This window comes from Osmerus eperlanus, chromosome 4 (genome assembly GCF_963692335.1).
Source record: "Osmerus eperlanus chromosome 4, fOsmEpe2.1, whole genome shotgun sequence".
In the NCBI taxonomy this organism is placed as follows: Eukaryota; Metazoa; Chordata; class Actinopteri; order Osmeriformes; family Osmeridae; genus Osmerus; species Osmerus eperlanus.
Genome location: NC_085021.1, coordinates 17352800 through 17423894, shown reverse-complemented (window position 1 = coordinate 17423894; position 71095 = coordinate 17352800). Strand labels below are relative to the sequence as shown.

Sequence of the window (71095 nt, the reverse complement as noted above, 5' to 3'; positions counted from 1 at the left end):
GGAAGGGACATTTGATGTATGAAAGAACACTTGATGAATGTGAACCCTCAGCTACTCAGGGTTGTGTATAAATAAGCCCCTCCCGAAGGTAGACACTAGGCTTCAGGAACATTCCTCTGTTTAAAAAGATGGGGGTGCTCAACTGTTCACCACTGTTGACAGATTATATGAATGATCTGCCTGACCTGTTAAATAAAGAAAGAAACTCTCCTTTAGTACAGCATGTACATCTAAGACAAATAAAAAAGTTAATGAATGCGACCTGAAAGTTTCATGAGCATGAATCCCTATGTAGTACAATCCCACTACAACTAATCAAACCAGGTTTTTGCCACCTTAAATTTACACAAACAATGTGATCATAAAATTTAAAATGAATGGACTCTAAGAGGAAACAGTAAAATCCCCCCTACGTGCAGTATACTGATCGCAGGGACGCTTATTTCAGTAGGGGCTGTAATTTTGCGTGGCTGTCACAGAAGAGTGGGCCACAGTGGCTGTTAATGATTGCCCAAACCTGTTCTGACTGGTCTGATTCTGTGGCACGGCAAAGCTTGGAGGGCTGATTTTCTCACAATGGATGGCAGTTACTAATTTCAAACACTGGTTCTTTACAAACCAAGCCTGTAATGCCACAATGCCAGAACAACTAGGCCTCAGGGTGTTGTCCCTGATACACGTCATGTCTTGGAAGATGCTAATCAGTTTATCATTACAACACACTGTACCTGCACACATGTTGTTGTTGTTACATGTTGTCAACAGACATTTTATGAAACCTACCAAAGCATTACGAGAATTGAAGTTCTTTTGAGAAGGGACTTTCTGAGAACCTTCCTACCTTTGTGTTTGTAGTATGATGAAAGGCTGAAGGAATGCTGACCTAAGTCTACAGTGTGTGCAGAAGGTCATTCAGACTGCTCTCGTTTACTGAATAACGTGTGCCATTCACAGGTACACAGTGTGAAAACATCTCATTCTTCAATTTCAAGTGTCATTCAATTGCTAAGTAGGTCGACTTCTGTAAGGTGGCAACACCTTACATACCTGCTGGAACTGGGACTTTTATACTTACTTTCATAAATAGTTTTATACAGTTTTTGTATAGACTATGTATCAGTGAACAGAGACAGTTGTTCCTCTATTTGATACCATACTGTGCTAACGTTTACATTACAACATTTGAATACATTTAAATGCGACAAAATATATTTATCTTTTGTCCTTTAAAATTCAAGATCTATTGAAACAACATTCTAGTTTTTGCTTAACCTGGAACTGGAAACAGTATCAACTTCTAAATTAAACAATATTGAGTTAGCAAATAATAGGTTTGCTATCCTGCCAGTGAGTGAAAAGGAAGACTGTGATGGAGAGGGGGAGGGAGAAAGGGAGAGAGAGACTGAACACGAGAGAGGAAAGCCACGGGAAAGGGAGTGGAGAATGAAAATGGAGAATGCATGCACCTGTAACCTTACCGTTGTGAAAGGGACCCCAAGGAAAGAATGTAACAAAACCAAGTAAGGAGGGAGGGGTAGAAAAAAAGAGAAAAAGATCTTGAATTTCCAGTCAGTGCCTGAGAACTCTTCGTCTTCCTCTCAGTCAGTCAGGCCTCATGAAATGAGAAAGCCAAGCAGACCTGCTCTCCCAGACTCTATTTAGTTAATCATCAGCATTAGAAACCACTGCTGCAGGCCCTCTGAGGAAGAGAGAGGGAGAGAGAGAGAGAAAGAGAAAGAAAGAAAGACAGACAGACAGACAGACAGACAGACAGACAGAAAGATAGAAAGAAAGAAAGAAAGAAAGAAAGAGAAAAAAAGATTAGGTAAGAATATAAAAGCTTGCAGAGTGAAGAAAAGAACAATGAAACAACACTATCTGATTTTAACTAAAGACTTTAGTATTACCTGAGCACCTGACATTGGATTTCCTGCCTCTGACGAATACATATCCCATTCCCTAGTTTCTCCTTGTTTAAACTTTGCTTCAGCTTTTCTTCCTTGAGAAGTTAGTTCCTTGTTTTAGCTCAGGTATGAAGTTATTCCATTGTTGTAACTGTGCTTGGTTTCAGTGTGGGTTGACCACTTACGGCTGACCATGCGTTTGACTGAGTTGTAAGTGAGGCACGATCAGGTAACCCTGCCCTCTATGCTGGAATGTGACTCCACTGTGAAATGAACAACCCAACAGGTAAACTGGCCAGGCCCTTAATCAATAGTTGCGGTCTTTGTAGGACAACAATGGCTGCGGAACCCAAAACCTTATTTAAGACTGGACCTTATCTCAACACTCCTTAATTGGGCCTCTGGACTACTAGGCAAAGAGTTAAGTTAGTAAAGCTTCTGTTTGGGATTCTTCATTTTGATTTTTTTATACATGGTATCTAAGTCTTACTTTCTAACACTAAGGTTCAAAATTATTAGCCATTTATCCACTAGGTCGAAAAGAGTGTATTACATGACCACAAGGGATATGGTGTTGTGTTTTACTAAAAGGTCATTTTCACTCTATTGAACGGCCTCCTTCCAATTTAGAAATGTTCAGTGAAAAGAACAAGTTTGTAAGTAATTATTTCATCAAAGCAGGTTAGTAGTCTTTCGTGAGCCAGCAGTTATCAGATATGGTGCCCCTGGGGACCCCTAAACGATATGGAGTCAACGGAATGCTAACATGCTAAAACAAAATTAAAAAAAATAAAAATCTCATTATACTGTTTGGAATTTAGCACATCATTCTTTCACTTATTAGTGAAAATTTACTGCTAAGCTGTGAAACGCTACACAAGCAAAAAAAAAAAACTGCCACCATTTTGTAAAGAGTCAATGTCTTTGATCTGACAGTTCCTGTTGAGGTTCCACTCAAAAAACGCTTTTTAAATATGTAATGTGTGACCTGTATCTATATAAAGCATGTAAGAAGCATGCAGGTGATTTTCAGGTATTCAGGTTATGGATAGAATGGAACAGATCCTCCAATCAAAATCCTCCACCTCATGCTTCTTTCACTGTGCTGTAGTCTACATTTTCCCTCCATTTTATTTCAGCCTACGCAAACTTCCCAAAATGTGCTTATTGGCTTGAGACATTTTTCTAATTTGCCTTAAATTTCCCAAAATGTAATTATTGCCATGATAATCCTCGTAGGACAACTAATAAATGACAACAGCCTGCCGTTTTGTAACCATAAACCTCACAGGCAAGCAAAATGGATGAGCAGACATTTTATGTTTAGCAATATCCACTACACAAAAGCCTTTCATTTTTATCTAATAGGTCAGAAAAGATAAGGGTATAGTTTCAAATCTCGCTTTGTAAAAGCCAAAAGAGACATGTAACAACAAGCCTATTGTAGCTATTTCAATGCAATTTTCAAGACATACAGTAAACCAACTAAAAACTATAAAACTTTCATTCAACAGGTACAAAGAAAGTTGTAAGAAAATTAAAGATAGAAATTAAAAGTCAAAAGGTTTAAACCAAATAACTAGCAAACTACCAAAAACTAAATGCAGTACACGGAAAATCATCTACAAAGCATATTTACCAAAGCATTTTTCAATTGGCCGTTGGGAGGTTAAATCTCCTCATACCGTCTAGTTACTTGAACATCTCCACAAACGTAAATCTAATGAGGGAAATAAGCTGCTGTCTTTATGTCCTTTGAAACGTTGGGCGGTTTGCCTCTACCTGCCCCAACTGGTCTATCCAGTTTAGGAATGAACGTTCACCCCTATTGTTTCCTCTTTTTCTCTCTATTCAAATTGAACTGGAATCTGATACAGATTATGATATGCCCATCGAAACTACAAGACCAGTAACAGCCCACAAGCGCCAACGGCTTTATACAATACAGTAACTAGGCTGGACTAGCATTCGTTTCCTGGTTATAAAAGTAGAGTATATATATTAAATTATTTTGTTTCAGTCTACCCATATGAGTGCTGAACTGGAAGCAATAATAATATACATTTGCATTATAAAGTTGAATTACATAAAATATTTTTCCAGACTACAAAAGACAAATAAGATATGATGTTGGGGAGTTACCGAGTCCTTCCCAGGTGTGGTCATGGAGCCAGAAACCCAAGACAAGAGACATCATTGTGCGCTGGCTGAGCTGCTTTGAAAGCTAGTCTTCCTCTTCCATTCCTCCCGCTGAAGGACAATCGACCTCCATGACATTCTGCAGAAGAAGTCGTCTCTCCATGGTAGGTGAATCTCAGGCTGGCTCGATGAGAGGCACCGGGCCGGTAGGTATGAACTAACCCAAAAACAGTATCAAGGTCGCTGGACATTGTCTGCTAAAAGTTTTTCGGGAGCTGGAGGTGTCGTTGTGATCTGGTTAAGCTCCTCAGGAAGAGAGACCGAGTTTGTAAAGGGCTTGGCTTACATGTAGTCTGCCCCCGCCTCCCCCCACAGGTGTAATTTTCAGGTCGCAGCCAATCTCTGTTGCTTCTGGCACTTACAGGTGTGTCCACCGCACCGCGTCAAACCAATCAAAACGAAGACGAAGCCCCTCAAGTCCCACATTACTGGTTGGCCTGCCCCCATCCGCACCCCGCCCCGGGTACTTTGTATGTGTTTATGATGTCAGCTTCAGCCTCTGTGGGAACGGACTCCTCTGTTCCTATCACAACACCAACGACTACACCACCATCAGCCCTAAATGCTGCACACACCCATTCCAGAAGTAAAAAAGAGAATCAACTGTAAAAATGTATGAAGATGTAGACCGTGTCTGAAAACCACATTAACTCTAGTCTACTTCTCAGCATATCAGACACCTGAAATACCTGCCCTTTGGCTTCCTGTCTTTAAGCTCTGTCTTCCTTTGTGTTCTCACACCCAGTTCAGCCAAACAAAAAACCCTGCAGGTTTATGGCAAGAATGACAGGTGGACAAAGTACAGGTGAGTAAAACCCAGACAGACACTGGCAGACGTGGGGGGGAGGGGAGGGACCACAGCAGGATGGGTTGGTCTTTCAATCACCGGGGCTGGTGTGGTTACGGTTCGTAGCCTCGGAGGCATCGGCACCTAATCCCAGGCCTGGTTTGGGCCTGGCTAGCTCTGGGCAACACAGCCACTCTCGGTTTGGATGTGTAATTGTCTGGATTAGCCCCTAACAATGAGCACAATGCCAACAGCAGATCCTGTTTCAGAGGGGTGTGGTGCACGTTGTCGTGAAGCTGCATGGCCAGAACGAAGGAAGTTGTTAGGAGGAAGAGGATCGTAGCAGGGGGGGTTGTGGGCCACAGATAGGCTGGTTGGCAACCTTGTTAGGTTGTGATATGAGAAGTAAAATGATCTGAAGGACAGTGTCAGGGATCTAAAAGAGAAAATTATTAAAAGGCTAGACTTTAGATTCGTACAATGTGTACTGAGTTTTTAATAAAATGTATTCAGTCAAACATTTTACACAATCAAATGTATTAATGGCTACCACCTGCGATGTCAAAACATTTAGTTATCTAACCATAGGTTAGAAATACTTACAATGTTAAAACATGTAACTACATTTTTGTCACATTAGTCCTCTACAGTACTTGAAGAACACCACCAAAAATCAAAGATCCACACAACTTTAAGCATTAGCACATTTCTAGACAAATCATTCAATTAAGTCATTAGTGAAGTTAAGGCTGTTCAAAAGCACTGGTCAGTAAATGACTCTGGCCTCAAAGGTATTCTTTGTTTAGTATTCCCATTTGCATTCCAAATGAGCTTGAGGGTGAAGCACTGGGCCCAAGCTGAACTCATTTGGATACTGATGGGTATCAGGCAGGCTGTCACGCAAGGAAGGGTGTAGGGTCATCCATCAGTTTCAGAAGCCAACAGCATTAAATACACACACAAACATACACACACACACTGAAAACACAGCAATCACAGCAGAAGTGCCATGCTATTAAAGCATGCAATTAGTCACTCTGAAAAATCGGTGTATGCCATTTTAGGTTAAAAGGTTGATAATGTTTGCTACTGTGCATCTTGATAGTGTTGCTTAAGGATTTTTCCATTTGTTGTTTTATATTTTTTATGTGAGGTAATTTGTTTATTTGCCTAACCTATAGTTAGTTTGTAGAAGGTTTGTGAGATTATTTCTATATTAAAAACATTTGAAGCTGTACCCATCAAGCTTTTGTTTCTACTTTGTACAGAATAAAAATATATTCTTTTGCCTCAGAATGTCCATGCAGAATATCCGCACTTTTCTAACAATGTAAAAAAGTAGTTGCTATAATGAGTGAGTTTTATGTCTGCAGTAGTATACATATTTTTGTTGTCCTGTTCACGACTTGAGACATTGAGTTTATTTTTGCCATTGCATTATCAATGATTGCCTTAGTTGCTATTATCAAGCTGAAAAGTGTGTACTTTGTATGTGTTTATGATGTCAGCTTCAGCCTCTGTGGGAACGGACTCCTCTGTTCCTATCACAACACCAACGACTACACCTCCATCAGCCCTAAATGCTGCACACACCCATTCCAGAAGTTAAAAATAAGAGAATCAAATGTAAAAATGTATGAAGATGTAGACCGTGTCTGAACACCACATGACCTCTAGTCTACTTCTCAGCATATCAGACACCTGAAACACCTGCCCTTTGGCTTCCTGTCTTTAAGTTCTGTCTTCCTTTGTGAACTGAAAACTGAAAAAGTTTGCAAGTTGATCAACATTTTAGCTCATTATTGCCCAGCCCAGTGCTCATGCCCTCATACTATGGTCCACATGCTCTTTTATTTCCTATCTGTTGATTAGTCCACCTGCCTGCTTTGGCCTTCTGTTCAGGTGACTGTGGTATAATTACAGAGATGTAAATTGTCTTACAGGAAATTGGAGGATTTAGCCCAGGTGTGAAGCTAAAACGCTTTCTCATTATACTGATCAGTGATCAACCATTGGTTTCTAAAGAGTCTCTCACCAATTAGCTTCCTGTCTGACTGGCTACTTCTCTAACTGGTCAAAGGAGTCCAACTCAATTTATTATAATAAAAAAGGATGTGTTTTTTAAACACATTTAACATATACTGTAGTGCAATCATTGCTGTTTGTAAGCTTTAATGAGGATCATTTAACTCAACACTTTACACTAAACGTCATATGTACATTTTCATGTTAAAGTGAAAATAGGCAATATGAGTTTGTGAGTTTGTAGACAAAGGCCTAGGGACGGCCCCACACACAAGCAGTCTCGCAACCGCGGCCTTGCTCCAACTTGTCGCCCTCTACCACCAACGGGTAATTGGCCCCCAAGGATTGCGGGAGTAGGGTGTGTGTATGTGGGAGCAATATCCCATAAGCCCCAGTGGGGTTGTTGTCATAGGGACAAGGAGGAAGGGGAGTCAGACATACCAATTATTACAGCATCTTATTCCACAACACCTGTCAGGCTCACCCTGTGGCTCACCAACTACATTCAAAAGTCTGACATCACCAGTTGAGACAAAGCAGTTTGTCATATAGAAAGGCCAAATGTATAGTCAAACATTATATTTTACACACTATTGTGTGATGTGCCAATTTATAGAAAATACATGTACACACAAAGTTTGAGGGGTCAGTTCAACTGAAAATGCAGTTGAAGCTTAATGTGTCTTATGTACGCTCAAATTCTTTTTGCAAAATTTCAACCTCCGTTTCACAAACACACATGAACACACACAGTAGAAGTCTCGGACAGGTCTGACCCTCACAGTCCATCAAACACACCTGCAGAGCAACTGGTCCGTGTCAAGTTTCAGTAATGAGGGAAGAGAGACACTCTGGCCGTTGGTGTTTGTTTAGGAAATGAGACTAAATGTTGACCTCTAGGTTCCCTCCATTGTACCCACCCCAAACACCATGACCGTGTCTGCTCCCTGCAAGCCACGTTTGGCATTATCTTGCCTTGAAAGGTTTGTGTGCTCAGTTGATGGTGATATTAGCAGGAATGATAACGTGCCATCTCCAAACACACCTGCTGCTGCCTCTTCCTGTATAATACGGCTCTCTCTTGTCTCTTGTATAATACAGTCCAAGTTGTGAATTGGTCCTACTGAAACACGGCCAAGCAGCGAATATGAGATTGTCAATGTACACTGTACATTGTACAACGTTATTGTCCCGTGACCATGACATAAGCAGTTCCTGTGAAATTGCGTAATTGTAAACTATAAAGTAGCATTTTATCAGAGAATATGATTGTGGTGATAAAACATTGTAAAGTCACAGGATTAGAATACGTATCATAATGCATTTGAATGCTACAAGCCTGCTGCTACCAAACAAATCTCTGCTGATATCACTCCTGTAGTCTGTATTGTGGGCCCGGGATACTTCTGAGAAAGCTAACAGCAGGCCTTGCTAATGATGTAAGATGTTTGTCATGGAAGGGGGGGGGGGGGTCCTGTGGGAGTTGGAGTCAAGTGAAGACAGTCATCATGGGGCTCATTGGGGCTGGTTGTCAAGGATGGGAGCCACCCAGAACAGAGCAGACTACACCCCATTATTACCTTCTTTAGAGCCTCTGTGGATTGTCCATTCTAAAACCTTGAAAGGACCTCTGAGGTGGAGTGACAATGGAACAATCCTATCAAGATTATGTTCACTACTGGACTGCCAAACATCTAAAAGAAGAGAAATAAGCAGTAGGAGAAAGTTATGTTTAGGAAAGGAAAAAACACACATTTCCCACACGTTACCCTTCATCTCATTTGAGTGAGAATGATGAAACAATCCTTTTGATCCTGTATTTGTGGGACTACAAGTTATCCAACAGGAAGGGATGATAACCTCTGGTTCCTCTAACTGTTCTCTGACTGAGATGATTTACATGAGTCCCATGTTAAAGGTTCCAATTAAAAGTGATTTGCAGTGCCTGGAAACACTGATAGCCCAGCTTTAGAACACATATGACTGAGCGGTGCAGTGAGGGGGATACCAATATATTCCACACTCCCTCGCTGGCAAAAGCATCTGGACTTTCCAAAGTGATCTTTAAGGCCAATAAAGTTAACACTTAGACATTAAGGAGTATTTTTCAAAGGACTGGCATGCTAGAATACTTGGATTGTGAATGTGGGGGACCAGTTCTAGTGTGGGGAGAAAGGGTTAATAATACCAAGAAGATCTTCAGGGACAAAGTATAGTCCTATTTATTTTAACACTTCAGTTCCAAGTGCTTGTAATAAGCGTTAGTTAATAGTAAGTTAGTCTTATTAACAAATGTTAATGACAATTAGCATCTTATAAGGGCCTTATTACCTAGCAACCAACCCTTCTCACACCTTATAATGACACTAACCTTAATCCCAATCCTAGCCTTAAACCTTACAAATATTATCATCACTTATGTAGTCTTCTTGTTACTAAGTATCTTATGGGGGATACATTACCCATTAATTAACTTATTCTTATAACAAGCACACTTGTTTTAACTGCATGCTCTTATGGTTCTTCCCTTTGGCACTTATTTGGTTTTCCACAATGTATGCTTCATGTTTTGGCTGCTCGCAATGTTTGGGGCTATCTCGTTATGATCAGTGACCTATGCTCTTTTGTAAAGCTCTCTCTTGGAAGTCGCTTTGGATAAAAGCGTCTGCTAAATGCATAAATGTAAATGTTCATGTAAAATGCATAAATGCACCTGGATCTAAAGTGACACCCTATTATTTAGGAAATATTAATTCAGTTTGTGAACATAAAAGGATCTGCCAGTGGCTTGCCAGTGCCACCCATGTCTCATCAGCCACTGTCTAATGAAGACAAGTGGCCGCCTATCTTTCTCTTTGTAACTGAACATGAAACTACAAGATAAGGCTTATCAAAGTAGAACTTATGACCTCTGTTTTATCCAACACAAATCTATTATCATTTACAGTAACTTGGAATGAGGGCACCTCCAAAAAAACTACCTAATAATCATACTGATAGTTGCTGTAATCAACATTTACATACTCCACACAATGCGCATCAATCTTAAAGGGTGAGTTTAAGTTTTGTCTTAGTGTTGGAACCCAAGATTAGATCATGTACCAATAATGTATTGATGAAAGCAAGATGTATACAAGCCAGTCTTCTGAAGTGGCTTAACTTACAGTAATATGCCTACTGAATTAATTAGAGTCTAAATGATCTGCAAAGACCTACAAAAAGGTTAACTGTAACATCGTGCACAGGCTAACTGAAAAGGAGCATGCTGAGTAAAAGATTTCATTAATTTTCAATGAATGGTAACGAGTGTCAAAGTCCACAGTCATGCAGGTCATCTGACTGCATCCTTCTCTGTGATGTCTGTAAAAGGGCTGTACATTAACACATTTCACAGAGCTAGTATAACAACGGGGCTTGCTCAATCTTGGCAAGGTTTTACTGCCTTACAAACACACCCTTCAGTTTGGGCGCCACTCTGTCAACAATGAGGTCTCCAGGCGCAAGGGCTAGTGGGTTGATCATTGCCCCACAGCCAATCAAGGCCCAGGAAGACAAAACACAGCCGCAGAATGACCTATGGGAGAATGGTAGTTAAGGAGACCAGCTGTTTCTCAGATGATGTACAACGATCTACTTGAGGATAGGCACAGGTAATTTACTGGTGGTTAAATGTTGTACAGATGGCATAGTGTTTTGACAAGGTGTATAGTTTGATCAGGTTGATAAACAAGAAGATTGTCCTTTTCTTCCAGGTAGCAGAATATCTGTTATGTTTTTCACTCCTGGATTCAGAAATATATGTGTACATCTAGTTTCTATCAATATCTTGTTTTGACCTGAAAATGTAAGGTTTTAGTGTGATACTTGCCAGAGTATATTAAAGTACAACAACATATTACACACTATATAAATGTGCATTCATGTGAACATGTAGTTCTTTGAATAGTTTCTAGTAACCGTGAGCATTTTTTTATATATATACAAAGAATTCCTCATTCATAAAATTTCAATCAAAGCAAATATTTTACCTTGACTACAACAATCTCTGATTCAACAAACTCAAACAAAGATTATTTTACTCATTCAAAGCCACACACACAAAAAAGAACTTTGCATCTACATCATATTAGCTGCATCACGACCAAAACACTCAGCTTGTAGAGCAAGCCGTAGAATGACATTCGGTTGGTGTGGGAACACCTTCAGCCATAACCCCAAGTGACCTACCTCAAGATGAACATGACCTGTGACCTGGAAAAGAATGCCATTCAGCCGACTCATCTTCCACAAGAAAACCCCCAAAGAGACACACATTTTGTAAAAATCCATCTTTCCAGTTCTTCTCCATCTAAAATCCAATTCATTTTAAATCCATGCTATCCAGCCTAAAAGACTGGGGTTTGTATGTTACATTCTGAAATTGTGAGTTGTGCGAGGCAGGGAAGGAGAGAGTGGAGTTAGGGAAAAGATGTTGTCAGTTGTGATGTGTGTTGAGAGGAATGCACCGGCGTTATCACTGTGGGTTATGCAAGAATAGCTTGGTGGAAACCTTTGCCTGGTACAGAGTTGGGCCCCAGCCTCCACTCACACATGGCCAAGGAATCCTGCCCATAAGAATTCCTAATTGCCCTTCCTGTAAGGGAGGCTGTCAGACACATGGTGGGCCCAATGCTTGGGTTATCACACATGACCCACAAGCCTACTTCTTTTTTCTTTCTCCAAAACAACTATTTTTAGCTTTCATCTTATTTTTATTTAATTTCTTTAGGTACAGTATATTGGTTTTAGTGTTAAACTCCCCTGTCTCCCTGTATTCGGTATACAGCAATTAGAATATATATACTTTTTTAAGGATTTAGAAACTTGGTGGTTTATTTTATTGTGTAATCTCCACATGATCTTCTCCAGCCCAATGTTTCGTAGTTCTTTTCATATTGCCTGTCAAAACATCCAACAAACAAACACAACATTTGAACATTTTGAAGATTGAACATATTTCATGTACATTTGGGAAGCATTTTATGGAAAGTAACATGGTGATTGGGGGCCCAGGGGTCCTGGACCTGTGTGCTGTGACAGTGGGGTGAGGAAGGCAGGTATCAGATGCTCACATGAAAGAGGGGCTGTGGATTTAAGGCTTTTTGTCTTTGGGCGTTCAAAGGAAACAGCTGCCAACTGCACAGGGCCTCACTCTATTCATGTGGGGGGACGCAGACATGGACCACGCCAACACACAACACACTTCAAAGGAGTGGGAGAGGTGTGTGTGGCTGCATGCATTTGTACATGTTGTGCATGTCATGTTAAACGCTAGAGTTTTTATCATCACTATATGACATGATTGAGCTGTGTTACTATTATCAATGAACCACTGGACTACTTCCTGACTATAAACTGTAGGTTAATTTATGTTTTGCAGTTTTGCACAAAATACCCCAAACCAATTTACAATTGTCTGATTTTCTTGAACTAAGATGGCCCATTGGATTTGTAGGAAATCCTATTCTGGTTCAAATGAGATTCAAATGTTTCTGGAACTCTTCTCTCCCCAGCCCCATCCTCCCCCGCTATTACAACCCTCCTTCGGTTGGTATTTGCATCAAAGGCAAATAGTCTGTATCTATGGTGAAAGGGAAAAGGGAGACTATTACATTTAGAAGTTAGAAGTGCACACCGTATGTAACCAGGCGAGGACTTAAGGAATTGGGTAACAGTTTATCATTAGTAGCTGTCCACCCTCTAAATTTTCACGGTGTCCCGATCTTGTCATCATCTGATCTCAAAAAGACTGGCAAGGTTAAAGGAATTATTATTTTAAATTACATTTGTCTCAGAAACCAATAATTGTATCATTATAGATATGTGTAATTATGAATATGTATAAAATGTTTTCTATTCGGCAGCAACAAAAACAAAATTGTATGCGTATGTAATAGACGTGGTTGCGCCACCGTCGGAAGTACATGGCCTATGTTCGTCCACACCTGAGATCGAACACGCAACCTCCCACTCCTTAAGCGTGACCATTATGACAATGAAAAGCTAGCATATAGCTAGCGCGTGTTGCCTCTATACATAGGCCTACCTGAGGAGTGAGTAACCAATCTACACTGGCTACACATACAACATTAACAGACCACACAATTAGATTTTTAAAGAACATGTTGAATCAAATGAGTATAGCTTCAATTTTATGTCAAATTAGGAGGTTGTGGACATGAATTACAAGTTAACCTCAGCAACTCTAACCCTACAAACCTACACTTTCATTTTCCTATGCAAATAATTTTGCATAGACTGAGCCGATGCGGCATTTGCCATGGCGACAAGGGTACTCTGTGCTGTCTTGTCTCTACCGGACTTCCCTTGTATAAAAAAACAAACCAAAATGCAAAGCAACATGCAGTAGCAGAACTAGTAAGGTAAACACCCTGCATCCATCACGTTTGGAAAGACAAAATCCACAAGAGGCAATGACAAACTGCACTGCACAATGCAGACCACAGAAGGTCCTGGAGTTTTTCTTGACTGATCGGAATACTCTGGTAAACACACAAAAGAAACGTTCCTGGCCACTTTACCAGGGAACATGGCCTCACTGGGACAGTCTCTTGATGCTCACAGTCACAGTCGAGTGTATGGTTCCATAGCCCACGCAAATCTTCTCAGGTCCTCCGGAGACAGTCCTGCTTCCCTGTGGCCAGTCTGCCCTCGGGTGGCATCCCATAATGATTATTACTGCCTAGGTGACACACCCTTTTTTGTTTATGTACAGAGCAGTCTAGAAACTAAAGCCTGTAAGAACCATGTACATTTAATTTAGAGAACCAAAAACCATGTCAAGTTGATTAAGACAAGTACTTAAAGACAAACGGAATGGACATGTTTATTGTGATTTACTATACTATCCCATCAAGTTATGTAGACAAACGCATGTGGCCCTCAGAGGATCTCAGAGGACAAATCGTGTAACCAGTTGAACTCCGTTGATTTAATTGGCGTGTTCTCTTTTAGACCCATCTGCTGTGCTCTCTCTGTACAGATGGGCTTCATTCACCTATAGGCAGCCTAATGACCACCTTCCTACCAATGTTCTGAGCCCCAACAACAGCCTTGGCTAACCAACAGCAGGTCCCCACAATGAAGGGTGGGCTTGCCTGCTCTCACAAGTCCTGGCAAGGGTGGGTTTTTAAGGTATTAAATAGGCCCTTACAAAGGTGGGATTGTTGCATTGGGAATTAAGTGAGATGTAGGCAAGAATCTGCTTGCGTGGCTGTGTAGAAAAGAGTCCACTCCTCTTGCTCTGAAGGTATATTTTGCCTAATGCTGTGAACTTGAGAGGTCTTTCGTTGACTGTCGCTGTGTGACTTCTAGGTGTGTCTAGCAAAGATGACAAAGGTGACTGGTTGTGTAAAAAAGACTCAGAGAAAAAAGACTCATTGTGTGCCTGTGTGTGCATGCGTGTGCATGTGTGTGCGTGTGACAGTAGAAACTGAGACTGGGCAACATTGCATCAGTGGGATTTCCACCCTGGCAACCAAGTCCCTCCTCCACCCAATTTTACAGAACAGAACAGGGAGAAGGAGAAAAACAACCTGCAAGTCATGGCAAACACTGCAGCTGTCTCCCAATAGACTCTTTCACACACACACACACACACACACACACACACACACACACACACACACACACACACACACACACACACACACACACACACACACACACACACACACACACACACACACACACACACAGTGAGCATCAACAGCGACCCATTCTGTGGTGTTTTGGTTTGGTCTTCCAGCACAATGTCTGTAAGGTTAAAGAGCAGATGGTTCGCGATGATTTGAAGGTATTCTCATCGATAATCATTCTGGCAGCTTTTCTTTTAAAAGTACGCCCCTTGTCAGAATATTACATTTGTTGAAGTTGAAAACGAATTCAACGCATCAAAACAAGAACAATCCACCAAGGAAGAATACTAACGGATGACACTCTATTGTGCAGAATACTTCCCTGTCAGCAGTCATCTGTCCCTGTCAACAGCCCAGCAGATCAGAAACACCCTCCAGGATATACACATTGTGTCCTAGTCTATTAAAGGATGAACATGCTACCAAAACCTCAGAGGGTGCACTATACAGTTGGAAAAACTAGTAAGCCTGAAGAACAGTAAGGCCAGGTTACAGTTGACTAAAAAGCACATAAAATAGCCTGGAGAGTTCTGGAACAAAGACAGATGAGAGTGATGGAAAAACAAAATGTCTCAGATCCAAAGAGTACTATTTGCTAAACATGGTGGAGGTAGTGTTGGTAAGGCTGCCACTGGAACTTGTTCACTCGTGTTCTGTGAGGATGGGCGTACCCCAACATTTTACATTAAGGTTACATTAACTACACCAACTAATACTCTAACCACATAGCATTACCTAGAGTAGAAAAAAAGTGTGTGCATAGGAAATGCAATTTAATTAAACGGTGGTAAGTCTTAGGGATAGTACAAAAGCATAAGAAAGCACAGTATGGGGAAGGGGTGTAGGGCAAAGGGGCAGGGACATCTGCCTGTAACTAAATCATGCAACAACAAAGCAGTTGATTTGTAACTGCAGTGTTGTTGTTCCACAAATTATTTCTGGGATTCGTAAAGTACCTACCTACCTAAGTAGGTGCTTTGTAGTCACATGGTAGTTGATGTGACCTTGTGGCCAACAGTTGCATGACCATGTGAAAACATTACATGGCAAAATAAGTTCGAATTAAACTATAATATTGAGCATGAAAGTGGTAGCTTTACCTACTCACTTTGTGCCACATTTGTGCCACCATACATAGTTGTTACATTTATGTAAACATCAACAAAAAAAACACAAAGTTAAACATGAACGAGAGATCATAAACGTTGGGTGTGTGAACAGGTGTCCCTTAATGATTTGTGTTGGTTGAACCCTAATCATAAAAACGACTCCCTCTATTGGGCATTTGCTTTCCTCACTATGGTGATGGCTAGTCAGCTGTTGTAGCTCCCAAACACCACTAGAGAGCACCATCTGCCTTCTACAGATTTGATATTTTATCCTGTCAGAGTGAAGAAGCAATCAGAATTTCCTTTTTTTTCCAATCTTTATGATAAACGAAGTATTTCCTCATTCTTCCTTAATATATGTCTTTATTACTGTAGGTCCACCTCACTGCACTAACATCTTGAGACACCAGGTGTTCTACACCTCTCCACTGTATTTCCACGGTTCTCTTCCATTTCAATTGAGTCATCAAGGCAAAGTTAATTGACTCCTATTGAAAATGATTGACCCCATCTTAAGGCAGTTGTTTTTGTTCTGCAGTAGCTTCCTCTGACACAGGTCTTCATTGGGTCTGCTTATTGTCAAACAAACACTGCACAGTCAGGGGACTGATCTGCTTCTGATGAAAAAGACATGAGGTTTCTGTTGGTCTGTCATATCTCATAAGGGCCCATGTGGAGCTAGTCTAAGCACTAGCCTGCCATCTCTCTGCAGCAGAGAGAAATAATTGACCCACTAAAGCACAGACACTGAGCTGGGAATAAGAGGCACTTTGGCAATGTTTTGTCTGGATTTCTATCATTGCTCATCAAACCCATCATCCGGCTCTTCTGGTCTGGCTCTAATCTCATCTACATGTTTGTACACGTTTCTCCCCCGAAGGATAACGTCAATGCAAGTTTAGCCAGATTTCATAATGAGTACAACAATTCTACTTGGAATGAAATGGTTCCTGGCTACCGGTGACTGACATCAGTGTCCAGTATTTCCGTAGCCGTCATGGAATAAATGTACAGAATTCACAACAAATCTAACTAAATTAACATGATAAATCCACAACGGGGTCCGTGGTCATCTTGAGGCCGAGATTCCCTGAGGATGTGGCCGTTGTGTGTGCGTGTTCCAGTCTGCAAAGCTGTCATCACCTTCTCAGGGAAGATTGTCATATGCCAAAGCCATCTGGGCTGTAAAACAATTAGGACTAAGAACTGGCACAATGCAGCATTTACTTAGTTTAGACGCATCTTTTCTCTGTCACCTATAAATGGTTCAGAAATAGAAAGTTAATACATGTGATGTCTTTTGTTAACATAGGTTTGCTTGTAAAGTTTATGACAGCATGACATTACTGTTGTTTGAAAAGCTGCTCTTACAAGGCCTTAAAGATGAACTGTCGAGTAAACTAAGCTGGGCATGCACTGACTAATAAACTATTAATTAACAGGCAATCTGTGTCCTTATAAAACAGTTCCATATTTATTGCAAAATATTTTAGTACAGAATACAACTGAAAAAAAAAACATCAACAAAAGGAGGAATGGACAGTAAGGCCAACATGAGCACTCCAAGAGCTGTACTGTACAAACACCAATAGTAACATCTGTTGCTTTAATAGTATTTTATGTAATGCTTTTTCTAATGCAATCCTCTTGTAAAAACCTCAAACCTCCAAGTTCTTCTTAACATTATTGCCTGTGCACACTGTACTTGCTTGACCAACCTTGTAGCACCAGAAAATAATTTTGAAAATTATCTCTAGTTATTTTGACAAGGCATAAGAAATGCTTCTTTAAATTCTTTATGTGCCATACAAAAATGGGATTGATTATATGGATTTTGGAAAACTGTTCCGAGACATCTGTTGTTAGTCGGGGTGAGCAGGACTGTGTCCGTGTTGGTTTGATACTTTGATACCTCTGCTGGATGGACACAGAGGATGTTAAAACTACACACTGTCATCCCAACTTTCTAAGCAGTATTAACGGACCCTCAGACACTAGTCATTCTACTGCTCAACGGACAAATCAGCTGACAGTCTTTGGAGAGAAAAGGACCAATGTATTTGAAAGCCAAGTAAGGGAGCCACCAGTTTAACTGATGGGCTTTAGTTACTTAGTTTTAGTGCCTTTAACCTTGTATAGGCTCAGTTCAGCATAGTAATAGGGCGTGCAGGCATGTGCACATCCTTTGACAAATTTGGCACTGGTGCAGTGGTACTTCTCGTGAGTAAACCTTCACAATAAACCTTCCTTTTTCTCTCACTCTCCCTCGCTGTCTCCTTCTCATGAAAATCTTCACAACCTTTCCACAAAAAGGCAGAGTAAAACAGGTTACATTTTCTGACATTCAAATGTACATCTTAATATTGGCTCTCCCAAATCTGGGATCTACAAAAACCCCACTCTGGAAGTTTACAATAGAAAAAATTAAATAGAATAAAATAGATACAATTTTGTCTTAAATGCATAAGCCCTTCTGAAAACAACCTAAATATTACAAAGAATGAAATGAAATACAATCCAAAATGCTTGCCAAAAATGTGGACAGAGGAAGGACATCTTCTAAGTAGGCTTGACAAGGATGCGGGACGTTAACTATAGATGCAACACAGAATTATTCCTGTCCTTCTAATTTAAAATGTTTACAATACATCTGCATCAAAGCGAAACATCCGACATGAAAAGAAAACCGATGGCCTTATTCGCCTTTATGATTTGATGAACCAAAATGAGATGTTTGGCTCTGATTTGGTGGAGTTCCCACCGTGTTGTCTTGTACTCCTTTCTATTCTGTTTTCATTAGTGGTTATGGTGACGTTCCTTCATGCAGCGAGCCCACCTGCCTCCAGACACAGAGTCTGAAGCTGACCTGAGGTGTGGAGCGGGGTTATCAAGATGATGCTAGCACACAGCTAGCACCCTTCCCATGTAGCCCACACAGGACTGCAGACACCCCCTCTTCAGGCAGGCTTCAGAGGTCGCAGATCATGCTTTCGATGTGAAGCGGAGAAGCTACAAAACCAAGCGGTGCTCTATATGTGCTGAGTGATGGTGTAAGGATAATGACTTGCACTATTTATAAAGGAAACCACTACAATATGATAAACATTCATTGTATAACTAAGCATTAAAGGTAAGGTTGAAGTGAGCTAGATGAGATTTTGCCGTTGAACCAACGTTCGTGTCTGTTTCTGTTGAGTTAAATTAATTTTCCTTTGGTGAACGCACACCAAAATTGTCTGGACAACTCTACATGTAAAAAAGGGAGTTGACTTTTAAACCGTTTCACAACCTTTTGCAGTTTTGCAAGTGCTTTCAATGATTCTAGACCCTGAGTAGAGGACATAGGCTTGGGGTGCGTTTAAGCAGAAAAATCCTTGTTGCCAAGCAAACATAAAAAATAATAAGACATTGCTAAATAGAAACACCTTTCAGACATAAATAAATATGTACTAATTACCATTACATAGAACCACAAATGTAACCAAAAACCCACAACACACAAAGTCTTTTCAGCTTTACAGTATGCATATACTCATGCATATAAAGGGTTTCCCCCTGCATACAGACGAGAGGGAAAGGACTATACAGAGAGCCTTTAGTTATACCATCACCCTCTCCAGAGACTAACACTGATTACAAAGAGCTTGATACAAACAAGAGCAAACAGAATTCACAGGAGTCAAGGGGGGGGGGGGGGGGGGGGTGTTAGACATCAGACTGTTTCTCTGCAGCTTTGTAAACAGGGGAGGCAAGACAGGCGGGTGTGTGTGTGGGGGAGGGGGGGGGAGACATCCACTTTAAGCAGCAAAGGTAGGGAGGGGGGGTTCAGAAGGTGGGAAGACAGCCTCACCTGGGAGGGACTTCAACCCTATTGGTGGAGAGACTTCCTCCCTGGGCACCAATGAGAGAGAAGGGATGAGCACGTCACCCTCTCCTCACATGATCCGACCCAAGCTGCTCCACAGCTGTCGCTCGTCAAGAGGGGACAAACCTTTTTTTCCATGCAGTGGCGGGCAGCAACACAGTTAGCACGACGGTGTCCTGTCCCGTGCAAGACTAGTTCAAACACAACACGGCGTGGGAACCTTGGAGAACAGGCTGGTGTGGAGCCGCTCCACGTGACGCAGCGCAGGTGACAGAGAGCTACTCACCACCAGGGACAGAGACACGGACGGCCGCTAGCATGGCTGAATATCATCGCCCACAGACCAGTCACCCACGTGGTCCCTCACAACTCAACTGGCGGGCGGGAGAGAAGGGACCTTTGAGAAACGGGTTGTGGTGGTGGTGGTATGGGGGTTGGTGGGAAAGAAGACGGGCGATAGGAGAGGGGGGGGTCAAAGGTCAGACGAAGAGCTGGATGCGCTCCCGGATGGTCTGCCGGCAGATGGGGCAGGTCTTGAGCGCGGCGCTGCAGTCGATGCAGGAGGCGTGCCCGCACTGGAAGACCAGCTTGATGTGGTTGTCGATGCAGATGGGGCAGGTGATGCGCTCCTCCATCTGCCGGTAGCGACACTGCAGCTGCTCCAGCAGGTTGTGCTGCTCCGAGTTCTCAGAGACCGGGCTGCAGTCCACCTCTGTCTGGTCTGAGGAGGGGAGGGGTACACACACGGTCATGAGACACACCCCTGACAGGCATGGGGACACGTCAAATCTGCAAGGGGGGGGGGGGGGGGTTCACTTGTGTATTACCTTGTCTTATTTTCTTGGTGATTGTGACCTGGCATTTGATGCATTTCTTCATTCGATGGGCACACTCTGGAGAAAGGTAAGGCATACAGGCTTGGCTTACTCAGAGGTGATTTTAATGTGATGAGAGCACACACACACACACACACAGACAGACAGACGGACACGGACACAGACAGACCTTCGCAGGCGACGCTGTGCTGGCAGGGGCAGAAGAGAATGAGCAGGGCCAGCTCAGAGCAGATGAGGCACTCGCTGGGCCCTGGAGGGGCGGGCATGGCCAGGTTGGTCATGGTGTTGGGTGTGGTGTGGACCCGCCGCAGACTGCCACTGCTCAGGCTCTGGCCACACGTGATGGCCTGCAGCCTCTGCAACCTGGAGGACGGGAACCAACCGTGAACCAGCATCCATTAAAACATCCTCGATATCATCTAGAAATGTCTTGATATCCAATTAAGGATTTCAACTTCATTGTGACATTTTGTGTCGTGCTTTTAGTTCTAGAACCAGCCCCAAATTCTAACTTCAGCAGTGTTTCAGTCGGAGTTAAGTGTATTGATGGGAAACGAAGCAGAGAGTAATCAAGTACCTGTGCTTCTCGGAGAAGTTCTTGATGAGTTGCAGCACAGCACTATCTGCCACCAGGTCTAACGGACTCTTGCCTTTGTGGTTGGCGTAGTTAATGTCGGCGCCTTCCTGCGCCAGGAAGCAGGCAATGGCAGCACCCACGCTCAGCTCTGTGTTCCCCAGCAATCCCGAACCACTCAACTGCCCACGGAAGGGGAGAGGAGGAGGGAGAGTTACACAAAAAACTGAGGAATCCGATTGGACGCTTGCAAGGACGTAACTGTGCGGACGCAGATGCTGTCCAGTCAGATTAATGTTACCTCAACAACCCACTAACTGATCGTAGTAATAGTATCAATTAGCAGTACTTAAAAAGCAAGCTGGACATCTGTTCAGCCAATAGAAAGGGGCCATCAAGGACAATCTCACTATTCAACAGCACAAACAATGATGGAAATGGAGACATGAACTTGATGACCCACAAAGAGCACTATGGACAAGCCCTATCCAATCAAATCCTGAGAACTCCCCCTCCCCCACACACACAAATGTGAATACACAGCGCTTAGGCTGGCTACCTTGAGAAGGCCTGAATGTGTGTGTGTGAGTGTTCCCCTTTAGTCTGACCATGCCTGGCACGTGTCCAGCATTGTTGAGAGAGCTGCAGTGTTTGGGGTCATCCTGACTGAAGAGGATGCCCTTCAGTGGCTCCGGCACCAACAGTTAAACAAACACTGGTTTGCTATCAAGAATCACTAATTCATCAAGTTCTTTTCCCCCCAAAGAGCACTTTCCTTCGCATCGGAAAGGTGGGTCCTTGCATCCATCAGCTCACCCACTCATCAGATAAGTAAACACTGCGTCACTGTAAAGCTGAGGATTGTATGGCAGTGGTCCAACTGGCACACGTGATATGAGGACAGCTAAGGGGGCGGTCCGCCTTCTGGCGAGGGAATAACCCCCCCCTCTCTCTCCCTCCCACCCCTCCTTACCCGGCAGTAGAGTGAGGAGGAGCCCTCGCCCCCCAGGGGGGCCGGGGGGGCGTTGGTGGTGGTGGCGGGGATGGCGAGGGGCGCGGCGGCGGGGGCCAGCGTGGCGTTGGCCAGCTGCGGCCGGCTCAGAGCCACGTGCATGGCCGTGTCGCCGTCCTCGTCCTCCACGTTGACGTCGGCCCCCTCGGCCACCAGCAGCTGCAGCAGGTCCCCGTGGCCTTGCGTCACCGCCAGCTGCAGGGGCGTCTGGTGGCGGTTGTTGCGGATGTTGACGTCACAGCGGCCCTGGGGGGGGGGAGAGACGGGGGGGAGAGACGGGGGCTCCTGTTAGCGGAGTGTCCTGAGAGACGAGATGCTCGAGCCAAACCCGTTCTGTCGGTCAGCGTGAGAGAGGGTGCAACTAGGGTTGTACTAGCGACGGCTCCAGAGGGGGGAAATTAAACACAAGGAACAGGCCAGGGACCGGACTCCAGACCCACCTCCTTCATGAGGATCTCAGCCACGTCTCTGTGGTTGTTGAGGGCCGCCAGGTGCAGAGCTGAGAAGCCGTCGTCCTTCTTGACGTCCACCAGCTGACGCGCTCTGGCCAGGATCTTCTCAGTGGCCCTGGAGAGAGCGGGATGGGAGTCAGGGTTGCGTTCAGGACAGCGACTAGCATACTCAGTGTTAGTGAATTCAGATACAAATAGGAATCGAACTATGTATCTGTGCCGCTTTATTCTGGAACATGTGACATTTGACAGGATGTGAGGTGAAAATATGAGGCAGAAAAGCAGGAGTTGAACTGAAGCGGCCTGATGTTTTTCAACAGTATGGTTAAAAGGTCAGGGTTTGGGGAGGTTAAACTAGTCTTCTAGCAGTGCTCCAGGGCAACCTCTTTGAGCCGCACATTCATACAACAGCACACCATTTCCAAAGCATGCACGCAAGGACTTAAACACAGTCCTGTACACACACACACACACAACCACACCCTAAAGAGACGTGTGACACACAAACCTGTTCCAAATACTTAAGAGGAATTTGGCTGGTGCCCCAGCTGTTGAAAGCAGCAAACAAAACACGTAACATCAACATGGCGGGGATCTTTGTAAGGAGGTTTAAAGGTTTAACCAGTGAACGTAACTCTGACCAGCACTGACCTCTGAGCATGTGGCTGAACCTGCATTACAGGATTGTGTGTCGTCGTCGTCGACCCCCCCGCCCCCCCTCCTCCTCCGCCGCACATCACGGCCCGTCCCAGATAAAGCTTCCTCGCGCACTCATTATAATGCACCGTAATCCACGCCTTGCTGCCCAAATGATAGATTTACACAAACAGCACCAAAAAACAACAACAACTTGTTGTTCACTCCATGCGCATTTCATAAAGGAAATAACTGCATTTCATGGTGCGTTCCGCCCACCTCATCGAATTCAACGCACCCCTCACACCATGTCTGTGGAGCAGTGTTAAGCGAGGTGACTGAAGTGTGGTGAGTTGTGTTTGAGGACAAACAAAGACTGGGGGGCTGGAGAGCAGGCTGAGCATGCCGTTGTTATTCACGCGCCCCCGCTTCAATGCTGCGGTGCGGGCTGGCTGGAACACAGAGCTGCCCTCTGTTTTGGCTTGTTTTATGGCCTGTGTAATTGAACCCAACTGCCCTTAGTGGTTGTCCAGCACAGTGTCAGACTGCTAGCCTGAGACCCGGACAGCAAGTCATGAGTCAGTCCCGTCCAAGCAGAGAAGGTCACTTCCTCACTGCTCGATGCAGCAAACTTTCATGATGGTCGAATGTGCAGAGCCTCATTAAGATGGTGTGATTACACAAGCATGGCTGGTGAAAAACAGGAGCTGGTGGAGTGTGGTCATGGCTCCCCTCTAGGCAGCCTGGTTAGAAGCCTAGTGACTGGGGAGCGGAGAGAGGGGTCCGGGGGGGGGGGGAGGGGGTGGATGTGGAGGTCATCGGCACCTGCAGTGCGGAGGACTGGGAGAGGGAGGCGGGGCGAGGAGGAGGCGGAGCCAGAGGCTTTCCCTTCCTCCTCCATCATGGCTACATCCCTAGATCCCGCCCCTTTCTATACCCTGCCACTTCACCCATGTGAGGAAAGCCCCGGATTGGATGTCAGTCCTGCCGTTCAACACTCCTCCGTCCTTTTGGATCCTCAATGTGGTCTTGAAGATTCACCGTCCTAATAGACGCTCGTACATCATGGCTTGACAGCATCCAAACGCGGCTGTATTGCTTTTTGCTCTTACTAGAAAGCAAATTAATCTTTTTTTTCTTTCTTTTTTTACTGGTTCACATACCCATTAGAAACTCATCAGAGCAAAACTATTTTAATTGAAATTCAGGGATAAATATATCAGTATGTGCAGTAATAGTTGGGAAGCCTAGTGTTGTGTAAAGGATGAAGTCTGTGTGGGGTGAGGACAAACAGGTCTTTGCTGGCAGGCCTCCATGACTAGAGGTGTTCTCTCTGTACAGGGGAAGGTAGAGGTTGAGATACTCTCCTCAGAAGAGAGGGAGGCACAAAGCCAGTTTCCCCAACCCTCTTCTCTTTCCACCTCGCCATCTGTCAGCCTGTTTGTTTGTTGTTGTTTGTCTGTCTGCCTGTCTGTCTTGTCTTTCTGACTACACGCATGTCTGCCCGTCTGTCTGTCTGCCTGTCTGTCTTGTCTTTCTGACTACACGCATGTCTGCCCGTCTGTCTGCCTGCAGCTGGAGAGCTTCAACATTGCTCTGACCGCCTACATCCCCCCCTCTTCCCAGGATCTTTTTAGAACTAGGCTGAGACCATCTTTTTCCATTTCCTTAGACAAACTAAATAAATACCTTCAACTCTAATAAACAAACGCACATTTCTATCGGCAGAACACTGGAGAGAAGTCTCCAGGGAATGGAAGGATTTCATACTGGACAGAGCACGAGGGAACCAGGGACAAACACCACTCTCACAAAACAACAACCCACAATGGGAAATCAAACAGTTGAGGAGCAGGCCTCCATAAATACAAACTAGTCATACGCCACTACATCTGACGCTGTGAAGAAGATTGCTAATCCAGATCAGAACCCTTTTGTGTGTTTTCCTGTCATGTAGGAGCTGATGTCAGGCTAAATGAACACAGGGGAGAGGACAGTGAACTCGACCACTGGGCATATGACACTCGCCATAACAGATTGGCCATTTGTCTTATGATTCTATGCTGCAGCACCACTCTGCTGACTTCTCGCCATACAAGGAAATGACTGTCACTGTTGGGTGTGTGTGTGTGTTGTATATCTATACATGTGTGTGTATTTCTATACATGAGTGTGTATTTCTATACATGAGTGTGTATTTCTATACATGTGTGTGTATTTCTATACATGAGTGTGTATTTCTATACATGAGTGTGTATTTCTATACATGTGTGTGTATTTCTATACATGAGTGTGTAGTGCAGTGTGTCTGTGTATCTCTATGTGTGCTGATACATGTCAGGCCTGGGGGTGATAGTGAGTCCCTAGAGCTTGGGGGGTGGGGGGGGTGGGGGTCATCTCTCTGCCAATGTGATGAAGAAATCTGGGTCACAGTACTACTAGTGGGACCGGAGTGGGAGGAGTCTAATCAAGTTGGGGGCTGGGCTTCCAGTGGAACACTGTTAGAGGAGGATGTCTGGTTAGACACAACAGACTCAATTCTGGAGGTTTAAATAAACATTATCTACAGTAATATATGCACATTCGAGAGTTTGCCAAAAAACATCTAAAAGAGCCTGTACAGTTCTGGAACAACATCCTATGTACAGATGAGACCAAGATCAACTTGTACCAGAATGATGGGAAGAGAAGAGTATGGAGAAGGGAAGGAACTGCTCATGATCCAAAGCATACCACCTCATCAGTGAAGCACGGTGGAGGTAGTGTTATGGCGTGGGCATGTATGGCTGCCAATGGAACTGGTTCCCTTGTATTTATCGATGATGTGACTGCTGACAAAAGCAGTAGGATGAATTCTGAAGTGTTTCGGGCAATATTATCTGCTCAGATTCAGCCAAATGCTTCAGAACTCATAGGACGGCGCTTCACAGTGCAGATGGACAATGACCCGAAGCATACTGCGAAAGCAACCAAAGAGTTTTTTAAGGCAAATAAGTGGAATGTTCTGCAATGGCCAAGTCAATCACCTGACCTAAATCCAATTGAGCATGCATTTCACTTGCTAAAGACAAAACTGAAGGGAAAATGCCCCAAGAACAAGCAGGAACTGAAGACAGTTGCAGTAGAGGCCTGGCAGAGCATCACCAGGAACGAAACCCAGCGTCTGGTGATGTCTATGGGTTCCAGACTTCAGGCTGTCATTGACTGCAAAGGATTTGCAACCAAGTATTAAAAGTGACAATTAGATTTATGATTATGTTAGTTTGTCCAATAATTTTTGGTCCCTTAAAAAGGGGGGGGCCACATATAAAATGTGTTGTAATTCCTACACAGTTCACCTGATTTGGATGTAAATACCCTGAAATTAAAGCTGAAAGTCTGCACTTAAAGCACATCTTGATTGTTTCAAGGGGGATCAGATGGCTGAGCGGTTAGGGAGTCGGGTTAGTAATCTGAAGGGCGCTGGTTCAATTCCCAGCCGTGTCAAATGACGTTGTGTTCTTGGGAAAGGCACTTCACCCTACTTGCCTCGGGGGAATGTCCCTGTACTTACTGTAAGTCGCTCTGGATAAGAGTGTCTGCTAAATGCCTAAATGTAAATGTAAATGTTTCATTTCAAATCCATTGTGGTGGTATACAGAGTCAAAATGATGAAAATTGTGTCAATGTCCAAATATTTATGGACCTGACTGTATCTATCTGCTGAGCACTTTGTTACCTAAGAGAGTTTATACAGCCCTTGCTCAAATATTTCTATCCTAGGGGTGCATTTTCCTGTCTGTACAATGTGTCACATCCCTTAGTGCACAAGCTCAACAGCAGCCAGTCTGAAGACTGACAGTCACACCATCTCTTTCAGCCTTGATGTCTCGACTGTCAAGTGAAAATACGGCTCTTTCGACTGTGCATCTTAGGCTAGCACCAGCTCTGGTGAGGAGGACACTGATGAATCCTACCTACCTACAGTACCTACCAACAGTATCTACATACCTACCTACAGTACCTACCAACAGTATCTACATACCTACCTACAGTACCTACCAACAGTATCTACATACCTACCTACAGTACCTACCAACAGTATCAACATACCTACCTACAGTACCTACCAATAGTATCAACATACCTACCTACAGTACCTACCAACAGTATCAACATACCTACCTACAGTACCTACCAATAGTATCTACATACCTACCTACAGTACCTACCAACAGTATCTACATACCTACCTACAGTACCTACCAACAGTATCAACATACCTACCTACAGTACCTACCAATAGTATCAACATACCTACCTACAGTACCTACCAACAGTATCAACATACCTACCTACAGTACCTACCAATAGTATCTACATACCTACCTACAGTACCTACCAACAGTATCAACATACCTACCTACAGTACCTACCAATAGTATCAACATACCTACCTACAGTACCTACCAATAGTATCTACATACCTACCAACCTACAGTCCTACCAATAGTATCTACATACCTACCTTACAGCACACTGTACCTACCCACCCACCACTGCACTGTATCCACCCCTAATGGATATGCCCAGCATAAATAAGTCACTGAACAGATAGGGCTCAGTCAGGTAGAAAGGTCCGATAGTGTGAGGGAATGTGTGGGACTTCTCAGGCGTTCTGTCCCTTATCAGCCGGCCAGAGAGGGGAGGGGGGAGGGAGGAGAGGGAGGAGGGAGGAGGAGAGGGGGGAGGGAGGAGGGAGGAGGAGAGGGGGGAGGGAGGAGGGAGGAGGGACAGCAGAAGCTGTGTGGGAGCCTCCTATCTCACCATGTTCAGTGCGAAAGAGCCACACGCATTCAGCCTGGCACCCAGGGAAACACACACACGCGCGCACGCACGCACACACGGTGTAGTGTGTAGTATAGATGCAGTGTAGCAAGGTGTGTAGTGCTGTAGTTTAGTACGGTTGTGTAGTAGAGGACTCACAGCTTGTTGCCTTTGAGAGCAGCGTGGTGCAGCAGGTTGAAGCCTCGGTTATTCTGCTGGGTGAAGTCAACGCTGGGGACCACCACCAGAATCTCAATGATGTTCCGGAAGTCTTTGGCGATGGCGTCGTGAAGCGGTGTGTCACCGTACGAATCCTGGGGTGAAAAGGGGACAATGGGACATGCTAGTCACTGACCAAAAACAGGAGAGAAACCTACATACAACTGATCTTAGGACTCTGTACCATTGCAATTCTGTTTTGAGTCTGTTTGTGTGTACGTGTGTGTGAATTAGCTTTACCCCTCTCCCAGCCATTCCACTGAGCAGAGCATGCATGCTACTCATGCACCTCTCACCCTCAGACCCAGAGCGCAGTTAGGGGGCATATTGCACTGCGATTTGAAGGAAGCCCCGGCAGAGGTTTACAGTCCAGCCTAAATTGTATTAATGAGCCACAGAACTGGACTCAACTGAGCATGAAAAAAAAATGAAAAAAAAAAACTAGTGCGGGGGAAAAATGTGTGTTGTGTCGCTGCTGTGTGTGTGTGTGAGAGAGAGTTGTATGTGAGAACAGGGCAGTGAGCATGTGTGTGAATAAGCAGTGAAGGTGAGCTGTATGGATGACAAGTGTGAGTGACTGGGTGTTATGGAAGACTGCTGAGTGCACACGTCTGCAGGACATGTGCATGACATGGAAATTCCCAGCAGCCAATGAGGAGGGAGGAGGGAGCTGTTGTCACACAGCTAACACCTGCCAATCCTGCTTAGTTCCCCAACATTTGACAGTGGGCAGGGGCTTAAGGGGTCATCCCGGGACACAGTGTTCCTCTGCTCGGCCCGGAGGGCGAGGGGCCGCGCTGAGCCTCACCTGGAGGTTGACGTCGGCCGAGTGTTCCGTCAGCACGCGCACCACGTCAGTGAAGCCCTTGTTCACGGCGATGTGCAGGGCCGTGCACATGGAGTTGTTCAGCAGGTTGACATTGGCCCCCTTGCTCAGCAGCAGCCGCGCAATCTCCGCCTGGTTCCTGCCCGGCCACCGAGAGAGAGAGAGAGAGAGCGAGCGAGAGAGAGAGATGTTTGCATAACGTCAACAGATGTGCTGCTCCCTAGCAATGGTTTACTACATCTAGAAGGGTGCTGAGTCAGAGTGCTGTGTGAGATCCCCACCAAGTCAGCTGCACGCTCATTTTCTCAAAGATGGCACCTCGTGCAGAGGGAGGGATGTGACTAATGGATTACGGATGATGGTCATAAGCCCACATCTGACAAAGGTGTGTGTCTGTGTGTGACAGGGTAAACTCATCCAAGGTTGTTTGTGTGTGTGTACAAAACAAAGTGTGTGCACACGGCCGCTAATCTCAGCTTACATGGCGTGTCTCCGGTGCGTGCGAGTCCTCTTACCCGAATGCCGTGTAGTGCAGGGCAGTGTCTCCATCTTCATCCTTCACCTCGATGGAGCTGTTGGCCTGGAGCAGAGCCTTCACCACCTCCATGTGGCCCTGGTGGGCGGCCACCTGCAGGGCCGTCTTCCCTTGGTTCTTGATATCCACCTGGAGGACAAACAGCTTTGACACCTTGACACCACCCATAAAAAAACAAAGCCTGCTCTGGCTTGACTGTGTGATATGCACCGGTTCCTTCAGAGGCATCGCCAACCCACCTTGTCGGGGTATTTCTGGACCAGCTCCCTGACTTTGTTCGCACTACCGTGTGCCGCCTCGATGACCAGCCGGCTGGGGTTGTCCTGCTCCGTGGACTGGGACAGCAGCTTCTCCAGGACTGAGATGACAGTGTCTGCACAGGGACAGATCGAGGAAGAGACCGAGAGAGGGGGAAGGAAAAGAGGGACACTTGAGTGATGGACCCCCCCATATGGAGTTCATAGAGTGGTTTCTGTTGCAAAACCCCTGTTCCTTCAGAGACCACACACATGGAACAAAGCGGAGCAGAGGGAGGTTGTCAAGTAAATGAAACAGCCATTGGAATGAGACAAAACACCTCCACACCCATGCAGACCACATGAAGAGTTCAGAGTCAGGACACGCACGGCCGTGCCAGAGAACCCCCCCACTTCCAACACACTGCCACATGAACACAGGTCTGCTCCTCGGACAGCCTCTGCGAATCCCCATCCAGTATCCTGGACAAACCGCATGGGAAAAGGTGCACAGACCAAATACAAAACACACCATCCTCGTGCGTGCCAGACTGAAACGGGAACAGAGAAACAGCATCATGGGGGACCATCAATGCGACAGCCACTAGCCTGCATGCATGTCAAGCAGCGAGAGCCCCGTAATAGAAGAAGAATTGATGGTGGAAAGAAAGAAAGAGGGAGAGGGGGTGTGGGCAAACGAGGAGGAGACAAAGCACAGCTGGGTGGATGAGTGTGGCTGGACAGAGAGGCCCCCTCTTCCTGGGTTTGGTCCTTACTTCCGGATTCGATGGGGTTCTCGGCCGTCATGAGGTTAGCGTCCACCTCCAGGGACTGGGCCGAGAGGCACGCGGGGTTAAAGGTCCAGGTCTGGCCTCCGAAGGCCACTCGGAGGTCCCCATCCGCATAAACCTTCAGCACCTTGCCAACCTGGCCTAGAGCCTTGAGCAGGACACAGGAGAGAAGACATAGAGGGTTAATAAAAAAGAAAAAGAACAAATATTATATTGGTATTGATAGTTGAAAAGCATGTGAAATAATTTTCCCAACTAACTTCAAACATGCCTAAACATTTGTACTCTCTCGACAGCTATTCAAGACACTCTCAAAGAAATGATCCAGGCCTTTATTTATAGATAAATAATCAGTGCACTGTCAAGGAAGAAGCACTAAGCTTGATTAGTCCCAGAGGCACAGAGGGCATTTTCCACTGACTGTCTCTCTACAATTTAGGAGGCCGTCTGCCAGCTGAGGTTTAACAGTGGGGTGACGTTGTGAGGCTGGGTGTCATCCTGCCCCCACCTCTCATATGCTCAAACCTGGAGTTGCTGGACGGGGTCTCGACTTGATGGCTCTCACACCCCACTGTGTAACTTACTGTAGCATTGCTAGTCATATGTTGATAAGTAAGGGTCCAGACGTGGTCCGATTGGTTGTTCTTGTGTATAAAGGGAATTGCGAAGCATTGTTCTGCGGATTCTTGATCTCCTGAGACCTTCTCCTCAGCTCTGGCTTGACCTACTGTCCCCTACTCCTTCCTCACATCTTGCTTTCTATCTCTGGTTTACAATAATCATGGTAGTGTAGGTAAGAGTTAACCTTCATTTTGTAACATGTTTGCCTTGTAATTGATTTCCTTCATTTGCAATGTTATTAAATGTTTATTTCATTTAACCTTACTTTGACCATTCTTGCTCTGATTTAACCCATAGAGTCAAATAATTGTAATTCCATTGTTATTGGCATTATTTGGTTCATGCTAATACACTGTTCAGTTTCCCATCTTCCTTTAAACCATAGGGGAATTAGTTTGGTTGTTTGCCCAATATTTAACCCCCTACAACAGAAAGGTGGTTCCCAAATACGTGGGATGTTCCCTCTAAATTACAGGATGTTATAGGACGTTTCATGGAAGCAACAGCAAATTAAACTCTGAGAAAAGTTGGTGCAAGGGTACAGGACAACCCCAGGTTACAAAAGGTTGCACCAGATTAAAAGATGGGTAATGCCAGGATAAAGGTTGCAAATGTCAACGCCAAGCTAAAAATAGTTGCGTAGTTAGCGCCAGGGTAAAGATTCTAGTGTCAGGTTACAGCATAAGCAGAAGGCTACACGAGTTTGAATATTAGGCTAGATGAACATACAGGTGCCATGCTATCAGTCCACTCTCCGTGGCCGGCCTGAAGTCTTTTTACGTTGTCCATATCCTCCAGCACCCGCACCAGCTCTCCAACACCAAAAGTATTCACCTATGAAAAACAGAAGAAAATGTGATCCCTGTACATTTAGTCATTTAGCAGACGCTCTTATCCAGAGCGACTTACAGTGGGTACAGGGACATTCCCCTGAGACAAGTAGGGTGAAGTGCCTTAACCAAGGACACAACATCACTTGGCATGGCTGGGAATCAAACCGGCAACCTTCTGATTACTAGCCCGATTCCCTAACCACTCAGCCACCTCCCTGTAGTGCTGAATATCTCACAGCCATGCTAATGATAATCTGAAATGCTAGCTTCTCTCCCCATTTATCCTCTTTGCACATATTTACATTTACATTTAGTCATTTAGCAGACGCTCTTATCCAGAGCGACTTACAGTAAGTACAGGGAAATTCCCCCGAGGCAAGTAGGGTGAAGTGCCTTGCCCAAGGACACAACGTCAGTTGGCATGACCGGGAATCGAACTGGCAACCTTCGGATTACTAGCCCGACTCCCTCACCGCTCAGCCAACTGACTCCCGACATATCCTAACGCTCAATAATATTGTTAGTCATTTTCATCACAGATTAGTATGTAGTATTTCGACTTGATAAACTTGATTCAGTTTACCTTAGTGAGGGCCCCAGGGTGGAAAGTCCAGCGAATGTTGTTGCTGTACTGAACTCTGACATCCCCCCGATCCGTTATCCTGTGGACCGTCCCGATCCTGCAGATGTACTGCAAACACACGCCACATTCAGACGTGACCTTGCTACTTAAACAGCAGCATTGATTTGACACCAACATGTTCGGCCTGATCTCGCTCTGCCAGGTTCCACCAGAATACGGTGCTAGGGGTAAATATGTGTAGGGAGATTTACAAAACGGTAGGCAGCTCAGTAAACCGCTCTACATTGAACACGTGTGGCTAGTGCAGTGGAAGTCACGTAAACTAGACTGAAATCCACCAGTAGATACAAGGTCAGAAATTCTGTCTTCAGCTCTTTTTAGGAGTATAGAAAGACAGCAGCAGCCTCTTTCTGACAGGGTGAGTGTAGCGAGAGAAGCACGTTGGTTTGGTAGGCATCAGTGCTGTACCTCAGCCATTTTAGGGTTCCAACCTCCATGTCCCTCCTGCATCTGCCTGAGGATGTCCACCTCAAGGAGACACTTCACCTTGTCTCCCTGCTGGAAGTTGTGGCTGTCTGCACTCTCCTGCCTCTGCAGCTCAGCATGCTCTCCTGAATCACACACACATGACAGAAGTCATGCTGTTGGCATGAACAGACACGTCTACAATACATGCTCTTTCATAGCCTTAATGCTGATCAACAAGGCACACTATTCTCAGCCACTGTAGCTTATGATCAACCGGGTTTTAAGTAGCTTACCTAGCTTTGGAAGGTGGTCTTTGTAGTAGAAGCCTCCCTGTACGTCTGATACGTATTTGAGGTCCACCTTGCCTTTGTGACCCATTCTGTAGACATTAGTGGTGCCATTGGACCATGTGACACTGGCCACACTTCGGCCAGACTCTGTGTCCCAGCCACGAATGTCCACTACCTTCCCAACCTTGCCTTCCCCTCCTGCACGCACACACACACACAGGCAGGCAGACACCACACACACACACACACACACACACACACACACACACACAGGCAGGCAGACACCACACACACACACACACACACACACACACACACACACACACACACACACACACACACACACACACACACACAGGCAGGCAGACACCACACACACACACACACACACACACACACACAGGCAGGCAGACACCACACACACACACACACACACACACACACACACAAGCAGGAGAGGGCAACGGTGTAGGAGTTTTGGAGAGAGTAAGAGAGCAAGAAAATGAGCTACTTGGGAAAAGTCTCAAGAGGAACAGACAAAATGAAGACGGATCATCCAACACCATAGGAATATTATGGGATGTTGTGGGGGCTTTGGTTGCATGCAGTCAGACACAGGAATTTCTATTGAAAAATCCAAAATATTGTGTTAATAGGATAAAGAAACACATGAAAGAAAATGGCCAATCCACATTTCATACACCACAAGATGCACATAATGTATCTGTATGAGAGAAACATTTAGGGGAAATAGGACAAATGTAAAACCGAAACATGCAAGTGTGCGAGAAAGGCAAGACCCTATGACACAAGGTGATTTAACACATTCAATATGAAGTCATCATATCCTCCCAGTAGTATAGTATAGTTCAGAGTAAAGTAGTCATGTATTCTACACGTTTTCAGAATGTTCTTTTTACATTTCCACACAAACGGACAATGGCACGGTTAACCTCTCTAGAATATTCCAACAGTTGGACAGGTAACCTCAATGCCTGAGAGCATGCATCAAATCAGCTGTCCTTATGAAAAGGACCACATGCACCATTCAAAACTGATGACTGACTAAGCTAGACCCTTGGGGTTTGCTTTCAAAGACACCAAAAGGACATTTTGACTCATTCGACCAGTACTCTAGCACAGAAGGGAGCCAATGTCAGTCCCAAAGCTAAACCAAAAGAGAGAACGCAGCCCAACACAGCTACATAACAATGACAAGCTGAATTTCTCCCAGTCTGCCGTCAAAAAAGTTGAAGGGGGTTTTGACAGTAACCTTGACAGCATCTCTTCACTTTAACTGACCAAAATGGCAGTTTTTAATTCATTGTATATTCGGGCCAATGACAATCTTAAGAAAGTACAACAACATTTTTGATTAAGTACTAAGTATACAAACCTCTGCGGTCTCTAAAGGGGTTGGATAGGGACTTGTGAGCCAAATTCCCTTGACTCTCAATGTACAATGTTATGTGAATCCACGGAAGCCCATGGCACTGACGCCAACAACACCCCATCTCAGAACAGCAAATAACTCCAAAGACCATTTTACTTCCCCATAGTTACAACACATGCTATAATTAGAGTTCATGAGACTACTTTGTGTATTCAAGCACACATACTGGGAAAAAGATCAAAAAAGAAAACAAACAATGACCTAAATCATGAATAAACTTGATGTGAACACATCTCTTAAAGAGCATCTGTGTAACAAATTCAAGTGGCTTTGGCTTTAAATAATAGGCATATAAAACCTAATTGTTACTTAAAACGAATGACTACACTGTTTGAGTTTAGTAAATTGAAAAAGACATGATGTTTGGGGATGAGGTTACTGGACAGAGGAAAAAACACTTGTAGACACACTTCCACGTGAAAGAATGTCAACAGGCATGCAGCCATAGCTGGCCGGGTAGGACCTGGTTAGTACGAGTGAAGGCTGTTCATTTGCTACCCTCACTCACCGTCTTGGCTGCCCCAATCCCAGTCCGGTCCACGAACTACTTTCACGCCTTGGAAGATTCCTCTGAGGATGATGCGTGGGAGGTTCTGCCTCGGTGCCAAGCTCACTCTGTGAAGACCAGAAGTACAAAAACCACATTCTCCATGAAATTCTGCGCTGGAACAGCACTGCTATAGAACTCAGAGCTGGAAATCTTCAGTTCAAACGTAATCTCCCGGAACATTTAAAAGACTGATGGGTCTTTTCTATATCCCATTGCTTGGAAACGTGTTGGATAACAAGAACACCTGACGCTGTGTTCTATAAGTAAGCCAACCGTCTGGTCTATATAATACACCCACTAAGTTGCACAGACAAACCAGACATGCCACCTTTAACAGCTCTAGCTTAGAGGCACGCAGAGTCCTACAGTGTAATCGTAAAAAAAACATATATACAAATAAAAGGGGGACATCTTTAAAGACAAAACAGAACACACCAGTGGAAATGTTTGGAAGACAAAGGGAAGGATACTATGTGGTTTTTGCAAAAGGGAGATTGCTAAATTGCTTGTCTGAATCAAGAAATCGTCTTTGTTTATGAATGAACTTGCTTAAAAAGACTTAAGCCACGTTAAATTAAAAACACATTCCTAAAATACCACATAGCCACTTAACAGTAGATACATTCTAGTGAAAAATGGCTGTCAAAAGTCTATTTTAAACACTTAAGCTCAGAGTTACTTCAGATAGAAAGACCGAAAACCTTGGAGACGTACCTTATGGTAAAAATTTGGTCAGATCTCGGTGCAAAAGAACTGCCTATTCCCATACTTTCTTGACAGGTTCAGCATCCAGCTTTCATTTCTATCGTATACTTTTAGCAAGACTTTTTACAAATCCACTGTGTTCAAAACAAAAAGAGGCCTCCTATGGGCAGTCCTCCACAGGGATATAGAGAGGTTTCACCTTTCCTACATGTCTACATCCCATGGGTAGGACAACAGGTTTGTAGTCCATACGCACCAAGAACAAGAGGGATTTCAGCGCAATAGTCAGGTTATGTATCGTTCACCTCATTCTGCTTGAGAGATACCAGGAAGAAGGCAGCACCTTTGCTTCCGAGTAGCTTAATGTAGACTGACGTATATCTCAGTGTTGGCTGAACTGTGCTGAGGGTTAGGTGCATGTGGCTAAAACCAGAGCTGTGGGCCTAATCCCTAGACAGCAGGCAATCAGGAAGCAGGCTGCCAGAGAGCAAAGCTAAGTGTGTGTGTGTGTGAGTACGTGTGCCAGGAGTACACTCACGTCAACACAGACACACAACATATGGCTCCTTAAGCTTGTGTTCAGAGGCCCTCTGAGGAGACCGGCATATATTTTAATCTACAATACATACGACAAGACAAGGCATTATAGTCTAATTGCTAGTGGAGGGGATTCAACCCTGCAAAATGCTTTAAAAAAAAAAATCTGTACATGGTAGATGTAGTGATTTAGCTGAATTAGGCTGGGATTCATTTTAGTGAATGGGTAGATTAGGAAGATGCTCAGAGTGATCAATAAGTAACTTTGTTAGTCTGACAACAATATGTCACGGCTGGTGATCCAAACAAACAACTCAAAACCCATTAATGTTAAAAGACAATCAAGTCTAATCAATCAAGATCCTGTCAGAAATGTGTGTCCTTGAGGGGAAGGGAAGGGACTTTGTTGATACGTTTCTCAGTCATTACTTAAATAAGCTACCTTGAGTGAGAGCAGCAATCCTTCAAGGGATGTAGACGAATAATCCCCCCCCCTCTCATGTCCAATCAGGTCAAGGTCAGTACCTGCTGACATATTGTCAAGAGTAACAGAGAGGGAGAGTCTGGAAAAAGGAGTAAGCTTTTGAACTCAACAACAGAGGCCTAACGAAAGCTGGTGTGTGTTCATATCAAAACACAACCAGTACATTTGACCTACTAGCTGTTTACTGAGAATGATTTACATGTGACGAGGGATAAACCAGGGAAATTCCAACTTTCTTTATCCACTAACACAACATAATTGTCATTGGTAGCACCAGTGAGTTTTTTTAGTTGTTGGGAAATCAGATGCTTGGTAACTGAGTGACATACAAAAATTACTACAGCACTTGTTAGGCCACAGTTACCTGTCACTTACGTGATATGTGACATCTGGAGATGCTACAGTACGTTTCCTTGCCAGCTAAATTATCCCATGATACCCAGGGTAGAAACTGTCTGCAAACTGCTCTTACTCAGCTCTTGTTATGGTGACTTGGTCAGAATTGTAAATAACTATAAAGATAAGGAGAGAGACAGAGACAAGATTTCCTTTGGGGCAAATGAGGCACACAAGGAGGTGTGTTTGCCTCCTTGTGTGTGAAGAGTGAGGAGGCTGTGCTGAAATGCATGATGTGCAGAACAAGGATTACAATAAGTCTATGTGGGAGACACTGTCTGTATCAATGTGTGTGTGCTCTCACGAGCCGATTAACCAACAGGGAAGTTGCTGTTGCTTTTATCCTTTCACTGAACATATGGACATCCATATGCTGCACTGCACATTGTCAACAAGTAATTAGTTACACACGTCACAATATGGCAGTTACTATAATAAACCTCAAACAAAATTAACAATAATGTCATTTCGATCATATGAAACTCCACCCCAGACAGAATTAATTTGCTATTTTAATATCCAAAGTGACAGAGCACTTTTCAAACCCTAAAGTAAATAAACAATAAGGTGCAGTAACCACACATTTGCAGTGTGGGTACACGCTAACGTGCTAATCTGCGAACATGAAAATGCTAATACCTTAATCCATTTAGTAATTCTGTTCATTACAATACAGTTCTTCCACACTGCTAGTTCAGCTCTACTCAAAGACCCAACCCCCAACCAACGTCTAAGTGAAATCGTTGTTGGCTTTAGCCTATCCTGCTAACACTCTTTCAGCCCACAGCCACTTACTTGGCTACACCACGCTGAAAAGGGCCAAATCCTTTCGCCACCATAACACTAGCCGTTCTCGGGAAGGAAGTTGACCAAATTCAACTCCCCTAGTTGGGGGACATTATAACATCTGTGTGTTCTTAAATCTATCTGACAAGGCAGAGGAGCTTTGAATGACATTAGAATTTTCAGCTTTTGAGATAGAGACTGGCTTTGTGTTAAATCCACCAAACCCAAAGCAGGAAGTGCAGTGCTACTTTCATGATGTTTATGCCCTTTCCCACTCCAGTGCTAGCCCCCAATGAAAACCAAAATTTCTTATAACTCTCGTGTGTGTGTGTGTAATAGATGCTATAAGAGATACCAGTAGTCTTTTGTCTGTGTCTGTTGAAAAAGTGATTTCGGTTAAACATGATCCAGATAAATCCGAAACATGAATGTAATCTTTAGAGGTATGGATGGCATGTGGTGAGCATGAACTGATATAGCAAAATGCTCATAGGCAAACTAATAAATAATAAATGAGCTATGGTATGAAGAAGGGTTAAAACATTGATGTCAAGCTAGATTTCATTTGTGTATGTTCCATGATGTTGTCTTGACAAAGAAAAGTGAAAGAATGTGTAGTTCTTCAGACTTTTCACAACATACCATAAGTGGTTTAGAGATCAACTGCAAGTGAGGTTAAGATTGAGAGTAATAACATTCTGTGGCTTTCACTACATTAACTTTTTTTATACTCAATTAGCCTGAAGAGAAGTGAAACACATATCCAATTGTCTGTTGTTTGCATTGCGGAAGTCTACGACTTATGTCTCAAAGACAATGTGCTTGTGGATTAACCGTCTTGGATACAACAAATAGTTTAACACCCCTCATCCAGAACGATGGTTGCATAAGAGTGAACAGTGCTTTTTTTTTCTTCTTTCTTCTTCATCCGTCTAACACTCCATTCCTCATGTGTCCTCTTCACAAGGCCACAGATGTCTGAAGGGTCCATTCACATCAGTGCTTGCGGGCTGACTTCAGATGAGTCACAGGCTCTTATGCCACTTTAGACCAAAATATATCCATTCATGATCAAGATGTCTCCCTGGGTTACATCTCACGCTTCATAATGAGGCTGACAACGTTCTATTCAGAGTCCAGAGACCTACTTTAAACCCTTTTTTCCCCCCTTACTTTGCTAATCTGTTATGATTTGGGAGTACCAAAGTTGAGTTTGATTCAGTTGTTGTTTAAAACCTAGGTGATTGTAGATCTTTTCATTGTTAAGATGATCACTCAAATTACACTTTCTATTGTGTATTTTATCATCTTGGCTGGTATTTGGTGAAGTTGAGAGGACTAGAAACAACCTTGGTAAACATAAGATTAAAAAAGACAGTTTAGACTCACTGTTAGTCACTCCTTGACTTATCAGTCACAACATTTGTAGTTTGTTTATATTTCAGATGTTGATGAAAGGAGAAAAGTTTAGATGTCTCACATAATTACTTGTTAATTAAAGCAAAACAAGATTATAATTAGTGCAGGCGACAATTAAAAACTGAAATGATTCGCTAAAAACTGATTAAAACCATCACTCGTATTTCAGAACAGCCTTTTTCCATTATAATGGAATGGCTCATGATAAATGAGCCAGAACGAGAGAATGCTCTGGCCTTGGTTTGAAAAAGCTCCTAGAAAAAGGGATGTGATCCATTCTCAGGCCTGTCTGAAGGACTTACACTGAGGTGTTTGTCCTATCCAAACACTCTGGTTTAAAGAAGGACACTGCTGAGCCAAACAACATTCAGTCTCGATGAGAAATCAATAGTGGAAAAGAGAAACCCGAGGTAGGGGACGAGGTCAGAGAAACACAATGTCAAGTGTCAGAACTTTAACAAAGGCCACCGCTTAGAAAAATAGGCCAACTGAATTTCATATCTACATGGCAGGAGACCAGAAAACCTACTTGACTTAAATGGTTTTTCTACACTTATGATACAAAAAAATTATTCATAAGTATGCAGTGGCATAACGACATCTCTGACGTTGATAACAAACCAAACCGTTTCAAAATCGGTTGAAAATTGAGCAAGTTATGGTCATTTAAAAAGTACATGTAGCACCAACACAATGTTATGGGTGAGAGTTGACTGTAGCAATATGGCCGCCATGTGCGGACGTTCGACTCCGTTGGCTGGCAACGCGGACGAGACATCTAGCTTATATATATATATATAATATGGTACATTTGTTTTGTTAAACCCATCCCTTTTATCTTCTTATCATAATTGCTATAGTCTCCTCAAGTGAGTTGGAAGCCTATTAGGTTGAAAGATGGAGAAGAAAGAGCAACACAACTAATATTTTCTGGCTGTCTATACCATATATATATATATATATATATATATATATATGGTCTATATAGTCTATACTATAGCAATATATATATATGGTATAGACAGCCAGAAAAGATTAGTTGTGTTGCTCTTTCTTCTCCATCTTTCAACCTAATAGGCTTCCAACTCACTTGAGATATATATATATGGTCTATATAGTCTATACTATAGCAATATATATATATGGTATAGACAGCCAGAAAAGATTAGTTGTGTTGCTCTTTCTTCTCCATCTTTCAACCTAATAGGCTTCCAACTCACTTGAGGAGACTATAGCAATTATGATAAGAAGATAAAAGGGATGGGTTTAACAAAACAAATGTACCATATTACTGTGTGACTTCTACTATATTCCAATTATTAATTGCAATATTACTGGGAAGACTACTTTCACAACATAAAGAGCTTCATGAATGGGTGACTCTTGAGAAAAATGTTAAACATTAAGTTTCAACCTTGAGGATGCCCCCTTCAACACTTAGTGAGCACACACAGCAGAAAAGATTCCCTTGACTGGTATAATACAGGCAAATTCTGTGCCCCATTTTACGCAGTGTACCTCATGTAGTTAAAATAGGCACAGTCCAGCCAGTTGACATTAAGAAAGTGCCCTTAAGGGTTGGAAGCTTGATGAACTGATGCAGAAGACTGGATGAGGGCAGATGAGGGAAGGGATCACCTCATGGCATCCATGCTTACTACGCAGATAAATATGGGGAAATAGTGTAAATAGTCCTGATAAAATTCCTAAGATAACATTTCAATCAAGGTGAATCCAAGACTGCTGAGTCAGTGTTTGTTTTCTGATACTACCCAGAACCCCCATGACAGCAGATGTGGTCCTCTACTCACGGTTGCGAGTGTGCAGTCTCGTAGCGCTCGAAGGCATGGCCGAGGTCATGCTTGTTGTTCATGTAGCACTGCGTACACAGGTCGTAGTCAAAGCACACCTTACACTTCCAGCGCATACCCATGATGCCGTGCTTCTTGCAGCTGTCACAGATGATGTTTGAGTGGCGTACACCTGGGGGAGTGTGAGAGGTGGGGGGTCAAGTTAGGCTGCAACCAAAATAGTTTTTGTCAAAAACGTGTCTTAAAACTTATAGGTATTGGTTTGAATTTTAAATGCTGTAAATTCAGCTCAAAGGGTCCATACATTTTATGCTAAATACGCCAAAATATAAATGGCATTAATACAGTACAGCCTAAAGGTCTGAGACCACATTAAACATTTCATGGGGGAATTGAAAGCCAAGCATTCAGTGACATCCCAAAAAGCTCTTTAAAACATTGTCAAATCATCAATCAGGTTTTGCATTTTCCATGCCAGCTTGAGTGCACGCTATCACTAAAGCAGAATTGGGCAATTCGGAATCCTAAAATATTCTGCCATTCATGTATGTTTTTCAAAGTTTTTCAATAAAATTGTTAAGTTGATATTATCATTTGTAATTAATGAATCTACATTCAAAACAAATACAAAATCAAGTAAATTATCTTGTCTCAGACTTTTGGAACCCTACAGTAGGTCTATAATTACACTTGCATAACAAATAATATTCAGTTGAACTCCCTTGAAAAACTGTTACTTAGACTCATTCCTTGATTAGATCAAATACAGCAAATGACGCATGAACAACAGATGACAAACAGATGCTTTTACTTTACACTAGATTTCTCCCTCTCCCTTTTTAACTCTCCTCCCTTTCTATTCTTTCGCTCCAGTAATTTAAGGCTCAGCGTCTGAGGCAGAAGATGCTGATCATAATGGAGCAGACTGCAGATGAATCCTGCATTAGTCTGTGCTATTCAATTCCAAAATAGAGATGTATCGCTAATGGAGAAAGCCGGCCTTTGCTCTGCTACGTTGAAAAAAAGAATTATTGCTTGAGGGGGCTTACTTGAGTCACAGACATGATAAAGAAATATGCCTAAATATACATTATTAATGCATGACTTAATGATCCAAAACATACAGTAAGATAGGGCTACCACTCAACAACCATATGAAATGTGCTCACCAATCTGGGCGTTGTCGTAGAGCAGCAGGTCGTAGGAGCCCTGGTAACCAGTGCGGTAGTTTGTGCGCGTGCCGCTGTCCCACTGCACCACCACCGTCTTGTCCGGTGTGGTGGTGCTGCCCTGCCGGCCGATCTCCACCACGGTGCCAACGTGGCCCTCGCCATCATCCTGGTTCCCCCACTTCCAGTCCAAGCCACGCACCACACGCATACCCACCTCCATGCTGCCTCTGCTGGGGGGGGCTGGTGAGCCAGAGGGCCGGGCCCTGGCTGCAGTCTCAGTGCTGCTGCGCCTCCGGGCCCTCGGCGGAGCAGGGCCGGCCCGCCCAGAGGACAGGGGGGTCACAAGGGGGGTCTCCGGGAACAGATCAGGGGTAACTATGGGACAGAAACAGAAAGATATTTATATTGGTGGGTCACTTTTTTTTTTGTTCTAATCTTAAACAACGGCCTTCTCTGGTGATGCTAAAGACACTGTATGTGGATCAATCCCAGTCTTCTGAGACAACTACTCACTGACAACTGAAGAAACAGACCAACCTATGTCATGAACTACGAAGATCTGCCCTGTGATTACACATATTTGGGTTGTTGCTGTATGATCGACCCACTTGCACACCCCACTGCTCATCTCTATAGCTTTGACCTGACACAGAAGCAGCACACACACAGCCAGGCATGGCCGACTGATGACTCTGCCATTTAGAATGCATGCTGCCTGTCACTTGAAACTAGAACAAAAGCAGGAAGTGGTTGTTCGTGTGGCGGGATGTGTCAGCGCAATAATAGGCATGTCCCCCTCAGTAAGGGCTGACAATAATAGCCCGATAGCCTTTAATGGAGTCACCCAGAACTTGACCAGATGGTGACTAAATGTCAAACGTCATGGGAAAGGAGAAAGTCTTTCTGCTGATAAATCAGAGAGCAATGAGGGTCAGCTTGTGTCCCTATGGTAGATTTACAGGCTGGGCTGCTTTCTGTGCAAAAGCCTTTGTAATATGTAGTGTGTATGTATACAATCATGTGTGATCCCAATAAGAGAGGTAGAGATTAATGGAAGACATACAATGTAGGCCCGCCTGATTCAAGTGGTAAATTATTGTTTTGGTTAATTTAGGTTGGCTAATCCACAGCAGGTCCGAGGATCTCATCTGAAGCGCCAATACAGTAATTCACAAACTATTTCACACTCGCCATTTCCAACACAGTGGGAACCTACAACTATTACAAAACCTCACACCACTAGCTACAGTAGGAGGCTTCACACTCAAAAACAACACGGTGGATGATGATCCACGGTGGATGGTGAAGTATTATTCAAACAATGGCAAACTGAATTCTGCAGTGTATCTTGTAGCATCATGTGGAATAAATGCATCCAAATCCAGACATAACAGAACAATCAAATGAGCATAGCATGTTAGAGATTATAGTGTTCTTATGGAGATTAGTGTCATATTGGTATTAAAAGCATCTGGTTAAGCATTAAAACATATGGGATTAAGGATCAGAGAGGGACAAACAGGCTGCTTATGCTGTCAATCTCCATGCCAAAATCACAGCTTAGATATAAACCAACCTGGTCTCAATGGTCAATAGTGTGGGTACAGCACAAGTGGATTTATGAGACAGAAGTTACAGAAAAATACCAATCTTCAATCCCCGTTCTCCAAATCCCTCTAATGAAATTCCTTGATATTGGTCTGACCACCATGCTGGGCTCTGTGTTTGTCTATGTGAGTGTTTGGAGAACCAATGTGCTGAACTTTGGCCAATGTAGCCCAGTTCACTTATGACAAAAATAACAACTACAACTGCCATGGCTTCCATAAATAACAGGGCCTCATGACAAGGAGCCAAAAACTAGCTCACATTCGCCAATTTCAATCGTGTTCCCGAGAGAGAAGCGCATCGGTCAATCGGCCACTATAACGAGGTTGACATATTGGGCCGGAGGGACCGCCACCCTCCCTTGGACAGCAGACAGCCCAAGCAAGGAACCAGGAGGCATGTTCAGAATAGACAGCACATAGAAAAGGTGTGGAACATCTGTGTTTGTGTCTGAACTAGTATCCCTCGGTTTAGAAACCCATCCTGGCAGAGCAGAATTGAAGGAAGAACATGCCACTCCAAAGGGGAGCTCCCCCACTGAATTGCCTTGTGCTTTCAATTCAACTGGAACTTCCGTTAGACTTCCGTTAGACCTACAAGGGTATACTGAGATCTCATACGTATTAAACAGAAGGAGCTCAGTAGACTCCCAGCATGGGAGAATGCCTACACGACAGGCTCTTATCCCAGCTTCAGAGGAGCACAATGATGACCTGCACAATAAAGCCTTTAGGTCAAAAACTGTAAAACTATAAGCAAAGAACTGTTATAGATGGAAACACAGTCAACATCCATGACCATAAATCCAATGCCTTATCTTATCTATTACATTTAGTCATTTTATTTATTTATATAAATAAAATGCGCTTTATTATATTTATCTATAACACCTTATAAAGTAGAAAAAGCCTGATAGCAAGAGGACAGAAACGGACAGTGGTCCGTCGGACAATGGGGCCGTCCAGAGGCCTGCGGCAGCGTGCGCTCTGGGTAAGAGGGCGCCGGTGGCTGGAGCAGAGGTGGCGGGCCAGGGCCATGGGGTGGCCCAGAAGTGCGGTGAGCCCTGGGCGGGCCACCTGCCAGTGAGCCATCTCTGCCAATATGTGTCTGAGGGCCAGGACAGCGACAAGCAGCCGCTCTCCGCCTCCTACAACAGATGGACTGGCCACACTGCTGAGGGCCTCTCACACAGGCGGGCGCATGCTCCCTCACACAAGCACATACGAATGCATACGTTGCATACACTTTGACATGCGCACCATTAACACTGACTTAGGACTACTCAATATCCAAAGAATGGAAATAATAACAAATATAAAGAGAAGTGAAGTCTATTCTCTGAGATATATATTGATAGTGTACTGTACTGATAGTGTATATTAAATTGTTCATTTAACAGTCAAATCAAAATAGAACTTACTCCCTATGATCTTAAGTCCATTTCTGAACATCTTCAATGGTTGGACTCCAGTATAGCTGCACACCATGAGCCTTGTGCTAATAAGTCAAAGGCTGGCCAATGTGAATACCCAATATCTTTGCTCTAAGAGCTCGAGTCCTATGGACCTGTCACCCTGCTAATAGGGGAATGAACCGGTTCCACAAGCTTCTGACAAACTATTTGCTTTGCTGTGAACTTTGCTCTTTGTTTTGAGACCGGGGTCTTTTTTGTGTGACAATTTTTGGACAATCTGAGTTTCTCAAGGACAGAGCATGCATGACTCCCTATTTGTGACAAACTTGCCTGTTTCGCAAAAAAGGAAAAGGGAGGGTGTGAAAGAAAAACCCCCATGATACTCTATTAAACCTTGTAAACCATTTTGTGACCATGATTATGACGAACCCAGAAATGCCCCTACAATACTGAGCTGGACTGAAACCTATTGAATAGATTGCACAAAAAAAGGTTTATTCAAATCTTATACTAAGTTATCTACAACAAAAGGTATGTTTCCACAAGAACAGATATCCTGAATAGCTTATCTATTCTGCTCAAAACATCCGTCTTGGAACCTTTATTTACACGAACGTGTGACAAACGAGTTCTGCCACACAATGTTCCTAATAAAGACCTTCAAGCACAAGAAATAGAGGGGAGCAACAATGAGTTTCTATTTGTAGGTCTTAGCAAACATGTGCCGGTGTGTGATCCCCTACTTATTACACAACAACTGAAGGTGGTCAGATGTCTGTCTTTACTATAGTTTTCAGCAGTGGACTACATGGCACAGTGTTAATACCGTAGCCATGGTAATGCTTGCTTCATTGATGATACTCATGTATCATAGGTCTCTTGTTCTATGTGCCCTGAATATTATATTATGGGCTAAGGATCCAATATTTATTTTAAACCAATAAAAAAAAAAAAAATGCGGTATACATCTAGGCTACAGTCTTTCATTTAATAGAGAATTACTCGAAAAACAAACACACTCATTAATATTCAATGAGCCTTTGAACCAAAACAATAAAGTGAGAACGGCAAAGTGAGAGCACAAGAAATGAACTGCATTGTCTAACAAAGGATCAGGAGAAAAATGGTCTGAAATACCATATAGTGTTTTCTCGTCACTGGGAATGTCATTGCAGCTTGCTAAATATACAAAGCTTGAGACACGGGTTTACCTGTTGGAATAGATTTTTGCACGACGAGCAAGAGAGACAAAAACCTGGTGGAGGAGCGGACTCGGCTCCCTCCTCAGATCTGGGCAAGATGGTGAGTGAGAGCGCCAGTCCCACCAGTAACTGGAACCCCTTTCCAGCAAAGAAAAAGCCAAACGTACGGCTGGAGGCGAGAATCCTGCTCCGTGGAGCCCTGAGACTGGACCAGATGAGGAGGAAGAGGGGGAGGAGGAAGAGGGGGAGGAGGAAGAGGCAGCCGAGTATTCCAGAGACGCAACACAGGCAGGAAGGACAGTGTTACGGCAACAGCATGGTGCTGCTACCGTCAGTGAGGAAGACAGCCAGGGTGGATTCAATCAGAGCTGGAGGAGAAAGAGGAGGAGAGTGCAGCAGGGAGAGTGGAGAGAGCCCTGCTGGAGGAAGGATGCAGCCAGCGTTTAGTCCTTTGTGCGCCGTGTCAGCAAGGATTATCAAAGGAGGAGGAGGAGGAGGAGGAAGCTGACAGGGGGGGCAGACTGGTTGTCCAATAAGCAGCGCATTCAGGTCGACCAGTACTATACACACACACACACCGCCTTTCTCATACATGCAGGCTGATTTGGACTCGTATGTATGCTCCGCTCAACATGCACACACAAAACATGTGGTTAAGAAAGACAACATTCTACAGCCTGCCTTCCTCATACCCCAGGGATACAGTCAACAGACGGGCAGGGAATATAGAGTAGGGGGAGGGGTGATGAGAGCAGGGTAGAGAAAGGGAGAGGCGGAGTGTTTGGAGACGGGAGTGTGCCTCTCTAGGAGAAGGAAATGGGCGGGGGAAGAGGGGGACTTGATGAATGAGCACCTGCCATGATTCTAATTTTCAATTCCTGGTTGGCTGTACGAATGTGTGTGTGTAAGTGGGAAGGCAGAGGAAATAGGATGTGTCTATGCACACGTACACACTTTCAGCCTTGAACAGTCCTTTAAATGTGGCAACAACTGTGAGAGGTATGTTTTACTACCAACCACACTGCATACTATGGACACTGGCACTCAAGACACCACTGACACATATGCATCTGATATCCGTAGCCGCTGACTGGCCAACGAAAGGGGGATGAAAGGGGTGGTGGCGTGCCGCCGCAGAAGAGACAGACTTCTGTAATGAAGTCTGCTCTCTGTCTCGTAAAACAAAGACAGTTTTGTCTGTACAATGAGTCAGACAAGCAAGTTCAGGAACAGAAGAGAGGCGTTCAGTTCACTCAGCTCCTCTGCTGCAGGGACCCAGGGGTCCCAGGTGATAAAAGTATGTTATTCTATTCATTTTGTTGAATACAAGTATGTGGACCACATTTGATCTAATGATCTACCAAAAGGTGAAGTGGTCCCAAAAATGTGGCTTTTATGATGAATATCCCAATATTTAAAACTAAGCATATCTCACAGTCCTTAAAACAGCTCATCATAAAACAATGTCAGTTAATAATAATGAGCAAAAACGTTCTGCAACAGCAAGAATATATTTGAAAGAGCTTTTTGGGGGGTATAATTGTGGTATTAACTCATCAGCTGAGTCTAGAACAAATTATAAAATACTGTGTTAGCTTCTAATCCTTGTACACAAGAGACAGCATTGGGATATAAGCTAAACCCACTCTATGATTTGTATATACAAAATACAATAATTTCCCCAAAGTCCCCACACTGAAACAGTACACAAAGCCTACCTTGAGAATTTCTGTATGAGCTCCATCGAAACGTCCTTTTTAAACAAAACATTGCCAATGTGGTGGCAGTTTTAGAACTGATTTCACTTCTTAAAGACACACTGACTAAAGACTCACTGACGAATAGCTTGGGTGACAGACTTGAGTTAATCTAAATCAAACTCTACTGTACTACTAGACTACATCCATAATACAAGTCACCCCCATACATGTCCATAGACCTGGAGCTTTCGTTAATACCCTAAATTCAATTGTTCATGTTAATACATTATGTTGTGGTTATTCCAGTCAACAACAAAAATCTAGCAATTGTTATGCATTAATAGACATTGATCATTAACCTTATAGAAAGCACATAAATCATACAATTTAATATTCAGCCATCGGGTTACAGACCGCAAGCATGTTAAATTGACAAAATACTGTCAAAACCTCTACACCTTCTCTAACCACTGAAATGACAGGGATATGAGCCGCGTGGTTTTAAAGTAAAACACGGTCAGGGCCAATCATCACGACTGTTTATTAAACTCGGTTGACATTTTGATATTTTTGCTTGCTTAGATTGCATCTGTTACAATGGACTAAATACATTATCTCGCTTGGTAACGTTAACTGAGCAACGCTTTTAGAGTGATATTGCATGCAATGGTGCCTATGACTTACAAACTAGCTAACCAAGTAGCTAGCTAGCCGAGTGTAAGTGGCAGCGCTTGCATTGAAACACACTGTCAGATCAAGCTAGCTCTACCGTTAGCACATGAAAACAACCTAAGCAAGTGTTTTTTTAGCTGAGCTTTTGTCATAGTGTACTTACGTTAGACGAAACGTCTTTGATTAGTGGCCAGGTGTAGTTCTAAAAAAGCGTTCAAGGCCATGTTGACAGCTTTTTGTTTCGCTCGCTTGCGGGAGTGTTTGATGTTAGCTAACAGGCTAGCAAATATAGCTTGCTTCGAGACCGACACACACACTCATAGCCAACAACAAGCAACACACCCACATAATTCAGGCAGTGCAGTGCGTCACTTGACATGCCTTGATCACTTGCTGTCTGGCACCGCCAGTGTGGTATCAAGCCTGTGAAGCAACAAACGGAAATATTACTCCTTGTAAATTAGTCATTGTGGAAGCCTACCATTTTGGTTAACTATACGATTTTTGGGGGGATTGCTATTTGCCAAATAAATATCGTTCTTGGTGTAATTGAGCGAGTTCGAGCCACCAAATAATAACGACGTGGCAAGAAACTAAGCGCACGTGCGCAAAAATATTGTAACAACTATTTTCACATTCTAAATGGTAAAATGTGCTCAGTCATCCTTGACAGTTACATAATATATGCAATAAAAACTAATCAATACGACGTTCACGTTACCATAGGTTGCGTTCGTCTCAGAAACCCGGCGTTTGTTGTAACGTAGTACCACCTGCCGACGATGATGTTCACATACACCATTCTCGCCTACAAGATTGAATTATTTTTGGCTCAAAACAATTTGACGAAATGTTGTATCGGTAAAAGCGGTTTGAGCGGCCAAGTCGTCGACGTCTGAAATATTTCCACTCACCACACTGAAAAGAAAATAGTTAACACGATGAATTATTCATGTTAACAAAGAGTTATTTCTTGGTCTTTGACTGATGTATCGCTCAATTATAGACTGTAGCCTCCATTATCTTCCAAAAATGTTTAATTTGAATCCAATGAAATTATGCAATTCATCAAAGAAAGTCAACAATTAACACACATTTGTAAAGCGTACTGTACCATTTATAGATCATTAATGATTTGGTTGACATGACATTTTGGTTAATGGCATCACTGTCTGAGTAAGCAACAATGTATGGCAATCTATGGTTCTTCCAATGGGGTACACATGTAAAGCAGACAAATGTGAGACTAATACTTCTCCATCTTAAACCAACAAAAATATTATGTGCGAAATACTGAAACAATAACACGTCTGTTTATAATGTCAGTATTACAGGATCGTAACTAAGTTTTCAATTTCTCTTAAGTGTATAAATTATACAATAAATTAAAACCTTTATAACCTCCTTTAGTAAATCATTACACATATAAAGACATACATAAACTAGTCTTTATTAAAACAAAAACAGCCCCTCTCCCAAACAATAAATATATCACAGTAAAGGTAAACTGCCTTGAGGTGCTAAAATAATCCCAAAGACATAGAAAAGTCCCATTAGGAGATTGAGCTTGGCTGTCTTCTGTGGAATCTTGGAATAGCACTGGCTGCGGAACTGCCTCTCCAGGGGGAAGGCCATGGGCAGAGTGAGCAGAGGCAGGGCCATGCTGATGGTGTAGCGCGTGGCCAGAATGCAAAAGAGCACGTAAGGGACAAACAGCAGAAGGTTGTAGAGTATGTAGGAGAGTGTGGGGCCAATGAGGATGGCCAGTGTGACAATGCCTGCTTGCTTATCGGAGTCCATGTCTCTAGTGTTGTTGCTGTGAAGGATAGCCTCAGTGTTGAGAGCAAGAGGGACGGCATACACCAGTGGCAGGACCGACAGGTAGCCCACCTGCACAGCGTGGGCAAACATGACCGCCAGTGGGCCAAACGTAATCAGGATCACAATGTCTCCGAGGGCCACATACTTTAGACCGATGCCTGCAAACAAGTGCAAACAAACATGTCCAATGGCATAAACAAATTCAAAAACATGTATATGGTCTTTGTCTTGAGTTTATGGTACAAATTGATAAATAATGCACAATCCTTGTGAGAAACAGAACTCATCAAGTGAAACGTGTTTTGGTCGACTATATTATGTGACTGTATCAACTGTATAGTAATAATTCAGAAATGACAGTAGTACTCTGCCTACATTACAGTATGCACGCTGTACTATTTGACCTACCTCCTGTGTAAAGGAAAGAGCTGGAGAGCCCTCCAAAGTAGATGAGCGCTAGATGCTCCAGTCGCAAGGTAGAGAGAAAGTACAGCAGGGTGGCACACAAGCACCCCACCGAGTACAGCACTGCTCCGAACATGACTACATCCTGTGGGGCCAGAATTTCATCCACCAGAGTCCTATCATCACTCTTCTTGTGGTCAATCCCTTTGGAGAAGTCATAGTATGTGTTTACCAGGTTCCCTGCACCATGCACTACTAACACAGCCACAGCACACACCATCAGGATCACCAAGTCAACAGAGCCATCTAGCTTGTAGGCCAGGGCACTGCCCAGTGCCACCGGGGTAAGCGAGGCACTGAAGCTCCAAGGCCGCAGGGCCAGCACATAGGCAGCACACTTGTTTCTCATGCTGGAAGTGACACGGGTCATCCCTGAGATTCTGTGGTTGGAAGTATGGTGTTCTGCTGTGTCATTCAAGCCTGCTTTTCTCGTCCCGTTGTGTCCATTCAATCCAGCCATTACATATGTCTCTGCCCTGCTGAGTTTCTGCCCCTCTGCCATACCTCTGCCAGGGTCACCAGAAGTACTAGCAGTGCTCCAAAACGTGACTATTTTGCATGGACCTAAAATCAGAACACAATTGTAGGGGGTTTAATATTTTGGACAAATAACCAAAACAAATTCCCCTATGTTTAAAGGACAATGGGTAAACTGAAAAGTGTATTAACATTAACACAAAATTATGCCAATACCAATGGAATTGCAGTTATTTGACTCTGTGGGTTACATCATAGCAAGAGTGGTCTAAAGTAAGGTTAAATGAAATAGATATTTAATAACATTGAAAATGACTGAAATCAATTACAAGGCATACATGTTACAACGTTAAAGCTTTAAATCTTACCTACTCTACCATGATTATTGTAAATCAGAGAGAAAGCAGAAGTGAGGAAGGATGAGTAAGACAAGCCAGAGCTAAGGAGAAGACCTCAGTAGATGAAGAATCCCTAGAACAATGCTTCACAATTTATTTTATACCCAAGAACAACCAATCACACCACATTTGGACCCTTATGTGGTCAGAATAGTTGACTAGCATTGCGACAGTAAATCAAGATGTGGTCAGATTGATATGACTTGCAATGCCACAGTAAGTTACACAATGAGGTGTGAGACCAATCAAGCAGATACTCCGTCCAGCAACTCCAGATGTTAGCGTATGAGAGGTGGGGGCAGGGTGACACCCAGCCATACACAATATATAGTTTACAAAATAAAAAAATTATGTAGTTGATCCTCAAGACTGAAGGTTAATGCAATGGAAACCAATTTCATAACTATAATAACTTAGCATAATACCACGTTAAAACAAATACTAGTAGGATTAAACCGAAACGAGATAATCGAGCTCATTAAGGAGGTCGTTAAATAAGAGTGGCACAGAAGTGTAGCCAACTTCCTTTCGATTAATTCACCGGTTACGTTATAAAATAGAAATGTACCTGGCCCTTCCGTACATGCACGTGGGAAAATATATTTTTGTATACAATGTCAAATAACTTTCAATATGGCATTGTTGTACTACCCTGACAACTAGCCAGAAAGCTAACAGAGATTATAGGATTAAAGCTAACAACTAGCCAGAGTGCTAACTAGTTAGCATCATCCAGTGGGGGAAAAAATTAAATGTCCGACCCTGGACCGTACCTTTTTAATGACAACTCTTTCAAATAAACTCGTTCACGCCATTATATAACATTATAATTTGACCACCATCCATTCACAGGGCTGACCCTGCTCAGACTGAGAGGCTGCTACGTGTCAATTTTGGTATTTCACTGGCTGACCACAGTTAACCCTGCTCTTGACGGGCGCCATTTACTCCAGTCCTTGTCAGTGCAACTCGAATTTGGGCCGTGGGAAGCTCGCGACCAAGAAATTAGTTCCGCATTTTGTAAAGAAATATTTGACATTTAATATTTTCGTTACGAAAGTATAATTTGCTCGGGACTGAACTATTTTATAATTGTATCATCATTGAGCTAACATAGATTGATTTTCTTTTCATTCTTTTTTAGGATTTTTTTCAATCTCAAATGTTGACTTCAAATGGACTTCAACATCTTCAGTGTATCACAAGAAGGTTATTCAATCCAATTTACATTTGCACCACCCGTTATCCAATGAAGCCCTACCATTTCCCTTACTGTAGAATTTTATTTCACACATTTTGTTGTCATGCTACCAATTCAAATGAAGGACAAATAAATGTAGCAAAATATATATTTTATTTATTTAGGAATTAAATGTCTCGTAATCTAACGACTGGACCTAGACACAAATGTTTTAATGTATGTTTAATGTTTCATTTTAATTTAATAAATATAAATTAACATGGAGTCTAATTTTATTGTTTAGATTAGAAGATTTAGTACGAGGGCTGGTTTCCTTTCCATTTAAACTTGTCACGCTCTGACCTTCATTTAAAGTAATGTGAAACCTTTTGGCAGACGGTACGGAATAGTGCAGCGGCCGGGGGTTGAATAGAAAGCTGCAAACTTTGATGCAGCCTTCAGCAGGCAGCTGGTGACCAAAGATTCCACAACCCAGTCCTCTGGACTGCGCTGCCACCAAAGTTGTCCACAAACGGCAACAAAGATTCTAAGGTGCTGTAAAAGCATGCAATGGACGTCCATTAATATCCATGGGGATAGATGGTGGTGAAATAGTTTAGTCTGTCTTCGTTGAGGGAATTTTTCTGGAGGGTGATATCGCAACGATGGTGTGTCAGACATTCAGAAGTTTACCAAGGGGCGACTTCAGTGCTCCTCTCCTTGCTGTGGCTGTTCTCTCTATTATATTCGCAGGGATGCAAGAAACCACAGCATTTCCTACCTGGAGATTAGAGGTATGGTGTGATCATTTCGCTTTTCATACTGCAACCGAAACTTAAAAAACAATCATTCTATCTGTGCCCCCAAGACTAAATAGAATAGTTCAATCGTATGATTATTAAAAGCTTCATACGGATTAATAGTAGATTTTAAAATAAATGTATTTATTGATGTCAAAATTGTACCTTGCTTTATTGTGATGTAATGAACATTCTGTCCTTTATTTTGTGACAATTATAAAAAATGTATATATTATAAATTCAGTATGCAATAGGCTAGCATTAAAACGTAGCAGTTATCAATCATGACACAATGCTCAAATGTAGATATGTGTTAAATTAGATGAATAAAGTAGTCTTTCAGGTTAAGAATATTGTTGAAAAGTGTACAAATTTATTCATTTAAACTACAAGTGAAAATGATCATTCTCTTATAATATTAAAGAGTGGGATGTGGACTGGATAGTTGTTGATGTCATTTCCTCAGACATGGTTATCATGGTCAGTAAAAATATCTCCTACACCGGAGGCCAGGTATGCCATATACAGAAGAGTTGATTACCTTTCCCATCTGTGATCAAATGGGGATAACATCAAATGAAATGAATGACATTTGTTGTGATTACCAACTCCATTGCATATGTTTCCTATTCATTTTATTGATTCCAAATCTGAAGCCTGCACAGCAAGTGTTAATTTAGCACCAGGAGTATTCATGATGATTAGATTGGACCTATATCAACACTCAACGAGTAAAAGGAACACTGCTGGTATTAATTAACACGTTTTAGATGTTAGCAGAGTGAAATAATCCATATCTTCCGATCAGTTTCAGACAGTTATATTCAGTGCACACTTGTACTACACTTGAAGACAGACAGCAAGAGTTTGCCAAGGCTGCGGCTTAGAACAACATGTCGTTTCAACAAATCCTGATTTAGGGTCAGGGTACATGGAGGGTTCTTGCATTGCTCCAACTGAAATGGAATGTCTGCTCCAGCTTCTTTGTTAGAATGTCTTCCCGTGTTCTAATAGCCTGTATGTCTCCTTGACGCTGTTATCAGTAAGACAGGAAGTCTTCATTCTACTGGCAAAAACGTTCCCTGTTTTCTTAAAGATTGAACAATGTGGATTTTGGAATTATAACACATACTGTACATAGTATTTAGTTGTGTTAATGATGGGTTGTTGGGTTTATTATTGTTTAATTCAAAACATATCACTACTTTAACAATTACAAGCTGTAACTTTAAAACACAATAAGTTTTGAAGCATTTTCAAGGTCAAAACAACTACAATAAAAAAGGTTTCCAGATAGCAATTCTTTTGGGTTCCTGTTAGATGTGTATATGTATATGTGTATGTATATGTAGTTTAAGCAATTCGTTTTCATGTTGCTAATTGGTCAAATTGTGTACAGTATTTTACATCTTCCCATTTAATTATCAGATTCATGTTTCGTCACTCAACACATTTCTAAAACGCAAATCATACATTTCTGAGCCTTTAAAGCTGTAAAAGGAGAATAGAATCCAGGTGTTATTATTGTGGAGTCTTTTTTGCCCCTCCCAAAAAGGACGACATCAGACATATCTGCTAAATGTATCATACTTAACGTTTGGAAAGCAGTTTTACGGCTGACCACTTCCTTTTTCCAAGGGATGGAATGCCCTCACATGAAAATGTAATGTGTAACATTAGTAAGGCACAGGGATTGCAACCATTATGTGCATTAGTCATTGTAATTACAATAGAGTTAAATATCCACAGGGTGGTCAAATCAAACAAGGACCCCTAACATAGTGGAATCTTGCAGGAATCATTGTCACTCAAGGTACACACAGCCGATATTCAAATTGTAACAGTTAGATGGTAAAGTATCATGGGTCTACATATAACGTGTAAGTACAGATTTTAAGTTTTAAAGCAGGTTGAAATCTGAACCAAAGGTCTTTGTTCATTTTTGTGATGTTCACATTAACTCTATTGACTTCTATCTTTATCAGTCAGAACTGAATGTCCCTAACTACTGCTTATCCTTTTCATCATGTCTTGTTGATCAAAATCCTATGTGGTTAATCAAAGATTTTTTTGTCCAAGGAAGAAGCTCACACCTCTGGTGTGTTGCTGATTGGGATTCGTAAAGATGCCCGCTCGCAGGTGCTCCATCTATCCAGGAACAAGCGCTACACCCTCACCCCTGAGAAACTTACATGGGACAAGTTCAAGCTCACATACAAGTATGGTGAAATGCTTTAAATGCTTCTGAAATCAAATATACAACGGTATCAGTAATTATGTTAAAGAGAGAGAAAGATGTGTACCCTTTACAATGACACAAGTATAACAAAAAGTTAAGGGAAATGAACAAACCATTGTTGAAAAAGGACAATTTCTGTGTAGCCTTATTTGGGCATGGAGAACTGAGTAGCGGCCGTGCTTTTATCTGATTCCTGTGGTAAAAAAAGAAAAGAAAGACAGTTTAAATAGATGATGGCATTGTTTCTGGGCAGGCTGCTGTCTTTCCCAACAAACTTGATGAATGCCAGTGACACACGTCGAGGCATCGCCAAGGCCTTCGGCATGTGGAGTGACGTCTCGCCCTTCAGCTTCAGAGAAGTACCAGCCGACCAAGATGCAGACATCAAGATAGGTGGGCACATATGAAGGGTCAGATGGCTGAGAGGTTAGGGAATCGGGCTATTAATCAGAAGGTTGCCGGTTTGATTCCCTGCCCATGTCAAATGACGTTGTGTCCTTGGGCAAAGCACTTCACCCTACTTGCCTCTGGGGAATGTCCCTGTACTTACTGTAAGTCGCTCTGGATAAGAGCGCCTGCTAAATTACTAAATGTAAATGTAAGGGCAAAAACCAATGTGCACCTACCTCAGAACATCTGTAGTGTTTCTGTATCATCAGCAAAATGCGTTTGTGTGTAACACCATCCTGGCTGAAATGCCTTCTACCCCTACTTTATGGCTTATCTAATGTTCAGCATGATTCATGGCTGTATTTAAACCCCCCCCAAAAATTGGACATCCTCCAAGCATGTGTAACTATTTTGAACTAAATCATGCCTTACGCATCCCTTTGGGTTCAAACCTCAGGGTCTGGGACTCTTGTTCCAGCATACATTTTTGGTGAAAGTGAGAAAAATCACTGTCATCCTCTGGGGGATTAGAGAAGAAGTTTGTCCTTTGGATAGGAATCCATCACCGCTAGACCGTACTGTATGTGGAATGATGGAGTCTGGAAAGCGTGTTTCCCTTCTTGGCTCTGAAGCACAGTTCTCTCCTGGCAGGCTTTTACCCCATCAACCACACAGACTGTCTGCAGTCCTACTTGCACCATTGTTTTGATGGCATCACAGGTGAACTGGCCCATGCCTTCTTTCCCCCAACGGGCGAGATCCACTTTGATGACAATGAGTATTGGATTCTTGGAAACATGCGTTTTAGTTGGAAGAAAGGTTTGTACATTTTACTACAACACTCGCATTTTAATCCATGTATGTGTAAAGGGAAGATGTTCACTTCTTTTGATTTGGGAATACATGATAAACATTACACAACTGAGATGCCTCTAGTAACACAGACTATTCATGTTTGTTGTTTGTGCAGGGGTGTGGTTGACAGACCTGGTCCATGTGGCAGCTCATGAGATTGGCCATGTCCTGGGCCTCATGCATTCATTGAACCCCAACGCTATCATGCACCTGAATGCAACTCTGACAGGGCGCAAGCTCATCACACAAGATGAAGTGTGGGGCATGCACCGACTCTATGGTACATTCAAAAGACAACTTAATCAGTATTTTTTCAATCCATCTTACATTTCCATACTGCAGTTCAGATGCAAGGGCGGATTGCTGTTTCCAATTCCTTTGCTGCAGACTAAGAATTTCTCCCTGGTTCCTGTCTTCCCTCCTCCTCGCCTCTCCTCCAGGATGTTTGGATAGATTATTTATCTGTCCAGCCTGGGCGCGGAAAGGCTATTGCAACAGCAAGCGCAAACTCATGCAGAAACACTGCCCTTCCAGCTGTGATTTCTGTTACGGTAAGAGTACAGAAGTCCAGAGGAAAAATTGAACTCTCAAAGCTACTGGTGTTGGAGAACTAATAGGAACTGTTCTGAATTGTTTTCCAATGCAACAATATGAGCCAGCAGCTATATATAGGGGAATAAAAGGGGCTGCCTCTTATTTCACAACAGGATTCCTAACCATTGAAGTTATATATTGTTGAGGGTCCATTAGATATTTGTGTGTAATAGTGGCAAGTGTGGAGAAGGGAGAGGATATAATACAATACAATTCCTGCCTTTGAATAATCTGTTCCTCATTGTTGATTGGGAGACATTGTACGGCTGTGGAAAATTCCTGAGTGACTCCAAACCGCTGGAATTTAAGACTGTGGGTTGAGGACTAGAGACGCGGAAGGTCAATTTGGGATTTTTGCGGCCTTAACAAAAGCAACTGTTTTTAACAGACCTCCAGCTAAGTTGCCAATAGGCTTAGTTTTGTACTTCTGTCAAACCAAATCCGGAATATATTGATAGACTAGTTTTATGATTTGGGTAAAGCACACTTAACATTTAGGAGGGGTATCCTACTGATTTAATGTTAGGGATATTGTAAAAGTACTCTCAGTAATAAGGGACCTTTAAGATTTATTGTATAAAAAATACCCACATAGGTCATGAAAAGAATGAGATGGTTGATACTTTGAAAGTGTCTAGAGAAGTCTATCTCCTCAGACTTGACCACTTCTGTCCACTACTTTTAGAGTTTCCCTTCCCCACTGTGGCCCCCACCCCCACCCCACCAAGGACCAAACACAAGCTGGTTGCAGAGGGCAAGAAGCTCACCTTCCGCTGTGGGAAGAAAATTGCAGCCAAGAGAGGCAAAGTATAGTGAGTATGCATTTGTTCATCCGGTGTCTCAAATTATGTAGAAACGACCACCGTATCGACTTAAGTGTTTAGAGGACGTCAAAAGCAACTGCATTCAATAATAGATTATGTGGTTACGTGGCCAAGTTCTAAAGGTCACACATGCCTCATTAGGTAATGTTTGCAGAAGAAAAGTGACTGTAAACATGTTCCCCTGGTTTTGAGCAGCTGGTACAAGGACGATGAGCTTTTGCAGTACTCCCATCCTGGCTACATCTCCCTAAAGGACGACCACATCAGCATAGTGGCCAATGCCATCAACGAGGGTACTTACACCTGCATTGTAAGGAAAAAGAATAAAGTCCTCACCAACTACTCCTGGAGGGTACGTGTTCGCTTCTGAGGGGGGCGATGGGCCACGCTCTCTGCACAGAAGCACTGGGGGTTAGCACCGAGGACACATACACATCTTGCTTGGTCAAACAGGGACCTCATTCTCTTGGGCACAAATTTAAATGTATGTATGTTCTGTTTCTAAAAATCCCAACATCTGTTTCTCCTCCCTATATGTGGTTTTGTAAGTGTTTTTGTGCGTGCACAATAAACACTTGTCCTGTGACAAGTTTTTTGGTGAGACTACTTTGTTAAACTACGTAGCAGGTCAATCTAATCTTGTTGGTGATGAACTCACCAACATGTTAGTGAGTTGGTGGCATGTTAATTGAACTTTAGTGTAAAAAAAAAAGAAAAAACACAGTAGGCTTACATTAATATGGAAGAAAATCAGTGACATAATGTTTAGAATTTGAAAAGGCATTGAATACTCAATATTGAAATGTATACACCACTGAATTTGTTGGTTTTGAATTCACCTCTTTAAAATTGAAACATGAATTTATTTCAATGTAAAAAAATCTGATCCACCTCAGGCCCCTCTCATCCGGGTGTAGCTGCAGGCAGTCATACATGCAGATCAGTCATACAATCACTGCCTGGGGTCTGAGGAGAGAGGTCCGGTCTGAGGCAACCAGTTGGACCCTATTCCTGATGTTGCAATCTGAATTTTTTCAGCTCAATTTTATTCAGCTCGAATTTTTGGGATCTGAATTTGACCTTTCGAAATTAGAGAAGCCTGAATTTTGTTCCATTAGAATTTCTGAAGCTTGAATTTTTTTAAATAAAACGTCTGGGATCTGAATTTTATTGTTTGATTTTGAGCAACCTAAATGTCCGAACCTTGAATTTTTCGATCAGATTTGTTTCTTTACATTAAAATAAATTCATATTACAATTTTAAAGAGGTGAATTCAAAACCAACAAATTCTGTGCGTGTTTATATTTCAATACTAAGTATTCAATGCCTTAAAATTCTAAACATGACGTCACCGATTTGCTTCCATACATCAAGGTTTTAATCTTAGTTTCTCTGGATTATGAAAGGTTTTGAAGATACTTGAATGTACTACTGTAATACAGCCAGCAGCAACATTGTCTAGTCAAGAACTATTTGGGGCCTACTCGCATATGGAACACCTCAGACATCTAGCTTGCTTTACTGGCCTTACAGTGTAGCCAATGGATGGTCTCCAGAGATGGTGCAGTAGGTTCCACTACCAGCTCTCTTTCCATGCTTACTCAACACATCAGGTCTAACACTGCTTAGCAGGGCTTAGAGGGGAGTCAAAGATAAAACAGATTAATTTCCAGTTCAGTTGGTTATAACTTAAGTGGTTCATGGGTGAGTTCACTTTTTTCGTCTGTTCCAATCAAAGCAGACAGCCGTCTCGAAGGAATTAGACTGCACCGCTTATTTTTATCCAGCTTGAAAATGAAAGAATTTATTAGTTTAGTCCTAAAATCGCAGAGCCACTTTAACAACAAAGGGAGGGGCGAAGTCTGTGTCTTTTTTTTCTCTGAAAGAACAAAGTACTGAAACAAAGTGTGCAGTGCAAAGAATGACATCACTCTTGGACAGCTACTACCGAGCTGGGTTCAAGGCCGGATTTTTTGGGGCCTTTTCTGTTGGCAGTATGTGGTGTGTGTTTGCATAGCGCAGACAGCATTTATAAATATGGGCAGACAAAATAAAGTTTCAATATTTATTTTTTAGCAAAAACAATGGTCAATTGTCCAGTCTACAAGCTGACAACCATAGTTTAAATGTTCTTACAATATAAGAGAGCTGAAAGAGACCTAATAGACTATTATACAGTAGCTCCAGCACTCAGGAAATGCCATCCAATTAAAATCTGGTCCTCTTACGTGGCATAAAAAAGAAGAAAAAATAAACATTTAACGACCAAATCACAGACGGGACAATTGAAAAATACGGTATATGTCTTTCCATAGGAGCTCAAACGTGTGTGAAAATCTTTAAAAGACTATTACAGTTGGATGCGTTATGGATGGAGAAAGAAACTCAACACATTTTCGGTAGGTTTAGGCCTGTCCCATTGTTCAGTTGTGTGAAAGTCTTAACCCACATCATGGTTTTGCTATTCGATAAATGGCAATTCCACATTGAGTCCTGCAGAAAATGCCTATATGTCCCATGATAAATTGCTCTAAGGTTGTTGGTTGTTTTCTCCAACACCCAAATTTGTCCAGATGTTCAGAACTTAAGGCTGAACCCTGGTCCCACTGCAGAAGCTCCCTGGTTACTGGATGTAAGGTGGAACCCTGTGTCCTTCAGGTCGTCATCACCCTGCAGAGAAGAATCACGGACACAAACAAACACAAGCTTTAAAACTCAAGGCTCTAGATTTTTAAGAAGCAAAGCAACCTGAATGAAGTCCCTAGGAGTAATTGGCAGGGAATAACTCAAGAAGAGTAGGGTTGTAAAAAGTGAGTTCTGCTCACCAGCTGACTGTAGCCCAGTCCTCCCTCCGGGGGTCGGGGGCTGGTGCCTCTCTTCACCCTCTGCTGCTCGCTCTTGGCTGGCCAGGTGGGGAACATGGACGGTTCAATGGGAAGCGGCGTCTCACGAAAGTATTCATGCTTCAGTCCCTCGTCCGACAAGATTCTCTTGCTAGGGCAGTAAGTGAGGAACCTGCACGGAAGATCAGGGAGGGGAAAAAAAGGTCACTCAAATAATCCCGACCCAAATATCTAAGAAGAAATGGATCACAAACTCACAGAAGTACACGGTTCTTATTTAAAAAGTGATCAACTAGTGATGGAACCAGATTAGGAGACTGTTGCAGGGCATCAAAGAGCAACAACAAGGACAGACACCACTGCGTGTCAATGACTTTACTAGAGGGGGGGGTCAGATGGCTGAGCGGTTAGGGAGTCGGGCTATTAATCAGAAGGTTGTTGGTTCGATTCCCGGCCGTGCTAAATAACGATGTAGGCACTTCACCCTACTTGCCTTGGGGGAATGTCCCTGTACTTACTGTAAATCGCTCTGGACTGCTAAATGACAATGTAAATGTAGAGGGGTTCTCTACTGGCCATTATCTGGTTCACTAGCTGGTTCCTAAATCACATACAGTGCCACAGCTATCTACCAGGTCAGTACAGCATGCCCTTGACCTTAACTCCAAAGTGTGATATTTCAAACAGGCCTGTGATGTCTTCCACTTCACTGGTAAATTTACAGACACGGAGCACAGGGAGGTCAAGACCTTCTAGCTAGTTTCCCTGGTTGAATTGTGGTCGTCTGTCCTCCCTTAAATGAACATTAGTTCATAGTCTGCTTTATACTTGGCCAGAGCAGCCAGTGGGAGGGTCTTACTTGTTCATAAGGTCAAAGCCTTGGTCTGATAGGAGCGCTCCGAAGCGCTTGCGCAGGTTGTTGTACGGGTACTCTGTGAAAGTCATCTTCTTCACTGCAGGGAGCTCGTTGTAGCCTGGCCAGATCTTCTCACTGGGAGACCCCAAATCCTGGCATCAACACAACAAAGAACCCATGGAGTTAGGGGAGGAAGTGGTGGGGATTTTCTGACTTTGTGGTTCTCTAGTAGTTTGTGAAACCACAGTCTTACAATAGTTTTTCCCGTCTCCTTTGTTTGGCGAAGCACCGTTAATAGCTCAAATGATTTTGATTTGTGATGAATGTGATGTAGTGTAGGTTGAATGTACCATATACTGATCCTATGATATAGCACAGACCTACAGCACTGTAACACGTGTAATAGTTGTAATAGTACTGGAATACATATTTTTTGCATTGCTTGTATAGCTTTCAGTTCACAGAAATCCCATGAACAGTCATGAAAGCTGTCCCTAGAATAGTTCATCTCACAAATTTATGTAGAAATAAAATAACCAATCTTGCACAAGCCGCCAAAATAGCAGCAGATGTAACATTTTAACTGAGTTTAGTTGACAGATACATGATGTCACTGCATCTGGAGGGCATGAGGGCATTTTTTTACCTTAAATATCTTGTTAATTTGGTCAATTTCAGATTTTCCAGGGAAAAGAGGTTTCTGGGTAAGGAGCTCGCCAAATATGCAGCCCACAGACCACATGTCCACAGCCGTGGAGTACTCCTGTGGAGGGAAGAACAAACACACACAGACTCAGCCCACAAGACAGAGAATACAGCCAAGCATGGATTGAGCTGTTTAGTCTGGACGCAGGCATGCTTGGACTCCATATAGAACTACGGTGTAGTCTAGTTGAGTAGAGATATGTTTTCATATAGAGACGTGTAATCGCAAGTGTGCAGGTGCTTTGACCTAGACAGAGTTTATGTTAGGTCGTCGAGACGTTAGGATAACAGGGAATTGACAGAGCCTGGGTGCAGGTGTTTTGACTCAAATGTAATGTTGTTGTGCCTGCACATGCAGGTGTTGTGACAATTTAAGGCTGTTTTGGCTGGACCTGCGGGTGTTATGGCTGGACCTGTGGAGCTCTAGGCCTCACCTTAGCTCCCAGCAGCAGCTCTGGTGAGCGGTACCACAGGGTCACAACCACAGGGGTGTACGGCTTCAGGGGAGAGCCATACTCTCGGGCCAAACCAAAGTCCCCAATCTATCAAGAGATAAAAACACTCATTTGATTCTACAAACATACATGTGACGATATAGATAATTCCCTTTAACAAATAGCATTCAGGCTGCTCAAGGTTGTATAGTTTCTTTTTTTTGGATCCACAAACAAACCGTTCTGATAACCTGTCAATGTGGAGTACCTTGAGAATGCCCTTGTGGCTGAGCAGCAGGTTAGACGTCTTCAGGTCACGGTGGAGAATCCAGTTGTCATGGAGATGGCGGACACCTCTCAACAGCTGAATCATCAGGGTTTTCACTTCCCCTATGAAAGACGAGGAGAAAGACGAGAGAGGGACCTGAACTACTACACTTACAAAGCTACTTGAGAACAGAGACAGGCACAAGTGTTCCTTAACTCCAAACCACACCGATACCACAGAAACATGACCAAGCGTGCAAGGCAAACAAAGAGAAACCACAAACACATACTTTTGTAAATTAGAAACAGAGCATGAGGGATGTTTCAATTTGATTCGATATTTTGACCACAACCGCTGTGGTCAAACCCATCTCCTGGCTAACCTGGAAGGAACGGCTGTTTCATGGTCTCCATCAGACTCTTCAGGTCGTGTTCCACATAATTCATCACTATGTAGATCTTATCCATGTTGCTTCCTACAACAATTTCCTGTAATGATACAAACAAAATAAGTTTGACAGCTAGCAGCGCTCTCCCACGGCCTAGTGTTTGAACAGGTCATTGTGACTCACCCTGACAGTGACAATGTTTGGATGTTGTGCTTTCAGGATGGTGTTGATCTCTCTCAGCGATGTGATAGGGAATCCCTCCTTCTCCTTCTCCATCTTCAGTCTTTTCAAGGCCACAATCTCATCTGAAACAGTATGACGAGATAAGGGTTGTCGACAAAAGTGTTACCTAAGTCTTTATCAATAGAAGCGGGATAGATATCAGTTGAAGATAAAAACTGTGTTTGGAATGAAACACTTGACATGTACCGATGCGTGCCGACAAACCTGTCTTTTTATCCTTGGCTCTGTACACCACCCCGTAGGTCCCTTCCTCTATCCGGTTGAGACACTGGAATTCCTCAACACTTCGACAGCCCTGTAATCAACAATGTTTAAGTGTCATTCTACACTTCCAAAGGGGCCAGAATGTTGTCTGCCAAAGAAAGAAAGAGATTGATAGGCATACCTGAAGGGCAGGCAGATATTTGGGCAGCTCCTTCTTCAGTTCCACAGGAGAGATGGGTGGAGAGTCGGGAATGTAGTTCTCCTCAGGGGTGACTGAGCGGGAGTGAGTTTGAGACTGGGGTGTGACATCTCCCTCCCCCGTTTCATCCTCTTCATCCTCCTCCATTTCCTCACCGCTTTCCTCTGTGTCGTGGTCAAAACGTGACTCTGGCACTGCAGAGTGGTAAAGAGGCCGTGTTAATCATTTCGAATGGGAGGCCATTTTCAAACCAATTAGGTCCTGTCCATCACCTGATGGAAAACAATGGGTTTTAAATGCCTACAGGGCTCGACAATAACGATGGCCCGAGGCCAGTAAAAAGTAACGTTGGGACAGTTAAACTAGCAACTAACTGGCCCGATCGGGCCACTGCAAATTATTGATTGAAAAAAAAATTTGCATTGTAAAAGTTAGCATCCTTCATATGTTTTGCTATCTGCTAAATGCATGAATAACTTTGCATCTCATGGGGCGCACAGTTGGCAAATCAAGCGTTGAGTAGTGAGTGACGAGTGGTTGTCAAATTGTAATTCTCTAATCTCGATACATTTTTTAATGACTGGCGCGAGACAATAAAGTGAAGATGGCAGCAAAGTAGAGCTACGAGCTCAAACGGAAGTAACTTTATTTATGGAACGAAGATGCACTGTGTCGTCTGTCGTATGTTCCCGTGGATCTTTTTACAGAGGCACCGACAATTTTCGAAAACAATACCTGACCAGCCACCTTGCGTGACAGCTAAGCGGATGGTTGACAATCCATCTGCCAGGCCATTGACCATGCTGGTCAGGAATTTAAATGCCCATCGTGTTATGGCACGACTTATAACAACGGCATATCACGTAATTAAGACGGGCCAGCCGTTCGCCTCGTTCCCCCAGGCTATTGAACTGCAGCAGAAGAATGGTGTCTACTTGGGTACTTAATATCATACTGACTAAATGCTATGGAAGCTTTTATATATTAGCATTGAGGGACCAGAGGTTTCAGTTTCAGCTAGACAGAGTTGTGCAGAGATGGCTGTCAGCAGGGAAGAGAGCACGTCATGTTTGAGGTTAAAAGTCAATTGTTTTGCTGACAATTACCTTTTTATTTTTTATCACTAGAAATGTGATTTCATTTTTGTTATTTTTATATCCAGGATGTGTTTAATAAATGGTTAAACATGTTAACAGAATAACACACTTATAAGTCTTTGGTTTTGTTGTAACAATGATAAATTAAAACTTTTGGATGGGGGGGCCAGTAAAAATTGTCTTGGGGCCAGTAAGTTTCAAACCCACCGGCCCGGTGGGGCCAGTGCCAAAAAATGATAATGTTGAGCCCTGGCCTACCTGGAGGAATGTGGATGCCGTTTTCCCTGTCCTCTTCGAACTCCCCTTCAGACTGCTCCTCTTCACTCACGTCCTCTGAAACAGAAATGCAGTGTGAGCCAAGCTGTTAAGGGCAAGAAAAATGGACAGGTCAAGCAGCTATTCAAGTTAAGGACTTGTACCGTAGTTCTCCATACCTGCAGTCTGGTCAGATCCTGCAGAACCAGACCCAGATTCCTCCTCTCCCTCACTCTGGCTGCTGGACTCGTTTTCATCATCCTCTTCCTCATCAGAGCCTGATCCTGAGCCTAGGTAAGACCATGACCTCCATCAGTAACAACTCAAAAACACCCCCGATAGTTGTACAGTGTTAACAAACTAAACTGAAACACAGTTAGTGGAATCAGTAATCAATCAATCTTCCAAGCGACCACTATAGATATTTTACTCTTTTTAAATGTGTAATAACACCGTACAATACCAAGTTAACTGTGTATTCTCTGGTATAAACAAACGTTTTCTTTTTTTGGCCCTTCATTGGATGGAGACAGTTAGAGGTAGACAGGTGGTTATGGTTCAATGAAGATGGCTTCATCCTTACCCACGGAGGACTCAGCCGTGCTGGTCTTCCTCTCGCTGTCACTGATGTCCTGCAGGTCTGACAGCAGGTCATTCAAGTTCTCAGGCTTGTCCTCCTTTACAACTGCAGAGGAACAACCAAAAGGGACCATTATAATCTATGAACATCTGGATTAGGAACGTCATCAAGACCAAATCTTAGACTGCCCTTTTTTTTTTTTCCCCACACAAGAACGAACATCTGTAGAAATCTCCCTTGTGCTCAAACAGACCCCATGGGTCGATGTCATAATGAGATGGAGACCTACCGCCACTCCTGCGAGGCTCGCTGTGCTCCGGCCGGTCCCGGGGAGCCCGGCTGGGACTACGGCTGCGGTGGCTCTGTTTGGGCTTGTCGCCATACTCATCAGGTATCCCACGGTGGGATGGCACTGTTGGAGAGGTAACAAACACAATTAAACCTTTTGCCCCCCCCGGCACGACATGACAGTAACACCTGGGAATGCTTGGCTTTACTGATTTCCTTTGGGATCAATCAGAAACATTAGAGAGACGAGGCCTCACCTTCTCTGCGTGCCTCACGCTCCTTGCGGCGCTCCTCAGCCCGCCTCTCCCTCTCCTTCTGCTCACGTTGCTCCTTCTGCTGCTGTTCGCGGAGCTTCCTGTCACGCTCTCGCTGACGCTCTACCTGCTCCAGCCTGTCCCTGTAGTCCGGGGAAGACGGGGGAATCCTGTCAGGGGCTCTCCAAAACCCCAAAAGTCACCCACCCCAAACCGTTAATGTCAGCAGGGGGAGGGAAAGAGTCAAAACAGACAAAGCAGGATAAAGGCAGTGGAAGGGGAGACCAAAGGCTAACAGGTAGCTTATTAAATCAAGCTAATTGTTAGCCAGGGCTGGCCACCCTCACTTTCTCTTTCACTGCAGGTTAAACAAGACAGTCATAAAGAGTGGTGATGTCACCATTAAGATCAATTACCAAAAAGTCATTACCTAAACTATAATGCAATGCATGCATAAGCGTACAGGCGCTCTTCCAGGACAAGATTATTTTAAAAGATCAGTGGTCACTTAAATTATTCAAGGCTTCTATCTTAATAGAGCTCCATACTTTACTAAACAGCCACACTCTTGGGGGGCACCTTCTTAATACATTTTACATCATTGTTATATAGGTAAAGTATGCGACTAAGAATAGTTTTGTGTTGCTAAGGAAGTTGTGTGTTCCATGAGTCAGTGGTCACCTCTCTCTGCGTGAGTGAGCTCTGGCCTGCTCTCTTCGTTTCTGCCTCTCCCAGTCTCGGCGGGCTTTCTCCTGCTCCTCCCACTGGCGTTTCCTACGCTCACTCTCCCGCTCCTTCTCTTTGTCTTTGGGACGCACGTGTTTCCCTGCTGTAGATGCAGGCAAAAACGGTGTTACAGCGGTACAGTGACAACACACTCAACTCCAACACAAGTCTGCGTCTCACAAAACACATACTTTTGTGCGCACGAACAGACCTCTGCTTAAGATCTACTACTGACTGAACGACACTGAACCATCCTTGGTTCTAACATACCTCCTTCTGCCGAGTGGCTACGATGGCGTCTTTTATCCTTTCTCTTCTCTTCCTTTCTATGGTGAGATTTATCTTTCCTGGCTATTTGCTGCGGAGGTTTGATAGCAAGTGATTCATCCTCTTCTCCCCTGGAATTTGTGAAAATGAGACTGTATAGAACCCAGGGGAATATAGAGCACACATCAGAGCCCTGTACAATAACAGCAGTGAATTGGAGAAAAGGCTGCAATCCAAGAGAAACAAATGTTCACAGAAAATGACATTGATTTCAAACCAAATTTCTCCACAACCCAGTACCTGTCTTCAGTAGTGTCTTCCCGTACGTACGGGGAATTATGAATTGTTATTTCCATTCTGTGATCCCGTAGTTCTCCTTCCTCCGGAGTGTCACGTTTGGCTTCCCGATCATCCGTCTGTGGAACAGGGCACGGAGCGAACTGAATAAAACAAGAAAAGGGAGCAAATCAAGGTGTAGGGGTTAATCAAGTCCCTACAGATAACTGTTTATTTAGTTTAACTGTACACTCTATACGTATCCTTGACCTCTATTCACACATATACCCTAACTGACCTATGATTTCTTCATTTTCCAGGGGCAACTTCAACCCATTTCAAAGTGTGTGTTCCCTGACAAGTGTTTACATTTTTCTGGCACTTGGGCTCAGTCCTCTCCTCCAGCTCTTTTCTACGTTTCTTCTCTTGGAGAATCTCGTCAAGTGTTTTCACTTTCCAGGTGTCCTTTTCGTCCCCCATCAGCACCCACACGCCACCACCTGTAGCACAGACAAAGACCCACTTCTTCAGAACAACAAGAGGGACGCCACTCTGACTGTCCTAACAAACTATTTAAATGTAGGCCAACGTGAAGCATGACGATGGTTGTTGGTGTCTGACTAGAACCGATGCTACTATAGCACTTATTGTTCTTTATGTACGTTATCTTACTTGGAATTGCTTGGACTGCAACCCTGTGCAGTTCTGATGGTTGAACGTTTTTAAAATATACAAACATCTTAATAGGAGGGGAGAGTGTTGGCGAATACAAATTCAGTAGGTGTACAAGTGTAGGTGGGACATGCCCACTAGGAAAAAAAGTAGCTATTCACAAGGGATATTACGGGGAAGAGGGTCAAGTTTGAAACCTATAATGTTAAGTGTTACCTGAGGAGTGCCTCGTATCTTATCCATAGCAGTAACTTCACACTTTCACTGGTAGAAAAATAAACACAAAAGACCATTCCAAAAATGATGTAGGGGAAGCCTTTCGGTGTAAGCGTGGGAGAACAGATAATTGACGGTCCAGTTATAGATCCATTTCAGCTACCTGCCAGAAATGCATTGGCCTAAACGTTGTATCTATGCATAACCTGCTGACTGTGTTAAGATGTGATTGACTGCATGGACATCCATAATTTTATCTCACGTTGGGTACATCGCAGTCATTACCTAATAAACTCGCAATAACAAAATCATCTAGATGATTTTTTAGGGAGCTACCCGTCCGTATTTCAGATAGAAGATATCGCAGATTAACTAGTTTGTAAAATATCGCTTAAACCTGCAACCGTTAAATTGTGAAGTTTGCCTAGCTATATAACAATAGGTTGCAAACATTTATTTTTTTGTTTACTTAAAAGCGGACCGGCTGGGTAGTTTAGTGCCAAGTCGTGGCTAGTGCGTTTCGCTGGCAAGGCAAGGCAAGGCGCAAACATGATTACTAGCTAGCCCAGTTAGCCATCTTTAGCGACAACGACAGATGAACGTTTTGATGCTAATCCCCACTCTCAATAAAAATATGAGCATCAAATTAGAATTGGACATAATCCTTTCAATACATATAAGATACGAGAATCTGCTGAATCTTGATTTCTTCCCATGACAAGATTTTTTAAACAAACCTGAAATATGCTCCGCGCTATAATGGAACACCGGAAGATTCAACTATTCCCCCCCTTGACTTCTTAGGTCATACAATCATTTCCTGTGAAGTCTTCTTCGCTGAAAGACCCTCCCTTACCATAGACATTCTTTATTATGTCTATGTCCCTTACCCTTTCACAGAGGAAGTAGTTTTTAACAACAGACAGGCAAGTGTTCCAGTATGGTTACAGTACGTCAACGCTTTACAAAAAATAGTCCAAGGACGAACCGTATTCTATGAGATAAGGGTGCTACTGCTATTTACAACTAGTCACAATTTAGATCTGGGAGCATGAGAAGGCACACAT

At 43.3% G+C, this 71095-nt stretch overlaps 4 protein-coding genes and 1 long non-coding RNA gene across 17 annotated transcripts in view; 1 reads left to right on the top strand and 4 right to left on the bottom strand.

The window, feature by feature from the left end:
• Nucleotides 1-4473, bottom strand: part of LOC134019172 (uncharacterized) — a 7145-nt gene extending 2672 nt beyond the window's left edge. The window contains exon 1 of the long non-coding RNA XR_009929978.1: nt 3544-4473. This is a non-coding gene — a long non-coding RNA (uncharacterized LOC134019172). The remainder of the gene's footprint in view (nt 1-3543) is intronic.
• A 12698-nt stretch (nt 4474-17171) lies between these two features.
• mib2 (MIB E3 ubiquitin protein ligase 2) lies at nt 17172-49545 on the bottom strand. Of its 4 annotated transcripts, none has more exons than XM_062459755.1 (19): nt 49377-49545; nt 42615-42992; nt 41446-41617; nt 35266-35372; nt 33308-33502; nt 33015-33157; nt 32547-32654; nt 31860-31964; nt 30495-30657; nt 29722-29855; nt 29463-29611; nt 28930-29086; nt 28062-28216; nt 22449-22575; nt 21970-22254; nt 21000-21178; nt 20592-20785; nt 20414-20479; nt 17172-20307 (listed from the first exon to the last, which is right to left on the bottom strand). In XM_062459755.1, exons 2-19 carry the CDS (start codon nt 42835-42837, stop codon nt 20066-20068), a joined length of 2904 nt encoding a protein of 967 aa, XP_062315739.1. In that variant the 5' UTR covers nt 42838-42992; nt 49377-49545; the 3' UTR covers nt 17172-20065. The 4 variants fall into 4 exon arrangements, with proteins under 4 accessions (XP_062315739.1, XP_062315740.1, XP_062315738.1 ...); XM_062459756.1 differs by lacking the exon at nt 49377-49545 and adding an exon at nt 46851-47290; XM_062459754.1 differs by lacking the exon at nt 49377-49545 and adding an exon at nt 45646-45849.
• Nucleotides 49546-50232: 687 nt separating this feature from the next.
• ubiad1 (UbiA prenyltransferase domain containing 1) lies at nt 50233-53353 on the bottom strand. Of its 2 annotated transcripts, none has more exons than XM_062459752.1 (3): nt 53148-53353; nt 51443-52063; nt 50233-51192 (listed from the first exon to the last, which is right to left on the bottom strand). In XM_062459752.1, the coding sequence occupies exons 2-3, from the start codon at nt 51999-52001 to the stop codon at nt 50705-50707; spliced, it is 1047 nt and encodes a 348-aa protein (XP_062315736.1). In that variant the 5' UTR covers nt 52002-52063; nt 53148-53353; the 3' UTR covers nt 50233-50704. The 2 variants fall into 2 exon arrangements, with proteins under 2 accessions (XP_062315736.1, XP_062315737.1); XM_062459753.1 differs by lacking the exon at nt 53148-53353 and adding an exon at nt 52345-53088.
• A 590-nt stretch (nt 53354-53943) lies between these two features.
• mmp23ba (matrix metallopeptidase 23ba) lies at nt 53944-59845 on the top strand. Its single transcript, XM_062459750.1, has 8 exons — nt 53944-54348; nt 56434-56573; nt 56847-56986; nt 57635-57802; nt 57954-58118; nt 58279-58389; nt 59118-59244; nt 59452-59845. The coding sequence occupies exons 1-8, from the start codon at nt 54220-54222 to the stop codon at nt 59624-59626; spliced, it is 1155 nt and encodes a 384-aa protein (XP_062315734.1). The 5' UTR covers nt 53944-54219; the 3' UTR covers nt 59627-59845.
• Nucleotides 59846-61007: 1162 nt separating this feature from the next.
• On the bottom strand, nt 61008-70868 carry cdk11b (cyclin dependent kinase 11B). Of its 9 annotated transcripts, none has more exons than XM_062459741.1 (21): nt 70766-70868; nt 70029-70076; nt 69510-69640; nt 69165-69304; nt 68868-69016; nt 68553-68700; nt 67875-68053; nt 67619-67741; nt 67333-67434; nt 66914-67039; nt 66753-66827; nt 65380-65591; nt 65199-65289; nt 64935-65056; nt 64746-64851; nt 64364-64485; nt 64096-64203; nt 63603-63719; nt 62960-63108; nt 62083-62272; nt 61008-61927 (listed from the first exon to the last, which is right to left on the bottom strand). In XM_062459741.1, the coding sequence occupies exons 3-21, from the start codon at nt 69618-69620 to the stop codon at nt 61835-61837; spliced, it is 2463 nt and encodes an 820-aa protein (XP_062315725.1). In that variant the 5' UTR covers nt 69621-69640; nt 70029-70076; nt 70766-70868; the 3' UTR covers nt 61008-61834. The 9 variants fall into 9 exon arrangements, with proteins under 9 accessions (XP_062315725.1, XP_062315730.1, XP_062315729.1 ...); XM_062459746.1 differs by having other exon boundaries at nt 67875-68014; XM_062459745.1 differs by having other exon boundaries at nt 68868-68995.
• Between the last annotated feature and the right edge of the window lie 227 nt (nt 70869-71095).

Bases quoted from the DNA above. Each gene is read 5' to 3' on its own strand.
- cdk11b (XM_062459741.1), bottom strand. From the start codon at position 69,620: ATGGGGGACGAAAAGGACACCTGGAAAGTGAAAACACTTGACGAGATT. The intron at 65,290-65,379 runs GTATGCCTATCA...TGTTGATTACAG, and splicing joins AATATCTGCCTGCCCTTCAG to GGCTGTCGAAGTGTTGAGGA. The intron at 62,273-62,959 runs GTAAGACCCTCC...TCTTCCGTGCAG, and splicing joins GGCTTTGACCTTATGAACAA to GTTCCTCACTTACTGCCCTA.
- mib2 (XM_062459754.1), bottom strand. From the start codon at position 45,712: ATGGTGTGCAGCTATACTGGAGTCCAACCATTGAAGATGTTCAGAAAT. The intron at 41,618-42,614 runs GTGAGCACATTT...ACACTCCCCCAG, and splicing joins CTACGACAACGCCCAGATTG to GTGTACGCCACTCAAACATC. The intron at 31,965-32,546 runs GTAAACTGAATC...TGTTTTTCATAG, and splicing joins ACCCTGGGGCCCTCACTAAG to GTGAATACTTTTGGTGTTGG.
- mmp23ba (XM_062459750.1), top strand. From the start codon at position 54,220: ATGGTGTGTCAGACATTCAGAAGTTTACCAAGGGGCGACTTCAGTGCT. The intron at 57,803-57,953 runs GTTTGTACATTT...TTGTTTGTGCAG, and splicing joins GCGTTTTAGTTGGAAGAAAG to GGGTGTGGTTGACAGACCTG. The intron at 59,245-59,451 runs GTGAGTATGCAT...GGTTTTGAGCAG, and splicing joins GCCAAGAGAGGCAAAGTATA to CTGGTACAAGGACGATGAGC.
- ubiad1 (XM_062459752.1), bottom strand. From the start codon at position 52,001: ATGGCAGAGGGGCAGAAACTCAGCAGGGCAGAGACATATGTAATGGCT. The intron at 51,193-51,442 runs GTAGGTCAAATA...ACTTGTTTGCAG, and splicing joins CTCTTTCCTTTACACAGGAG to GCATCGGTCTAAAGTATGTG.